The sequence below is a fragment of the Apium graveolens genome, chromosome 6 (assembly GCF_009905375.1).
Source record: "Apium graveolens cultivar Ventura chromosome 6, ASM990537v1, whole genome shotgun sequence".
Classification (NCBI taxonomy): Eukaryota; Viridiplantae; Streptophyta; class Magnoliopsida; order Apiales; family Apiaceae; genus Apium; species Apium graveolens.
The window spans coordinates 11,962,783-12,034,871 of record NC_133652.1 but is presented as its reverse complement, the minus strand read 5'-3'; the positions used below and the strand labels follow the sequence as shown (position 1 = coordinate 12,034,871).

General features: G+C 34.2%; 4 protein-coding genes, 3 long non-coding RNA genes and 1 pseudogene across 7 annotated transcripts; 6 read left to right on the top strand and 2 right to left on the bottom strand.

Annotated features, from left to right (window-relative positions):
• Positions 1–4,715: 4,715 nt before the first annotated feature.
• LOC141664588 (galactoside 2-alpha-L-fucosyltransferase-like) lies at positions 4,716–7,723 on the top strand (annotated as a pseudogene).
• A 350-nt stretch (positions 7,724–8,073) lies between these two features.
• Positions 8,074–9,846, top strand: LOC141666549 (uncharacterized). The gene has a single exon (XM_074472606.1). It carries the CDS (start codon positions 8,298–8,300, stop codon positions 9,714–9,716), a length of 1,419 nt encoding a protein of 472 aa, XP_074328707.1. The 5' UTR covers positions 8,074–8,297; the 3' UTR covers positions 9,717–9,846.
• Positions 9,847–10,109: 263 nt separating this feature from the next.
• On the top strand, positions 10,110–11,968 carry LOC141666547 (methyltransferase FGSG_00040). Its single transcript, XM_074472605.1, has one exon. The coding sequence runs from the start codon at positions 10,232–10,234 to the stop codon at positions 11,828–11,830; it is 1,599 nt and encodes a 532-aa protein (XP_074328706.1). The 5' UTR covers positions 10,110–10,231; the 3' UTR covers positions 11,831–11,968.
• A 145-nt stretch (positions 11,969–12,113) lies between these two features.
• On the top strand, positions 12,114–13,077 carry LOC141666550 (photosynthetic NDH subunit of lumenal location 2, chloroplastic). The gene is made up of 2 exons (XM_074472607.1): positions 12,114–12,690; positions 12,774–13,077. Exons 1-2 carry the CDS (start codon positions 12,199–12,201, stop codon positions 12,870–12,872), a joined length of 591 nt encoding a protein of 196 aa, XP_074328708.1. The 5' UTR covers positions 12,114–12,198; the 3' UTR covers positions 12,873–13,077.
• Positions 13,078–13,089: 12 nt separating this feature from the next.
• Positions 13,090–14,320, bottom strand: LOC141666551 (casparian strip membrane protein 1-like). The gene is made up of 3 exons (XM_074472608.1): positions 14,090–14,320; positions 13,839–13,962; positions 13,090–13,728 (listed from the first exon to the last, which is right to left on the bottom strand). The coding sequence occupies exons 1-3, from the start codon at positions 14,305–14,307 to the stop codon at positions 13,510–13,512; spliced, it is 561 nt and encodes a 186-aa protein (XP_074328709.1). The 5' UTR covers positions 14,308–14,320; the 3' UTR covers positions 13,090–13,509.
• A 10,037-nt stretch (positions 14,321–24,357) lies between these two features.
• LOC141668566 (uncharacterized) lies at positions 24,358–26,105 on the top strand. The gene is made up of 3 exons (XR_012553086.1): positions 24,358–24,592; positions 24,844–25,143; positions 25,939–26,105. It is a non-coding gene; the product is annotated as an uncharacterized LOC141668566 (long non-coding RNA).
• Positions 26,106–38,991: 12,886 nt separating this feature from the next.
• On the bottom strand, positions 38,992–39,788 carry LOC141664397 (uncharacterized). The gene is made up of 4 exons (XR_012552005.1): positions 39,730–39,788; positions 39,452–39,578; positions 39,158–39,278; positions 38,992–39,060 (listed from the first exon to the last, which is right to left on the bottom strand). It is a non-coding gene; the product is annotated as an uncharacterized LOC141664397 (long non-coding RNA).
• A 15,083-nt stretch (positions 39,789–54,871) lies between these two features.
• On the top strand, positions 54,872–58,277 carry LOC141664043 (uncharacterized). Its single transcript, XR_012551799.1, has 4 exons — positions 54,872–55,072; positions 55,324–55,623; positions 56,419–56,925; positions 57,893–58,277. It is a non-coding gene; the product is annotated as an uncharacterized LOC141664043 (long non-coding RNA).
• Positions 58,278–72,089: the final 13,812 nt, after the last annotated feature.

The following is a 72,089-nucleotide window of genomic DNA, read 5'->3' as shown; positions in this document are numbered from 1 at the left end:
TCTGGTTCAGTGTTTGATAATTAGTTTGTATGTATTTGTGGAGTAGTATCGTATATTTGAGGTTCGTATTTGGGGATACAACAATCAATGGTTTAGAAAGAATCAGGTTTACAACTCAAGATCAATAACTGGAATCAGGGTTTAGGGTTCAGTGCTTTAAAGCACTTGCAATATAAAACAGGACTATCAATCACTATAATATCTCGAGAAGGTTCAGAACACTTGCCTGGTACTAGCTTACTACACTGCACTTGCTCTCAATCACCACTGTCTTACTCCTTGACTATCTGTTTTCCTTTCCTACGCCTTGCCTCTTCTGCTCACATATCATAAGCATCTATCAATATTTAACTCATACGATTCTATTTGACACATACTTCTATCTACCCTTCGTTTCACCCAAATCCGATTAACGGATTGAAAGTTACGCAATAAACAAGTAAACATCGAATATATAGACCGACAGTTAACCAACAAGTCACATATAACACATAACACGTCACATAATCAATGATATATCATTTTTAAAGAAGTCTCGGCTCATAAATAGGCTTTCGGATATTTAAAATGATTTTTAAAACATTTTTCGGAATTAAAACGGATCGTTGAATCAATTTCGAAGTAGTAAACAGGGTTCGGTTGGCCAATTCTGGCTTCAAAACAATTTCATAATAATTATCTAGCCTTGAAAACAATTTAAAATAATATTTTAAAGCTCGAAACTATTTTTCGGAATTTTTTAAATCATTTTTAAATAATTAAATCTAATTAAATAATTAATTAAAATCAATTAATAATTAATTAAATCAATTAATCAATTAATTTTCGAATTAATTGACTAATTAATCAATTAAAAATTAACTGAAATTAATTAACTAATTAAATCAGATTTATTTTTGAATTAAATATAATTTTTGGAATTAAAATAATAATTTTTGGAATTTTCAGAAATTAAAATCGAATTTTTATAATAAAAATAATTGGAAAATATGATTTTTGAATATTTTTAAAACAAGAAGCCAAAATTTGCAAGTTCTGGAAACCTCAGGGACCTAACTGTTTCTTCCCCAAAAGATAAGGTACTAAATTGTAATTTTACAGGGGGGTCGCCGAAAAAGTACTGTCTCGCCGGAGAAGACGATCCCAGCGTCCTCACCCCACCAACACCTCCATATACGATCTACACATCACCAGGAACTTATTCATGCAATCAAAACACATCAATCATCCCTGTTATGGCCGAAAATGACCAAGAACATTGCCGGTGTCCGGCGAACATCGAAAATCTTCAAAACACAACTCCCTTCGATTCACTAATCTTCTGCTAACGAGCTATATACCAATCGATTTCAAATTTTATAAGGAAAATAATCCACTATTAATCAACAGCTAATAACCCCTAAATCAAAAAGCCCCAAATTTCAATTGAAAATATTCATACGGGTTATATACCCTAATTTTAAAATTCGAGAATTAAACCCACTTTTGAGCATGTTATTGAACTCCAAATCAGACATATGACATATGAAAATCACCAGGAAAATAAGATCTACAACATGCAAGCATCAAATCATACAAACAATCATCCGAACAAAAATTCATATTTTTAATAAAATTAATTCGAAAATAAATAATTTTTCAGAAAATAAACCTTGATTTCTGCAGTGATTTGGAACACAGAATTTGATAGAACACCTCAAGACCTTCATTTTGAGTACTCGAGCTTTTCAAACGGACTCCGGTAACACCTCCGATTGTTGGTTTGATTCTCAGAAAGGTTTATGAATATATGAATGTTCTCTGAAAATTTATATAATTACTAACTGCAAATGATTTTTGATACGAAATAAAATATGGTATAGGCTATTTATAATTATGGAAAATTAGTATCACGTTGGATCATTCCGGTATACGGTATAGGCTATTTATAATTCCGGAAAATTATCTGTATTTTCGTTTATTGAATTTTATCATATTTAAATTTAAAATATAATATTTTTTAATTATCTATATTAATAATTAATAAGCGAAACTATTTTTAATTGTAAAAATTAAATAATCCGGATCACCAAAATCTTCTTTTTAATAAAATTTTGATACCTATTTTTATCTCGTGGTAATTATCTTTATTTTTAAATTTTCTCTTTTTTATTCTGTATTCATGTATTAAAACTATTAATTTATGTAATTTATAATTTAAATTTGAATTGTATTTAAAAAAATATTACTTATAAGTTATGATTTACAAACACATTATTAACTTATAATAAATTTATATGTAAAATTATCCAAACGCCTAAATTACTTGTAAGTTACAATATTCATATCACTTATACGACATTTTTCAACTTTAAATTATAAGTTACATATTTTAAGAAACCCCAAACGGGCCCTATAAGTATTTGCTTGATTGATTATGATTTGACTGGGGAGGAATTAGTGAGAGTTCACATTTTTTCAACTTTACCATACGTATTAGGAAAAGTTTATTTGTCAGTTTTAAATTTATATACAAGTTTAATTTATTTTATTTCCAATACAAATTTGACTTCATGTAAAACTAAGATACATTGTTAGGAGAGCGGGATCATGTGTTCCCTAAGTGTCCTCTCCATTCTTATTAATTAGTTGCATTTACGTGTTCTCTTCATGTCTCGTCTCAGTTCTTTGATCACGTGAAATGTAAAAAACTGACTAATAGAATAATATGAAATATATTAGGCGACTAGAAAGAGTGGATCCGCACTCTTGTTAGGAACCATCAAATGCATGAAAAAAATCCATATTAACAAAGATTCTAGTGAAAGTTAAAACTTCAAATATTAGAGATTTTTAAATTTAATTCGACGCGGATGCTTCAAATACCCGTCGAACAAGTTGTTAGCCATAACAATATATTTAGACAATCAACACTCAATGATCTAAGATTAGAGTTGAACAAATTGATCCAAATCAATTCTCACAACAAGTTTACTTCACATCTTTTCATAACAAGCCAAATTCTAATATATAAGATTTATATTCACCGAAAAATTATTGAAACACAACTACCAATACTCGCAACAAGTCTACTTAACATTTTTTCAACATAAATCAAAGCTGAATATACAAAACGTACAATAATCAAAAAGTTATGCGAACATGACTACCTCCAACTCCAAGGCAAGACAGTGCTAAACTTATCGAATGAGAAAGACACGGCCATTTACAATTGGTATCAGATTAGTTTGGCTTCTTAGATCTTCCTCAGTCAAAATTTCATCTTCTTTTTGCGGTGTCCACATAACTCAGACAGATTTTATATCTTCTTCCGGTACACGTAGAAGTGTTTGCAACACAATGAAGGAATCGACGTACTCTCCTTCCATTTCCCTGTTAACTGGAATCTGGTATTTACCACTAGCAAGCACACAAATTGTAGCAAATGTATATTCATTGTCAATGCCTCTCTTAGCATTAACCATACCAGCCTTTTTATATTTTACACCGTCTACATTCTCAAATGTCTTCTCGTCTTTGACAAATTTGTCGAATTTGTATAAAATTCTTGAAAATCCTTGATTAAGCTCTCCATTGTGTCATACTTTTCGAATAGATAGGAGTAATAATTGGAAGAAAAATTATCGTGTTGAGTAAGAGCTCTCACCGTCTCTTTTAATACGCAGTTGAGACCTTCTAAGGTGGATGTATCTGCAACTTCAGCTATTTTGTTGAGCTTCCTTTGCAACACTCTTTGCCTGTCCAAAACTCCAGCCTTTGATTAAGCAAGGCAAGAAAGAAAAATGGACATATAAGATGCATTACATTCAAAATTGTAACTATAGCCTCGTTTGTTTCGTCAACTTTTATAATTACCAAAATTAGTTAATTTTGGCAACTAATTAATGATTTTATATTAAATAGCTACGGTGATTATGGTGGAGCTTGTTAACTATCTTTCCCCTGTTTTATGGTAACTACAAAAATCATAAAACTTGAAGTTCCCTTATCTAGTTTAAAATATAGCTTAAAATACAATAAACCAAACAGTAACCCATTTTGAATCCAATGAACTTTAAATTACGTAGACGGGTTATATAGAAACAAACGAGGGCTATATATGACGCTTAACTTTTTGCATACACTTTAATCTATTTGACCAGATAGTTATATATATATTATTATTAAATCTTAATTTTTTTTTATAAATATCCGATCAAAACACAAAATAAAGTATACTGAAAATAATAAAAATAGAGGGAGTAATTTTTATCAAACCTGAAAAATGAGCATAGTTCCCGTGGATCGGCCAAATCCCCTGTTGCCACATAACTAATAAACAAAATTATCGGAAAAAATGCACAAATTGCTTCTATAAATACACCTACACAGTCAATTTCTTTGTGAAAAAAGCAATGACTGTGACAATAGCAAGAACATGAATTGTCGTAATTTCTCTCTTGTTTGTAGCCTTCTTTCTGAATGTCACAATATATGCACTCTGTGCAATTGGTATCACAGGTACAAGTCTTGTTAGCGCTCGACTCATAGAAATAAGAATGACCATCATCATCATCAGTAGATGAAGTAGATGAATATGATGAGCCGCCCATACTCCCGTATGAAGAAGCCAGTGCAGAATTTGAGGTGTATAATAAGGCGGCCATAGTTATAAAACTAAAGGTTATCCCATATGATAATAAGGATACCAAGATTCTATGAACAACATTACGACGATGACCAGGTACAAAAACCAACACTATCAATAACATTACGACGATGACACGGGGGTACAAGAACCAACACTATCAATAACATTATAACGATGACACGGGGTTGTACAAGAACTAACATTAGGATTCGTCTCAGCCGAAAAAAGACCATCTACATGAGGATAATAATTAAATTTAAGAAAATCTTTTTCGTGTTGTCGTAAACTACAATGAGTAGTGAGGATTGCATGCGAATGGGACGTACTTAGCAGCCTTGAAGAAAAATGATAAAAATGATTATACTTAAGGGATGAGGAGGGGATAATTAAAGATACTAATTGTTGTTTAGGAGAAGAGGGTAAGGCCAAAACCTTGGAATGATACTTCCATCCCATAATCGTACCTGCGGCTGAGTTGATAATTGTGGCCATCATGACTATTGCGATCACAAAGATTAACGATGATAATCCTCTGTAATTATTCACTTGTGTGCCCTCATATTTATGTATTAAAGGCCTAGGGTTGGCTTTGAGAATCCATAACCCATAGTCAAACTTGAATTATAGTAATTTGTTAATTGTAATCCTTTTCAAATAATTTTTAATGATTAAAAATTTAATTATTCCCCATCTCCAAACAAGACTATTTTTTTTAAACCAAGACTATTAATGATATCAAATAATAATATAAGATCTCGCGTGTATATATATGTGCTCATAAATTAAAAATCGCCAAGTATATGACACATTATTTGATAATTTTTTTGAAAAATCTTGTACTACTCATTTTTTAAATAATTCAGTAACTACTAATATAATCCTAGGTTGGATTTACATAACCTAGGATTTTCCATTCTGCAAATGTTCAATCCAATCAGGTGAATTTATAAACTAGTACATATATTTTCCATCTATATTTTATATTTGGAAAATCATTAATTTTTGCCTACTCATTTTACATGAAATTGATATGTTGCCCGGTGTATTATATACTAGCAATTCTACTTACCCAAAAACATTCCCAAAATGATACGTGTCATTTTTCTAATTCGTAAAATTAATATACGAGGGGCCCCATTTCATTTATAAGTGAACATCCAATAGCACGTTGACAACTTATTATTCAGAAACGGTTTTGGAACCGTTTTTGGGACTCTAGTATTTATCATTATATATTCACTTAATGAAGAAAAAAGTGATATAAATAGATAGCTAATTAAGGAAAACTATTACGAGTGATGAAATGAGAACCAATTGTAAATATTTTGAATGTTACAATTAAGGATTCAAAGATTTTGAAATTGTAAGGATTCAAAATTATTATGAGTGATGGTATGAGAAAGTTTGGTATTGATTTTGTATTTAGAAAAGTACGTTTGTCAGCATTCTGAATTTAGGTAACATGGCATGTGAAAGATGAACTGTGAAATGTGAGATCTCTTAGGAAATGGTATGCAGATTGCAAAAATGGGTTTAAAGTGCTTAAAAAATTGTTTGTTTGGCTGTAATGCAGACTTTATTAGGCCTTTTTTAGTTAATTTAGGCCTCTAGAAATTGCAAATTTGAAAGTTTATACCAGATTCCTTTAAGCTTTAGACACTTCTCTGAACTGAGAGAGATGGAGTTTTATCGCTTTACTTTGCATTGGTCAGACTGCTTGGTGGACTTCTTGCTCCTGGTTTTGATGAGAACTCATGTTTAAGCAGGTATCACTCTGTCTCTTATCGTACAATGTCACGGTACATGCTTTCTTCCTTTTTTCTTTCCAGACTGAGAAGTTTATGAGGCTCTGCAAAGACAACGTGGTCCGCATACTAAAACCAATAACAAAACATTGAAACAAATCAAGGCTGGCAAGACTGTTGTAGCTTCTACAGAATGTGATTATGTTGTATGGATATCTTTTAGCGGCTTAGTAACAGAATGCTGAGTCTAGCTTCAGCTTCTTCGTATGCTCTTTTAACAGATCAGCTCCTGCTTGTTGACATAGGGAAAGCATGGCTGATCTCCTTTGTGAGCCATTCCTAGACATGTCATGGCTACTGCCTCTGGATTTCCCTATTTTGTACCAATTTGAGATCTTTAATCAAAAAAATTCCAAGTGCTATGGAAAGATGCTGAAGAATAATAAAAATAACAAAAGAGTCAAAGCTTTGTTTCTCCATCTACTTCATGATATCAGGACAATGACAAGATGTTCTTCTGTGATGAAGAACAAACTTTCCTGAAATGAGTCCCTTGGTTGTTAACAAAAACTAACTATTTTGTCCCGTCACTCTTTCTCATACCATCTTACGAGAAAGAACTGAGCAACTTGTTTCCTGAAAAAGAAACTGTTTTCCACCATTTAGGCCGGTACCTCTTCCATCCAACAGATCAAGTGTGGGGTCTAATAAGTAGGTAATATTAAGCGTATTTAGCCAAGGCAGATGAGTGGATTGGCATCCAGCCTCCAGGTATAAGAGTTTTTGATACTGGTAAAGGACCATTTCCACATGTTATGGATCAGATATTAGCTTGCACGCTGAAGGCTAAATTACTTCCTGATCTCGTTGTGAAAGAATCACAACTGCACTAAGAAATTAAAGATCAAAAGCAGTTTTAGTAACCTCGCTAAATTATGGATACTATGAGCATACCAACAGACTGCAAAGAAAAACCACAATCACAAGGTATGAGCAGAAATGTTTCTCCTGAGCTCGACAGATGGATAGTCACTAGCTCCTGGTCAACATTTGGCTATTTGGCTCAAGGTCTTGCAGGTTCAAAGGCGTAGATTCTATAGAATCCTGAAAATCAATCTGCTCCTGATCAACCTTGTCGTCAAGCAGTGTAAATGGAACCATGCTTTCATGCTCCTCCATTCTGTAATTGCGAGGCAAAAACAGGAATAGACACAGGTTTAGCTGTACCTCGTGTTAGACATTATGAGGATATGAGTTAGGGGCTTAAATTGGCCGAACCAGATAACAATTTGCAGTAGAGCATCTGCAGTAGCGAGCTCTCACTGTATGTTATATTATGTTCTCATTGTTTTCGCAGGATTCTTAATTTTCCATTCTTTAAGGAATGAAAGCATCAGCCTATAATTTACTCGTCCGGAAAAAAAACTTTTGTCAAACTAGCTCCTGAATTCATAATGCTCTTTATCTGAAGGCAAGAACAGATCTTCTTTCGGCATTATTTTGTTAAAGATTGTTCTTTGCTTTATCGAAACAATTTTATACTGCCTAATACTCCAAGAAAGCGTTAATTAGTAGTACTAAATAGGTGGTTACTAAAGAATAAAGATTGTGTTCCAGTAATCCTATAGTGAAACTTGTAGATGAAAATAAGAATCTTTATTATGTTATCTCTGTTGTTCACATTTACAACCACACATATTCCTCTACTCCTTTTGTTGCTTTCTCTTAAAAGATTTTGCTCTTTAGTTCTTGTCTGCCTTATTATTTAATTTTCTTGAAATCTTTAAGTAGTATTCAGAAGAAGAATTTGCAAATTGCATTGTCTTTATGAATGTACTTGTACGTGTCATCATTTCATTGGTCATTAACTACTCAAATCCAAGCTGATAGTTCTTGCAATCTTGAGTGATATCACAATAGCCATGGAAACTGCACTAGCAGCTTTAATCACCAACTTAAGTGCATCATCTTCTGTCATCAAAAGGCATCATCTTTATCCCTGTTACACCTCTTTCAACTCACAAAAATCCCCGAAATTTTATTGTAGATACAGAAAATCTACATCTTTTCTCACCAGCTGCTCCATAAAACCAGATACTAATAAAGACAATGTAACTGATCCAAGTTCAATTGATGATCCTAGTGTAAATTCCAAGATACAAAGTTCACCAGTACCCTCTTCAAGCCAAGGTCTTTCCTCAGCTAATTCATCGTTTTCGAGAGGTTTAGTGTTTGATTTAGGCCAAAAGAGTGCTTGGGATAGTGCTGAAGTAGGGTCCCCTGTAGTGAGAAGGTTTTTAAGTGATGAAGAAGAAAGATGGTATATGTGGTACCATGGGAGTTCAGGTAAGATTTCGGGTTCAGATTGTATTGGATTGGCGGTTTCGAGCAATGGGATTCATTGGGAGAGAGGTGGAGGAGCTGTTCAGTCTAGTGTTGATGTTGGTTTGGTGATGAATTGTAGTAAAGATTGGTGGGCATTTGATACTCAGGGTATTAGGCCCGGTGAGGTTGTGGTTATGTCGAGTTCGAAGATTAGAGCAAATAGTGCTGTTTATTGGCTTTACTATACTGGATTTAGTTCTGAAGAGGCTGAGGTATCGGATGCTTTACTGAAATTTAGATTAGAACATCCAGAGAGATTGCGTATTTGTTTTGGTGAGGTTAATGAAAATGGTGAAATTGGCAAGATTTTCAAGTCATTGCCAGGTTTGGCGATGAGTCAAGATGGTAGGCATTGGGCTAGAATTGAAGGGGAACATCACAGTGGGGCTTTGTTTGATGTAGGCTCAGATGGGGATTGGGATTCTCTGTTCATTGGATCTCCGCAAGTGGTGTTTCACAAGAGTGGTGATCTTAGGATGTATTATCATTCATTTGATCTGAAGAAAGGGCATTTTGCTGTAGGGATGGCGAGATCACGAGACGGGATGAGGTGGGTGAAGTTAGGGAAGATAATTGGAGGGGGAGGGAGTGGCTGTTTTAATGAACTTGGAGCGGTGAATGCCCAGGTTGTGAAAAATAAGAAAGATGGAACATATGTGATGGCTTATGAAGGTGTTGCTGCAGATGGGAAGAGGAGTATTGGACTCGCAGTTTCTACGGATGGTTTGAAGGATTGGAGGATTCAAGATAGTCCAGTGCTGAAATGGAGTGAAGAAGATGGATGGGACAATAAAGGAGTTGGATCACCGTGTCTCGTTGAAATGGATGGCGAAAAAGATGAATGGAAGTTGTACTACAGAGGAATTGGCAATGCAGGGCAAATCGGAATTGGAATGGCAGTGTCCTCAGGAAGTGACATTACAAGTTTTAAAAGATGTCAAGGCTTTCATTTGTAATGGAGATGTGTTCCAACTAAATGTTTAACTTGAAACGAGTATCAATATAGAGCATTGTTTGTTTGTGCAACAACAAGAATCTGAACCAAAAATTACAACTGTGAGATGAGAAACCTTACATCTTGATAAAGGCCTAATCTTTCTTTAAAGTGTTTTAAAATTGCAGTTCAACATTTCAAGGTGTCTTATTTATTATTTGTATTGTTTTTAGTATCAATCTTTTTGTCGGAGATACGTTCGTATATGAATTGTATCGAAACACAATGCCAGAGGAAAACAGGACATGACATAGGTGTCCTATTTGAGTATGAAAAAAATAAGTCAAAAAAATGCAATTAGCTCTCCACTTTTTACCGGACTATAATTTAGCAACCGTTACTAAAATAAACAATTAAGAGGAACATTAAACATGACCGTTACATTCTCAAAATTTCAAAAATTCTTACCCCCATAAATTTAACTTATCCAAACTAAATTCACACCACCATTGAAAATTCACCAAATCCAATTCAAAAATGGAAACTGAAGAAGATGAGAAAATGCAAATATTAAGATCTAAAGCAACAGATCTTCTACTCAGAGAAGAATGGAGAGAATCTATAAAAGTCTACTCTCAATTTATCTCGCTTTGTCACTACCACATTTCAAATGCTCCACAAATCGATACTGACCGTGTTTCGAGGCTTAAGAAATCAATGTGTTTGGCCTACTCAAATCAAGCTGAGGCCCGGTTTCGTTTACGAGATTTTAACCAAGGTTTGAAAGATTGTGATGAGGCCTTGAAAATTGAAAATGCCCATTTCAAGACTTTGTTGTGTAAAGGTAAGATCTTGATTAATCTTGATAGGTATGATCTTGCTTTACAGTGTTTCAAGATTGCAGTTCTTGATCCTCAGGCTAGTGTTAATTGTGAAATGCTAAATGGGTTTTTAGAGAAATGTAAAAAGATGGAATCTTTATCAAGAACTGGGGGTTTTGATTTTTCTGATTGGATACTTTCGGGTTTTCGAGGCAAGTTGCCTGAACTAGCAGAGTACATTGGTCCGGTTGAAATCAAGAAATCTGAGATTAGTGGGCGTGGTTTGTTTGCTACAAAGAATCTTGATAGTGGGAGTTTGTTGTTGGTTACAAAAGCTGTTGCTGTTGAGAGAGGTATATTGCCTCAATCCGATATCGATAACTCGGGGCAATTAGTAATGTGGAAGAATTTAGTTGATAAAGTTGTTGATTCAGCTGGAAAATGTAACAGAACTTATCATGTAATATGTAAGTTGTCGAACGGTGAAGAAGAGGAAAGTCTCGAGGTTCCTGATATAGATTTGTTTAGGCGTGATGCAGATGAGAGTTTGTTTTCGAATGAAAAGGTTGATAAGGGTAGATTACTGAACATATTGGATGTTAATTCTTTAATTGAAGATATGATTTCTACTAAAGTTTTGGGTAAAAGTAGTAACGATTACTATGGAGTTGGATTGTGGGTACTTTCTTCGTTTATAAATCATTGTTGTTATCCTAATGCCAAGAGATTCCACATTGGTGATTATGTGATTGTTCATGTTTCTAGAGATGTTAAAGCAGGAGAAGAGCTGACATTTGGGTATTTTGATGTGTTTTCGCCATTGTGCAACCGTAAAAAAATGGCCTCGAGTTGGGGATTTGATTGTAATTGTAAGAGATGCAAGTTTGAGGAAGGGATATGTAGTAAGCAAGAGATGAAAGAAATGGAAATAGGGATCGAAAGAGGCTTAGATTTAGGAGGTGTAGTTTATAAATTGGAGGAATGTATGAGAAGATGGATGGTAAGAGGAAGAGCAAAAGGCCATCTAAGGGCCTCATTTTGGATGGCCTATTCAGAAGTTTTCGGGTCAGAGAAGTTGATGAGGAAATGGGGAAGGCGAATTCCGGCTATGGAGACATTGGTGGAAAGTATTGTGGATGGAGTAGGGAGTGATGCGAGAATTTTGAAGGTGTTTATGGAGGGGATCAAAAGAAATGGCGGTAGCGGTGGAGTGGTGGAGATGGAGAAAGCAATGAAATTAGGAAGAGGGGTGTATGGAAAGGTAATGAAGAAACAAGCCATGAAGTCTATACTTGAGCTTATTACACAAAGTTGAAGCTATTATTCCTGATAACTTGTTGGTTGTTTTTTATGTTCTTGTCTTTACATTTCATAGTAACCATTGATTGTTCAAGTTTTTCTTGAGCAGAGTACTAATTGTCTGATAATTTTAACAGTATGGGTTTGAAGTTTATTTTTTGATGTTCAGTTCTGGTTTTTAGTTTTGTAAATTTCTCTTTTTAATATTCACCCTAAAAGATACAAGAGTTTAAAGGATAAAAGAATAAAATAAAATACTCAACCATGAAGATAATGAATTTGCCAAGTCACTAAAAGCAAAGGTCCATGTTGGCCTAACAGGCAAGATATATTTTCCCTGCATTCAATCTATGCTGCTACATTAACAATCCTTCACTACACCAGATGATGGCAACCTTAAATAACTTCAATCATGCCAAAATCACTGCACCAACACTTCACCGCCACCTTCGTCGCCTGCATTCCCCAACGTTAATACAAGCTACAATCCCAGGCGATGAAAACACGACACAAAAACGACGAAAATTCATGACATCATTGGTAGCAACATCAATTGTTGTAGGTGGACTAAATAATGTAGCAGCTCCAGTAGCACTAGCTGAGAATTGGGGCACGAGGTCATTTCTAAGAGAACGTTTCTTTGAGCCAGGACTATCACCAGAGGATGCAGTTGCAAGAATTCGACAAACTGCTCAAGGACTGCATAGTATTAGGAACATGTTGGAAACATTGTCATGGAGGTATGTGTTGTTTTATATTAGGCTAAAAGCTGCTTATCTTTCTCAGGACATGACCAATGCAATGACTCTGGTGCCACAAAATCAGAAAAGTTCTTATGTTAAAACTGCGAATGAGTTGGTGGATAACTTGTCTGAGGTATGTGCAACCTTACAATCTGTACTTTTTGTATTTTGGTAAGTGGATTAGAGTAAAGATTAACTGGTGATTTATTTTTTCAGTTTGATAAGCATGTCCGAACACCAAGAATATACGAATCTTACTTATACTACGAGAAGACATTGAAGTCGATAGATGAACTTGTGGCATTACTAGCATAGGTTTGATTACATAAAACATATTTGTATCTCAAGATCTTGCTAAGAACATAGATATTTTGAAACCCTTAATTTACATGTCTGGCAAATTTATGAGATTCGATTGGTTAACAACTCAACATCTTATATATTTATTGTAAAGAAAAGAAACGAAGATATCCTTGTTTGACATATTGCATATTTAGTTCAAATCTTGAGTTTGTGATTGAATGAAGTTTAAGTTGTGTACTTACCTGTTATGCTAGTTGTGTTTCGTTTGGTTTATCGTCTATAATGAAAGATTTCTAGTTTAATACTTCTATAAAGACAGGATTTGTTGTGGAAATGCAACATTTCATATAGATTAATCAGAAATCAACACCAGGCAGTGTACAAGACACTGTAACATTCAACATTGGTATGTACATGTATTACATGTATTGTTACCTTCTCGTAAACTCGTATAAGCTAATGCAGTGACTTGAACTATTAGACAAACACACAAGAGACTCGAACACAATCATCAAAACAACTATGGAGCACTAAGCACCCAAACAAACTGAGCAGAAATGGATGTCATGACAGTTAGATGCTGTAGACAGCACCTTCCCCTTCCCCGTATTTAGACACTTACAGATATGGTCTTTCAGAGAAGGCGATTTTAGTGTTGTCGTGACAGTGCGGTGGCTTGAATGATAACCAGCAACATAAGAATGACAACTGCACCAAAAGAACCGATCAACGATCCAGAAGCTTGGTGGCAAAAATCATTGAATTGCTGACACACCGCAGGCCAGTTAGCCGAACCACTCCCTGTATGTGCCAGATACAAAATAGATGTTGTTGCAGAAGCTGCAGAAGTAAGTAGTCCCAGCATTACCTAGAAATGTCACAAAAAATTAAAATTAATTTCCTGGAATCATCGTCAAGATATATAAAGGTGGGTTAATTAGGCATATTAAGAAACATCAACCAGTGACTTATAGGTACCGAATCCATAATAATCAAGAAGATCCTGCTTTTTTCTGCTCTGCTTCTGGCAATGGTCAAAATTGATAGTGGAATAGAAAAGGCAAAATATCCGCAAACTAGTGCATTCACCAGAACAAAAAACCTGCATAGAGTTCATTTTGTTGCAGATTTTTTGAAATAACTAGCAGGTAGATTGCAACTGCAGACTGCAGTAGTACAATGACAAGGGACAATTAAACACCAATGGCGGTAATAACTAATAAACTTACGCGAAAGTTGGAAAATCATCGTACTGAGCATCGAATTTCAAGAACCGTGTAAAAAATGGGAGTTCTTGCTCGCTTATAGCCATGGCCACAGAACTTCCTAAAGTTGCACCGAGTGCAATAACTCGAAAAATGAGGTCTAATATTGAAATGCCTCTGTTGTTCCGAGGGGGAGAAATCTTAGCAGCTTCAACAGCTTCATACTTTGATGCATTCATCATATTAAAATAAGCTTTAGAATGAGAGTTTAGATAAGCTGTTGTTTAGTTCCTTGGACTTGGTTATGAAGTGCTAGAAAATGTGCATATTTATGCACGAAACTGGGAATGAATCATAATCAATGTGGATCTGGTAACATGATTATAGTGATTAAGTATGTTATTAATTTACTAAGAACCTCGTACTTGTTTTACAATGATACCTGCTCCTCGCTTCAAATTATTTTTTTTGTATACAATTTATACCATCCAATTCCAATAATGCGTGCCTAATCCTAGTTGAAAGTGGCTATGGCGGCTCAACCTAAACATGGTTGTAAATTTCAATAGAAATCAATTTGTTGAGATACCTATCAGTGTTTTATGGGTATATCGAGAATTTATAAAGGATAAATTGAAAAACAAATCTGATAAATTGTAATATTTTAATAATATTTAATATATTAGCATAGTTATAATTCAAATCATTTTAAATAACTCATAGCAATAAATTAGATATTAAAAATTGAATTAATCAAATATTTTTTAAGAATTTATTGACAAGAACACGCATCTAAATAAATATTCTGAATTAAGCATTATATTTTTTATGTCATAATGGGCCGGTTTTGGGTAATGGTCCTAATTACTTCAAAATTAGGAACAAGTGCCCAAAATACTCAAAAGCATAAGATGATCCAAAATGCCTTTTAATTATATTTAAATACGTTATAACAAATCATGTATCTTATATTTGCGACAGTGGGGAACACGTATCATGAAGATATACGTAAATAAGAGAAACGTTTTGATTGGAATTTCATTTAACTTGATCCAAGATATTTGAAAAAGAGCCCTTAACTAGGAGGTTGATATTTAAATAATTTTCTTTTAGTCATCCTTATCGTCTAATCGAAAAACGAGTATCGGGTTGTCGTTGTTGTCATTTTCAATTGAGAAACATTGTTTTAAAACGTTGTTGTTGTCGTTTTCATAAGAAAATAGTTTCTCGTTGTTGTTATCTTTGTCGCTTCGATCAAAAAACGATCATCGGGTCGTGTTGTTGTGACCAATCGAGAAACATTCATTGGATCGCCGTCGTTGGTTTGGTCGTTGTTGGGTCGGTCATAGTTGATTTCGTCATCGTTAAGTTCCACTGCACAAAGAACTGCAAACAGAAATAATCATATCTTGACCGCGAGCCAACTAGAAGCTTGAGAAATCTGGTAGATAATCATTTTTAGTCGTTTAAAGTAGAACCTCATTTTGGGGTCTCGAAATGACTCGGACCATTTTAAGCTTGAATAGTTATCTAGAGCTTAAATCTAAATTGTATAAAAACTCGTCATTGCGCTTTGTATTCGTTATTTTCGATTGACCATATCGTTGTGTATATATATACCACGCATTAATAAAGGTTAGTATCGAAGAAGTAATCATGTTAGTTCGAGGAAACTTTCCTTTCATTTTTCGAATCTCAATTTTTCAAGTAAAAAAGTTCAAGTTTCATCTTAACGGTACAGTAAATACTAATTTAGAGGTGGAGTGTTTGACTTATCATTCAGCAAGTAATATTGATAATTATCTTTTGATCTAGTAAGAAGATTATTTTCCAGCTTTAAGGGTAATGTACTATCCAACGGCTAAGATTAAAAAAAATATGAAGGGAGTTGCTGACATGGTCCACGGTTGGAGATAAATATCAAAATGTCCTCACCCACGGAAAGGTATCTTTGAAGGGTAAATTTATTCATTATGGAGACTCATCATTGCGTTAGTATTCATAATGAAAAATGTTAGTACATAATCAAGACTATTACAGGATCTCCCAAACTACTAGAGATATTCGGGAAGGAGGGTTTGTTAAAATTGAGCAAAGATGTCTTGTAAGCATCACATGAATATTCTTCATCCATTTAAAACTGGGTTCAGTACTGTTTAGCGGATGATTGATTAAATGATAAGTTTCTACTTTATAATGAAATCTAAAGAAAATCTATGAAGAATGGGTTCAAGACTTTCAACACAACACTTGAAGAGATTTGTCAGAGTCAATCAACAATGTATATGATGGATATTCAGTTGCGCTCATAAATTCACGAGTTGATATTACATAAGTTGATTCTAACTTATAATTCATTTCTAGAGAGATTCAGTAACCATGCACAGAGTGAAAGATTCAAGAGAGATACATTTACATATCACTGGATCTCCACAATAAATTTAAATTTTATTCTCTGAACACTGACCATTCAATGGCATAAATGGCATATATACTGAAGACTTTTTCTACCAAATCATATGAGTGTTTAAACTGTTTTCTTGGTAAGTAAACAGAATGAGTGTCTGTTGTTAGGGTAACTTGATACAACACTTCGAGAGAATCTCATTGGAATAACTGATTTTGCTCGTGATTCATAGCTGAAAAAACAAGTTCGTGCATCTACAGATTAAAGTTCAACTGCTAATGTTGAGATATGACTGCTGGAATGGATGGTCGTTTGTGGTAGGGCTGTAATTTCAATTCGTGCGGCTAGCAAGTTAGCCCTGGACTCGGCTTGACTCGCTTCGTTAAACGAGCTCGAATTTGGTTAGAGGTTCCGACTTGTTTAGCTAAACAAAAACGAACCAGTTCGACTCGACTCGACTTGTGAAATTAAATGAGCCGAGTTCGGGTAACGTTTTAGACTCGATTAAGTGTAAAATCAAATGAGCTGACTCGCCCGACTTGTTAAAACCAGCTCGTTTATCTAACCGATCCAATTCGACTTGACTCGTGAAATGAAACGAGTCAAAGTTCGGGTAGAGGTTTAGACTCAATTAGTTAAACGAGCCGACTCGGCTCGAATCAAATAAACTCGACTCGAATTACGCTCGGATCAAAAATTGACTTGCTCGAACCGAATAACATTCCTAGTTTGTTGAGTGTTTGGAATGAATTGTCGAGTTCCGGTGAATCATTACGGTGCATGGATGCCCAATAGTAATTAAAAGTGAGTTTCTCTCGGGTATAAAATTTACTCAAGTGTTGGTCTGTTTTCTCATCCCTGACAAATGGCCTGGATAAAGTCTGGTGGAATTCTCTAGGATTTTGACTCTGTTACTTGCACGATCAGCACATTTTGAGTCATTTACCAGTATCCAATAACTAGATTTCAGTAATTGGTGCTCGTCCAACCACTATTAGCAAGCTTGATGTATAGTGCTAGTCGAATTGAACCTCTTAATATAGCCATATTAATGTTCCTGCGTATTTATATGAATATGTATCCAGGGGCGGACCGTCCCTTCGGCTGAGGTGGGTTCAAACCCGGGCAGCCTTCACCAGTATTTAGAATTAACCCTTAAGATCTTCTCCTTAACTAGATTTAGCCCCTGTAATTCTCTTTGAAGAACTTGGTCTTTTCTGCTTTTTGTTGACAGGATTAGAGCTGTTCACGAACCGAGCTGAGCCGAGTTTTAATCCTACCGAGCCGAGCTTTAATTTTTTTTCTGAGGAGCCGAGCCGAGCCGAGCTTTCTTAACGAACAAAAACCTGTGTTCGAGCTCGAGCTTGTTAACGAACGAGCCGAACACGAGCTTTTATCGAACAAAATCGAGTCGAGTCGAGTCGAACCGAGCCGAACACGAGCCAAACACGATCTTTCTCCATTAAAACGAGCCGAGCCGAGCCAAGCCGAGCCGAGCTGAATTAAAAAAATCTGGTCAAAACACCGGTTGACTTTTAAAATAACAAACCAAATACTTTTATTTTTTTCTAAAATTTTTGTCATATCACTAAAATATATTGATCTTAACATCCATACGGTTGGATCATTCATAAATATTTTTAAAAAAATCAAAACATTAATACGATACTATACACTAATTGCAAGTACAAGTCAAAACACTGGTTAACTGTTAAAATAACAAATCAAATACATTTATTTTTTTCTAAATTTTTTGTCATATCACTAAAATATATAGATCTTAACATCCGTACGGTTGGATCATCAATAAATATTTTTAAAAAAATTAAAACATGAATACGAGACTAAACACTAGTTACAAGTACTGTTCAAACAAGTGGTTGATTGTCAAAATAACAAACAAAATAAATTTATTTTTTTCTAAAATTTTTATCATGTCACTAAAATATATAGATATTAACATCCGTACGGTTGGATCATCTATAAATATTTTTTTTAAAATCAAAACATTAATACGAGACTAAACACTGGTTACAAGTACAGGTCAAAACATCGGTTGACTGTTAAAATAACAAACCAAATACATTTATTTTTTTCTAAAACTTTTGTCATGTCACTAAAATATATAGATCTAAACATCCGTACGGTTTGATCATTCATAAATATTTTTAAAAAAATTGAAACATTAATATGAGACTAAACACTAGTTCTAAGTATTGTTCAAACAAGTGGTTGATTGTCAAAAAAACAAACAAAATAAATTTATTTTTTTCTAAAATTTTTATCATGTCACTAAAATATATAGATATTAAAATCCGTACGGTTGGATCATCTATAAATATTTTTTTTAAAATCAAAACATTAATACGAGACTAAACACTGGTTACAATTACAGGTCAAAACATCGGTTGACTGTTAAAATAACAAACCAAATACATTTATTTTTTTCTAAAACTTTTGTCATGTCACTAAAATATATAGATCTAAACATCCGTACGGTTGGATCATTCATAAATATTTTTAAAAAAATTGAAACATTAATATGAGACTAAACACTAGTTCTAAGTATTGTTCAAACAATTGGTTGATTGTCAAAATACCAAACAAAATAAATTTATTTTTTTTCTAAATTTTTTATCATGTCAATAAAATATATAGATATTAACATCCGTACGGTTGGATCATTCATAAATATTTTTTAAAAATTGAAACATTAATGTGAGACTAAACACTAATTACAAGTAATGGTCAAAAACCTGTTGACTATTAAAATAACAAATTAAATACATTTATTTTTTTCTAAAAATTTTGTCATATCACTAAAATATATAGATATTAACATCCATACGGTTGGATCATTCATAAATATTTTTTTTTGCTAGTACTACTAGTTAAAAATAGCAAACCAAATATATTTATTTTTTCTAAATTTTTTATTATATCACTTAAATATATAGATCTTCACATCCGTACGGTTGGATCATTTATAAATAATTTCAAAAAATCGAAACACCGATCAGGAAATAAATACTAGTTACAAAATAGATCTTGACACAAACTAGTGCATTCACCAGTATTTAGAATTAATCCCTAAAATCTTCTCCTAAACTAGATTTAACCCCTGTAATTATCTTTGAAGAACTTGGTCTTTTCTGCTTTTTGTAGACAGGATTAGAGTTGTTCACGAATCGAGCTAAACCGAGTTTTAATCGAACCGAGCCGAGCTTTAATTTTTTTTCTGACGAGCCGAGCCGAGCTTTCTTAACGAACAAAAACCTGTGTTCGAGCTCGAGCTCTTTAACGAACGAGCCGAACACGAGATTTTATCGAACAAAATCGAGCCGAGTCGAACCGAGCCGAACACGAGCCGAACACGAGCCGAACACGAGCCGAACACGAGCTTTCTCCATTAAAACGAGTCGAGCCGAGCCGAGCTAAATTAAAAAAATCTGGTCAAAACACCGGTTGACTTTTAAAATAACAAACCAAATACTTTTATTTTTTTCTAAAAATTTTGTCATATCACTAAAATATATTGATCCTAACATCCGTACGGTTGGATCATTCATAAATATTTTTAAAAAAATCGAAACATTAATACGATACTAAACACTAATTACAAGTACAAGTCAAAACACTGGTTGACTGTCAAAATAACAAATCAAATACATTTATTTTTTTCTAAATTTTTTGTCATATCACTAAAATATATATATCTTAACATCCGTACGGTTGGATCATCTATAAATATTTTTAAAAAAATTAAAACATGAATACGAGACTAAACACTAGTTACAAGTATTGTTCAAACAAGTGGTTAATTGTCAAAATAACAAACAAAATAAATTTATTTTTTTCTAAATTTTTTATCATGTCACTAAAATATATAGATATTAACATCCGTACGGTTGGATCATCTATAAATATTTTTTAAAAAATCAAAACATTAATACGAGACTAAACACTAGTTACAAGTATAGGTCAAAACACCGTTTGACTGTTAAAATAACAAACCAAATACATTTATTTTTTTCTAAAACTTTTGTCATGTCACTAAAATATATAGATCTAAACATCCGTACGGTTGGATCATTCATAAATATTTTTAAAAAAATTGAAACATTAATATGAGACTAAACACTAGTTCTAAGTACTGTTCAAACAATTGGTTGATTGTAAAAATAACAAACAAAATAAATTTATTTTTTTCTAAAATTTTTATCATGTCACTAAAATATATATATATAAATATTAACATCCGTACGGTTGGATCATTCATAAATATTTTTTAAAAATTGAAACATTAATGTGAGACTAAACACTAATTACAAGTAAATGTCAAAACACCTATTGACTGTTAAAATAACAAATCAAATACATTTATTTTTTTCTAAAAATTTTGTCATATCACTAAAATATATAGATATTAACATCCGTACGGTTGGATCATTCATAAATATTTTTTAAAAAATCGAAACATTAATATGGGAGAAGTATTAGTCAAACTATTAGTTAACTGTTAAAATAGCAAACCAAATATATTTATTTTTTCTAAATTTTTTATTATATCACTTAAATATATAGATCTCGACATCCGTACGGTTGGATCATTTATAAATAATTTCAAAAAATTGAAACACCGATCAGGAAATAAATACTAGTTACAAGTAGTAGTCAAATCACTTGTTAATTATTAAAATATCAAATTTTAAAATTTATTTTTAATATCTGAATTTTTTCAAATTACTAAAATATATATTTTGACATTCGTATAGTTCAATAATTTAAAAATATTTATAAAAAAATCTGAATAAAATTCATAATAATTAAATATATATAAAATATTTTTTTTTAATTTTTTTTCGAGCCGAGCCGAGCTCGAGCCGAACATGTCAAAAGCTCGGCTCATGCTCGTTTTCTTAACTAACACATTTTTGTGTTCGAGCTCGAGCTCGAGCCTTTAACGAACCGAGCCAAACCGAGCCCTTAAAGAGCCGAACTCGAGCTTGTTCGCAAACGGCTCGGTTCGCGAACAACTCTAAGGATAATGATTTGCAAGCTTATATTTAAGTATAGTAATTATAATTCTATAGATGTATCTTGATTAATTGCAAAAATCAAATTCATACCAACTAACTTAAATACGACATATTTTATGTTTGTTAACTTACTTTAATCTATCTATACTCTTTATTAATAAGCGAAATCATGTATAATTTGGTATTATACTTTTTTTCACTATCAAATTTATTTTTAACACAACTCGACTTCTATTTTTTGTAAATTTTATTTTATTTTTAGTTAATGTTCATCCATAATTTATAAAATAAAAATATTTATTAAAAGATTTGTAAATTATATTAAAAAAAATTAAGTTACATTAAATTAAGTAAAATAACTTATATTTATTTTTAATTTTAGAAAAACTACAAACTACTAACACGAATTGACTTATATTTTATATAAACTTTATTTATTTATAAATTATATTAAAATATATTAAGTTACGTTAAATTAAGTAAAATAAACTATTTTTACTTTTATTTTGAAAAGCTACTAACTACAAAGTAAACTAATAACACGAATTGACTTCTATTCTCTGTAAACTTTATTTTCTGTAGGATTATTTTAAAAATAATTTAGTAATAGCAAATCACTTTATTATCATTTATTAACTTATAAACTGAAAATTATTGATTTAACGATCGTATTTGTTACTGTCTATCACAACGTTTATATACTTTAAATTTAAATTAAAAAAATATATTTTAACGTTAACAAATTTATGGTCTGTATTTAGATTATATTTATTAATATTAAATTAAGTTTAATAACATCTATTTACTTTTAATTTGTAAATTATTTTTTATCAATAATTAATTAATATTAAATAAACTGTATTGAAAAGGCTAATTATAAGATAATTATCAAATTATATTAATTAATATTTAATTTTCTAAGGAACAAATATTTGGTTCATAAGATAGAGATACAATCCGTTTCACAAAAATAAAACGAATATGTTAGATTTTTTTATATCAAATAAAACAATGCAAAACTAGAATTATAGTGGAAAATTTCATAACTGATTCGATTCTTTTTAACTACATAACTATTTTTTGCAAGTACCAATTTAATATTTGATATTAATATAATAATTTTAATTCGTGTTTCGCACGGATTATGAATAATTCTCTACAAATATTAATTCAATATTTTTAGTCTCGGTCCCGTGTTTCACACGAGTTATCAACTATCTATACTAATAAACAAAACCATGTTTAGGTCCCAAATCTCGGTACTCACTAGAAAATTAAACAACTATTTTTAAAATTTTATGTAATAAAATCTCAACCGACAAAAATTAACTTTCACTCTTTGTAAATTTTATTTTCCTTAAATTTTTATTTGTTGTTGAACATCCCAGCGTCAATTTACTTTAAAATAATCGTATTAGTAAGTTAACATGTCATATTTATATAAGTAAATAATTAGATGCATGCATAACTAGAACTATACGACGAAATTTTAGAGATACAAATTTCGATTTTTATAACTACATATTTTAAAAAGCATTTTATATTTTATATTTAAATTTGTATTTTATATGGATTAAGAGTTTCAGTTTTATGCAAATAATAATGTGATACTATTATTTTTTAATTTCGGGCTCGTGCTTGGCACGGGTTACCAACTAGTAATACTAATTTAAAATTACCTTTATACAAATTGCAATTTTGTTGGTGTTTGTTTAGTTTGGCCCCGTTTGGTAGTGCTGTTGTAGACAGTTACAGCAGTTTTTTGCTGAAAAATTATAAGAAACGTGTTTGACAAATTCTAAAAACTGTTGTGTGGAAAAGCGTTTTTGTCTAAAAGCGGCTGTTAACAAAAGTATGTCCCCGTGCTTTTTAAAAAGATGTTTTCAGGTTTTGCAGGAAGTAACTATCAGTTTCACCATCAAACCTTCTCAAAAATATTAATTTTATATATTATGTCTCAAAATATGCATAAATTAAAAAAAATACCAAACAGTCATCTAATTTTCCTGACACCACTTTTTCCACCAGCCCTTATCCTCACCACGGCACAACAGTTTTCAACAGCACTCCTAAACGGAGACTTTGTAGAGAAGCACAACAGTTTTCAACAGCACTCCAAAACGGAGACTTTGTAGAGAACACTAATTTAAAATTCATGTAACAGGGTTTTGATATAATTTTTAATCAATACTTTACTTAATATCAATGTAAATAATAAATTCTAATTATATATATATATATATTAAGAGTATAACTGTATAAGTTCATAAATAATTAAAAGAAAACAATAATATGTGGTTAATAAAAATATAACCCTCTACGTATATTATATCTTAAAATTTAATATCAGCAAATATTTATTTTTACTATATTGTTGGCTTAATTCAAAAAATATACTTTTGAATTATATTATTTTTTTAATTACTCATTTTTCAGTCAAACAAGTTATATTGAATTTTTTTATTTTGAGGAAAATGATATTACCCCTTTTAAAATTGAGAACATTAAAAGCAAAATATTTTTTGAAGAAATTGTTATTATGCTACAATAACTATATGCATTTGAAAATTTATATCTGCAAAAAAAAATATAATAAAATATTTAATTTCAATAAAACTAATTCATGGGTGTAGCTTGTACTCATTTTAGGTGAAACATAATCTATACTAAACACATGAAGAAGAAAATAAAACTCAGCCCCGGGCAACTTTAAAGTTTAGGTCCGCCCCTGAATTGTATCGTATAATTATGATATACATCTTTTATCCAACTGTATTCATCCTTGTTCATTATAACTTAGAGGACAAGAAATATGAAAATAAGGCCTTGTTAAAGGCCTTGTTTGGATCAGGGGCTGGGGTGGGTTTTTAAAAACCATATTTAGGAAATATTTTTTTAAGGAGGGTTGGGCTGTGAAGGGTTTAATGAAGGGTTTATTTTTTTGTGACAAAACCCGTCATTTCCAACACTCCAAATCGGGGTGTTATATTCGTTTGTCATTTCTCCCCAATTTCACGCCTCACACTCGGTGCTTCTCCTCACTCCACTCCTCCCGCTCGCCATCGACGTGAGCATCTCAAGGTTTGCTCTCTATTCCTCCCCTAATCTCTATCTCTCTCTTTCTCTCGCCTTTATCTCTCTTTTTCTCTCTCTCAATCTCTCTCACCGTCTTCCTTTATCTATCTCCCTCCCTCTCTCTATCTCTCTCTTTCTCCCTATCTTCCTCTCTCCCTCTCTCTCCCTCTTTCTGTATGATTTTCAGTTCCTATTAGGCGTTTGTATACTTATATATGTATATGAGTTCAATTAATATTAATAACTTTTTATCACAGATGTCAAACAAAAGAAAAATTGAAAATCATTGTACGTGGACGACTCCCATGGATGATGCTTTGATTCTGTCCTATCACCATGAACATGTTTCAGGGCATAAAATAAATGGGCAATTCACACAAGAAGCATTCACCAACATTGTGAAAGATCTTCAAGAAAAATTCCCAAAAAGTTTTTTAGACAAGCAAAAGATACGAAATAGGATGAAAAATATAAAAAAAATTCTTAGTGGTTTTGGTTGGGATCCTATTAAGCAAAATTGGACGGCGGAGGCTGAGGTTTGGAAATAACTAATTGAGGTAATTTATCGTTGTATGATGTTTTTAGTTATTAATTTATGTTTTGAAGTTTAATTATTTCAGGTTTGTGGTAACATATATGAATAAGCTGATTATACCACCAATAACATTAGGGAAATATTACGGAATTGGAGTTCTTGCCCTTTGTTCTTGGTTGGCATCATTTTTAATATTTATTTATCTAATGAATTTATTTTTTGTTTTGCGCACTTGAGACCAGTACATGAACAAATGATACACACTTTCAATAATTTTGTATTATTTTGTAGACATGTCGGAAATAGTTTTATGGTGTATATATAACCAGTCATATTGTTGCTGATACAATTGTGTATTATTTTTGTTTTCACGTATTATCTACCAATATCTGAATGGTTAAAATTACATAAATGATGTGCTATTTGCTACTAGATTATAGAGGAAACAACCTAATTTAGGATGAGATATAGCATCGGTGAGGCAGATTACAGACCTATGTTCTTGGCTTTGCATCTTGGGTATGAAATCATATTAATTCAAATGAAATCATAGGTTGTCATTTGTGCTTCTGCTGTGCTAAGTGGTGTTACTTGATATGCAGCATAAGGATTTTTTATTGTATATAGTAGGTTAAGATATTATGTTAATGGACAGTTAGTGCATCAACAAGTCCAATATGCATAATTATGTTCCCCCTGTTGAAAGTCTCCTATTGTAAGTCGTTGCTTTGCAGAAGTTAATACCTATACTAGATTCATTTATAAATAGACTTTAATATATGGGTCCAGATTCTTGACATTGGTATTTGTATGTTAGGCTAAAACAGAAGTTGGGGAGTGGATGAAAAAATCATTTAGACATTATCATGAAATGGTGGAGATGTTTGGAATTGATAGAGCAACTGGTGAATCTGTTGTCACGACAACAAAGATGAGGCGACAAAATTTGGTAACTGACATTGATGATAGTGTATCCACTAATAATGTTCTGGTGTCTATTACGAAGTCCCAAAGTTAGTATCAAACCAAGGCAAAAAAAACAAAAATTGATGATGAACAAACTTCAAAGTTGGATGACTCTATTGGCATCTTGGCTGGAGCTTTTAAAGAGATGTTCGATAATGAGAAACTTCCGGTTACTGTGAAACAGTTGTGGGACATAATCAATGACATGGAATTGAATAATGAAGATCTTGTTGCTGCCGCGTTCGTATTTCTATAAAAAGTCCCGTGCAAGTAAGGGGCTTGATATATACTCCTAAAGGCTTGCGCAAACTAGTACTTGACAAAATGATGAAAGATGCTAAGATGCGGCCTTAAGTCAGTGAGTTATTCATCGAATTTATTATTTAGACTTCCTTTATTTTTTATTTGTCTGAGTTATCTATTTTGCTAGCAGTTAGTGAAATTAATAAATACTATACGGAGCTCTGTTTTAATTTATATACTTAGAAAGCGGTTAATTGTTTTTTGAGAATATAGGTTTAAGTTGTGCATGCATACATGAATTTCTCCAACCAATGTATATGTACTTGCCTGTCAAGTTCAGTGGCTAAAATGTCACAGAGGCCGGTGCCTCCTACTGTGAGGCCCGTCCCTCCAGCTGAAGCCGTGAAATTAATACTCTTCTCGTATAAATCCCAGTGCTTGTTCTACTAAAAAGTGGAGACTAATTTGCTCACTATCTACTTGACTTACTTACTTACTTACTTCCAGGTAGAGGTGGCCATTCAATCGGGCCGTACGGGCCGGGCCGAATAATATCCGGGCCGGTTTGATTAGAGCTTAATTCGTGAACGGACCGTTATGAAGTGCGGGCCGTGTCGGTTCGGTCGAATAACGAGAAAAGTGAATCGTGAACAGACCGCGAATTGAACGAATAATACGGTCAATTGAGAAGAGCCATACATGTGCGAATTATTCGCGGTTATTCGGTCGAATAATACTCTTTATAAGAAGAGTACGAGTTGCTGACAGAGTGAGTGACAGTTGAGCAATTTATTGGTTTTTTTAATGACTTAGCAGTTAGCACAAAGCACAGTTAACTGAATTTGCAATTCATTTATGTTTGTTTATTCATTCTCTGTCCGATCTTTTTCTTCTTATGTACACCTTCTTTAACTTGGATTAATTTATTTTCATAAATTAACTGATTGATGTAACTAATTAATAGAAAATTAAATCAATTTCTTGATCCGGGTCTCCAAAAAAATTATGTTAATTTTCTTTCCCGAATTTGTAAATCTTTAAAATAAAATAAGGAAAAGTGGACGGTACCTCTATAAATTTTATTAATTCAAAAAAATGTTACAATTGACAAATTCTAAAAATACATGGCAAAAATATTTTATTAACTATTCAAATTCTTCTTCTTCTTGTGGATCGTTCGCTGACGTGCCCGATTCCGATGAAGTGTCCATCATCATCCAAGTATCCTCTTCACCGTCCGAGTCATCTTTTTTCTTTCCTTGTTGTCTCTTTACCGCTTGATCCCAATCCTTTTTGCAAACACATATCTTGACCACATCCGGTGCAAGACTTGATCTCTTCTCGTCCAACACTCTTCTACCGGCACTGAAAGCGGACTCGGAAGCAATGGTAGAGGCGGGAACTACTAAAATGTCCCTTGCAATTTTAGCTAATACCGGAAATTGGTTCTCATGATTCTTCCACCACGTTAGTATTGAAAAATCCTCATCAAACTCATAGTTATATGAAAAAAACTCTCTAATCATGCTAAATGAAGTTGTAGGTGTAGATGCATTTTCGGGAATTCTACCCTTTTGTTTTTTAGTTAGGATACCAAGCAATGTGGGATTAAACCTACTAGACTGACTAGTCTTATGTGGTATAATATTTTGAGTTCTAGGAGTATATAGATCTATAAGACGGTGTAACAAGTCTAAACAATTTTGAACATAAAGCACGTGATTATATGAAACTCCTAATACCGAGTAATAATGTTCTAACATATTTTCTAAACCTTCTTTTCTAACACCGGGATCAATAAGACATGCAACACCATAAATAAAAGGAAATTCGGTAAAATATTCTATCCACTTTTTTTTCATATCAACAATAATTGCACCAAAACAATTATCTTCTTCATATGCTTTTAAAGTAGTAATAATATTAACACACTCAATAATAACAAGATGTACATTTGGCTCGTAAACGTAAGAAAATATCTTAGTACCACGTGCATAACAATCAAGCAAATCTCTTACCCTAATTGCCAAGTCCCATTCATTTTCGGTAATAAGTCTATCCTCCACTTGATTTCTTGGATCAGAATTATATAACTCGGTGATAACTACCTTATATTTAATTGCCTCACATATTAATTTATAAGTCGAACTCCATCTCGTGGGACAATCAATTCCCCACTTTTTGGGTATTAATCTGTTTTCTCTACACAATTTTTTATATTGTCTCTTTAATGTGTGTACGATACGTAGATACTTAATTATTTTTCTAATAGGTGCTAAAAATTCGGTTATTTGTTGAATACCCTTTTGAGCCGATAAGTTGATTATGTGTGCACAATATCTAACATGCAAGAAAAGACCATCTAAAGTAGTAGGAATATCTTGTGCAATATAGTAAATAGCTTTATCATTTGCCGAAGCATTATCTAAAGAAATAGTAAACACCTTGTGTTGCAAATTAAATTCGTTAATTGTTTCGACTATTCGTGTCTTTATGTTATAACCCGTGTGTGACTCGTCCATAACATCAAAGGCAATTATTCGTTTTTGTAAAAAATAATCGGAATCAATCCAATGAACGGTAACACAAATAAAAGGCTCACCGCAACTCGAACTCCAACAATCACTAGTTAAAGAAACCATGCCATCATAATCACGAAAAAATTCAATTAATTGTGCTCGTTGAGTATAATATTGTTTTTGTGTGTGACATTTTAGCGTGTTCCTAGGAATTCTTTTAAATGCCGGATTTATTGATTCTTTCATCATGTGCTCTAAATTCGGACTCTCACCGTGAGAAAAAGGTAACTCTTCTAGTATAACATAAGTAGCAAAAGACTCGATCATTTTATCTCTACTATAGTGGAAAGGCATACCTCCACCGGGAGTCGATGTCACGAAACCACCAATTTGTGTTTGTTGCGGTGATTGTCCACGTGCCTCTCCACTTTCGTGACTTTGTTTAGAAATTCCGTGATTAACTTTCAAGTGTCGATCAAGTGTACCCGTACCGGCCCCTTTAGAGTGAAGAAAAGGAGATTGATTTCGGCCACTTTGAATACAAAGCAAACAAAAACATTTAAATCTGTTGGGTTCTTCCGTTGCTTGTCTCGAAAAATAATTCCAAACGTGCGAGGATTGTCTCGAAGAAGTACAAGTGGTTCCTGCATATTTTTAATATAAAAAAATTAACAAAATATTCGAATACAGAAACTCGCAAATAAGGGGATAAAACATTAAGTGAGTCATAAATGAGTAAATAAATTTTAAACCCACATAATATGAGTGAAACCGAATGTTAATGAAAATGATCCATACATTTAAAATTAAAAATAATATAGACAGCTAATTAAGTCCAAAAATATTAATGAACAATCTTTATAAATACGCCCTTAGATCTCAGTTACCCAAACACTTGCAATTGTAATTTGCAAATAAATAAAAACCTATTTCAAAACAGATTTAAAAAAACAAAAATTCATAGATTTTTTACCAGTTTCGGGTCGGGGGGGTCGCATCGTATGTGCTTGACTCGATCCTTGAGATGATTGTGTGCCCCTTCCTTCTTCCATTTGCTCGAATATGCTTGCCTGATTTTTTTTCGGTTTCGCCAGAATATTTCGCCGGAAAATTGGCTTCTTCAGATTGTACCGTGTGATTGCGAATTTGTGACTTGTTTGTGATTGTTGTGAGTTGTGAACTTGTGATTTGAATGTGTGAAACTGTGAATGTGAGTTGTGAGTTGCCAACTTGCAGTTGCAACTTGCAGGCTTGCAACAGTTGTTTGCGAATTGTGATGTGAGATTGAGAGAGATTAAGAGTGAAACGAGAAAGAAAGAGATGGAGAGAGATTAAGAGTGAAGAGAGAAAGAAAGTTTGGACAATTATTTATAGGTAACAATAGCTGAAGAACGTTAGATGACCGTTGTGTTGTTGTCGTTGGAGAGCAGAACAGCAGGGAGGCAGGTGACCGTTGAAGCTTGGAGGCGCGTGCACTGCAGGCGAGAGGCGGGTAACGATTAACCGCGGGCCGGTTAACCGTGAATTAACCGGTTATGGTGCTGTTGGTTCATGGCGAATTAACCGGTTCGGGCCGGTTCGGTTCCGGGCCGGTTCCGGTTTTTGACAATTTTATTCGTATTCAGTTCGTATAACTTCACGGTTTGTGCGAATAATTAACCGTTCATCTCGCGTGCCGAATAAGACAAATTTCAACGATCCGAATTGTGAACGGGCCGAGCCAAACCGCTCGTTTGGCCAGCTCTACTTCCAGGTAGATACTTACTTGACTGGAATATTACTTTCTCCTTTCTTTCTTTTATGCACATGTTTGTTTAGCTAATACTTTTTATTAATTAAACAGAAAAAGGTAATCATAGCTGTAAGTCATATGTCATAGCCTATTTGTATATTCGAGGATTCAACTCAACTCAAATAAGAATGTAATAAGTAAATAGTGGATCGACCGTCAGAGAGATCTCGCAAAGTAATATATGTCAAAGGATTCAGAACAAGGTTCATCTACAGACTTGAGGAGTTAATTCACTGGAAGAAGTTCAAGAAGTTGATCATGCCTCAGTGATATAAATCAAGATCGTGGATTTAATCAAGTGACAGAGATCTCGTCAGAGTATCATTAATTGCAAGGATTTAATCTGAAGAAAATCAAAGCGTCAAAGTCAAGACATGAAGAAACGTCACGGAAGTTAGTCACTCATGAACCAGACAGTACATCGAGTGTCAACATTGAAGTGGTGGAATTGATTCATAATTTTCAGTGATTTTCAGAAGATCTGCAGAAGGATGGTTGCTGCTCAAGACTAGAATTAATTCTCTATTAATTAATTAAGTCATATAATTTAATTAAGAAAATAAATTATATCTGCGAAGAATAATTTATTAATTAATTGAATTAATTGATTAATTAATTCTGAATTAATTTTAGGAATTTTCAGAATTTAAATTGGATTAAAATCTGCATTAAATCAACAAGACAATTGAAAATGAACTAGCATGACAATCAGGATTGTCATACCGATTGTCATGCTAGGCCATTTTCAATAGTCTCACCGAAAGTTACACTAGGAGGAGGATTGTCATGCTAGTTCATTCTGATTGTCATGCTAGTTCATTCTGATTGTCATGCTAGTTCATTCAGATTGTCTTGCTAGTTCAATCCATTGTCCTACCGATTGTCTTGCTGAGCTTAGGATTGTCTTGCCAGTTCAATTCTATTCTGTTGATTAAAAAGAAGCAGACAAGTAGCAGATCAATTATCCATCTAGAGAAAAGAAGTCAAGAACATACAGAGAGAAAAAGCAGCCAAATATTTCATCTTATCTGCTAATTCAAAGATCAAATTTCTAGCTTGTAAAGTTAAATCCAATCAACTAGAAATCATTCTCTTGTTCTTGTTTAACAATCTAGCGGATCAAAATCCCTAGAACTTAATCTCAAATCGCATTTAGCATTTGATTCTAATTATTGCAAAAATAGAAAAAGTTCATGTCGAATTTATTCTAGATTTGTGATAATTGATTTGAGATTAATACCTTGTAATCGATACAGTTGTTGTAACACCTTTCAAGTTTAATAATATTTTTATTTAACTTGAATTTTGTTTCATATTTTTTATTCCGCATTTAATTCGATTATTCGGTGCTGTTTGTATTCAACCCCCCCTTCTACAAACACATTGGGACCTAACAATTGGTATCAGAGCCTTCTGATTAACGAACAAATCAAGATCCTAGACTTTTGTGATTTTTCAACTCCTTGAATTTTTATTTATTCAAAAAATTCATAATGACTTCACATAAAGTTGGAACCGTTAAAATTCCACAATTTGATAAAGAGAATTATATCATGTGGAAGAAGAAGATGCTATTATTTTTACAAGTTGCAAATCCCAAATATTCAAACTTGTTAAAGAAGGGTATAAAAACTCTGATGGTTATTGAACCGGAGGTAATAATAGATGGTGTGGTGACTACTCAAGCTAGAACCTATCCAAAAGAGCCTGAAGATTTTACTCCTGCTGAGAAGGAAGAAGCCTCCTTGGATGCCAGCCTTCAATTAATATTAATTGATTCCCTTGATCCCTTGATGAACAGACATGTGATGAACTGTAAAAATTCCAAACACATGTGGGAAACTATTGAGGTGATTAATGAAGGCACAGAGGAAGTTAGGGAGAACAAGTTGGAAATCCTAACCTCTGAATATGAACATTTCAAATCAAATCCAGGAGAAGGAATTACTGAAGTGTTTGAGAGGTACAATGCGTTGATCAACAACCTGAACATCAATGGAAAGTATTATTCAATCAGGGAGGTCAACAAAAAGTTCCTTTTAACACTGCCAGCTCATCTTGAACATAGAATCACTGCCATTAGAGAAGCTAGAGATCTGAGTGAGATTTCTTTGGACAGGCTCTATGGAGTGTTAAAAACCTATGAGTTGGAGCAGATTCAACAGAAGGAAGTCTACGGGAAGGATAGAATGGTCAGCACATCTACTGCACTTGTAGCTGAAGGTCAACAACAACAACAATCTCAACAGTTAGAAAGAATGGTACAGTTTTCCAAGGGTGAGGAAAATGAGTTAGTAGCAGAATATGATCCTCCTACTACAAATCAATCAAGTGATGATTTTTATTCCTTGGAAGAGCTGGAGCAATTGGAAGATGAATCAATGGCCCAAATTGTCAAGAGATTCTCCCATGTCAGATTCAGGAGGAATCCCAAGCTTAAGTACAAGTCCAACTACAACAAATTCCAGAAAGGTGGATCTTCATCCTCTAACACCAGCAGTGGTGGGTACAAAACAGGGATGGTTGATCGAAGCACCATTAGATGCTATAACTGCAATGAGTTGGGACACTTTGCCACAGAATGTAGGAAGCCAAAGCAAGTAAGAAAGAACTCTGAAAGGGCTTATCTGGCAAAAGGAAGAAGCTGGGATGATACTGACAGTGAAGATGAAGATGAAGGAAATCTTGCTCTTATGGCTATTGATGGAAAAGCTTCATCGTCAAGAATAGAGGTAAAACTTTCTGATGCTGAAATGGTTTATCATCTAAGAGGTAACTTAGATTGTGCACGTCGTGATAATGAACTGATAAGTTTACAGATCACAGACCTTGAGAAAGAGGTCAATGAATTAAGACTTGTGCACATTAATCAAGACAAATTAAAAGAACAGGTATCTTTTCTAGAGAATAGAGTTGACTGTTATAGAAAACTCGAAACTATTCTCAAAGACAAGATCACCGGTCTTGAGACTAAGGTTAGAGCCTACTTCAATTCTTGTTCGAAGGCTAAAGAGTTCTACAGTAAGCAAGCTGTTAATCAAACATCTGGAATAGGTTATGATTACAATGCTGCTATTGGAGAATTAGGCATAAACTCCCCTCCTCATGTATGTGCTAAAGGGAGGGAAGTACCACATGTGCTTAAGGGTGTTGATGAACCCCTCTATAAAGCATCAATTGCTGAACCATTTGATGCGACCTCTTCTGTTATTCAAGAAGAAATACGTGCTGAGGATCATGCTAATGAGAAGATTGTTTCCAAGTCAAGTGAGTCGAAAGTTCCAGTCAAAGTTGTGAAAGCAACTGAGACTAACTCAGACACACATGAGTTGGATAACAATAATGCCATGTCTACCATGCATAAATTGCCTGCTGTTAATCACTCTCATAAAGCATGTGGTGTTGCTAATTGTATGTCTTGTGCTTTTAATATGATGTATGCTTATTTTAATGGTAAGCATGTGTCTAATGATAAGACTACTCCTCGTCAGCATGTGAATAACAAGAAGCATGATAGGTCTAAGACTGCTAGTCCTTCTAAGGCTAGAAAGGAGACATTTGTGCCTAAGCTTAAACAGAAATTTGTTAACGCTGTTTACAAGGTCAAATGTTCAGTCATTGAGAAAGTTGAGGCAATTAAAATTAAAAATGTTGTTTTGCCTGACAAAGGACAGTTCTACAAGTATGCCGGGCCCAACCAAGTTTGGGTTCCGAAGAAGGTCTAATCCATTTGTAGTACAGGGCATTAAACAGGTGTAACCGGTAGTGTGGATTCTTGACAGTGGATCATCAAGACATATGACCGGAGATAGAGCCCTGCTATCAAATGTGGATTGAGAAAGCTGGCCCCCTGGTTACCTTTGGAGATAACAGCAAAGGTTTATCTGAGGGATATGGCTGTTTGCAAGCTGGGAATGTTATCATTGTAATTTTGTATATTGTGCTAGGTTATTATCAGGAAGCAGTATCTAACATATAGCACCAGTGACGAGACTTGAGAATATTACGACATATCAGACACCTGCTGCACATTACACTTGGAATTGTACTCTAGTAAGATGTGTACAAGTGTACTCCTGTTTGGTGAGTCAAAAGAGGAAGTCAGTGCACCACAGTTCATGGACTTTGCAGCTGCAGATCTATTGGACTATGCAATCTCTTCTTCACAATCTCACTTCAGGTTGGTATGAACTAGTATACTGCTCAAGCAATCGTCAATGACATGGTATGGCACTCTAACTGCAGTTACAATTTTATATGAATAAGTAGAGTCGTCATATTTATAACTATCTTATCACTAAGCACAATCATATTGTTTTATATGTGCAGTGGTATATTGATTATGCAACATAACAATTAGTATCTAAAGTACTTGACAAGTATCGGTCAATGATATGTTGTTAACATTATGTTGCAGATATTTGTAAGCTTTTGACATGAATGAGAATTACTTAGACTTTACCCTAAGTGATCAATGTTTTATCAAAAACTCATTCATTTTGAAAAACAAAAATTAAACTTCTTTCTACATTAGTGATTTCTTATTTCATGTAAAATCTTTTGAAATCACTATTGTAAATCATTTTCTCTCTATTACCATATGTTCTATGATACAGGTTCAGTCTCCAATGACTTTCTTTCATTGACAGTCATGAGGTTGAAAACCCACAACGTCTATCCCAGACTGTAAAGACAAACACAAAAACAGAACCAACCAACACTCTCTTACCACTAAATGTAGTATGAATGAGCGTGAGGGAGATAGTGCCTAGTGCACCACATAAGGAAGGTTCTGTAGTCAACCCAGTAGCTCTGTCTCATACATAGATGAGTAGTATTTAAACCGAGACAACTGCTAGCCCCCATACATCTTCTCAAAAAGATGTAATGGCTGAAAAGGCACAAAACAGTTACTAGATTCATTCTCTCAACAGGGTGAGTCTATTGAATTTTGCCTGTCGGCCAAGGTATCCGATGTAGTGTCACCACTTCAAACATAATCAATTCTTGATGCACAAGGAGAGGTTACACACACAAAGGATGAGTTGACGGAAACAAGAGTTTCGACCATTTTAAGGTCAGATTCGATTGTTCAAGGTTCGTTAGTGGACCAATTGCCTTTACAGGTGTTAGGAGAGGATACTGATCCAAAAGCCATATGTCAGTGGTCAGTATCTACCTCCCCAGGCTTAAATCCCCTGGATGCATCTGCGGATAGTGGATCTGACATAGGTGCAGATCGGCAACTTGTCGACAATGATTCAGATATTACCTGATGAGTCACAAGGAAATGTCTTCACAGGCATTAGAAGGGAACTTTGATCTTTATGCTAAATTCTTTGGATCATTGTTTACCTTCCCAGAATTCAAATCTGGAACCCTAAAAGGGAAACTAGCAACTTGTAAATTATGACTCAGATTCATCTGACGAGTTTAACAAGGATGGGGATTTGTGAACTCCCATTGCACCACCTGTGACCTCCTTAAGGATGGCTAAGGTGATTTTCCTTGCAGGTACAGCTGAAATATGGAGCTATGAGAGGAGTGATACACTTGTGAGAATGAGTGTAAACACGAGTGGAGAGAAGAGTGAAACACATGTGAGGTACACTAAACAGAATCACACACTCACAGTGAGGAAGAAAGAGAAACTTCTTGTTATTTCTTTTCCAACCAAGTGAAATATGAGAACTCCTTCAGACGACGGCATACATTCCTTCTTTAAGGGGGAGATAAAAGCTTAAGTAATAGTTTGGAGGATTCCTCAACTAAGGGGGAGAAATAGCAGGGAGGAAGAAAAAGATCCTATATGTACACTACACAACACCATTGTTGTTTGTAACTACGGATCCTATTGTACGGGAGAGGTGGTAAACACAAGGTGATTTCCTAGTATGGGAAGAAGCAGTTAGGGGAGTACCATTGGTTTTTATCTGCGGATCCTATTGTACGGGAGAGGTGGTAAAATGAAGGTGATCTTCTTTAATCAGTTGATTCTCATAGGGGGAGAAGCAAGAGAGATATGGGCTTCTCAACAGGAAATGTGGTTGTACAAATGAAGATGGAACTACTTGAAGATATGTTCTGTCTAGAGGAACATCTACTTGGAATCTGGAAAATATTAAATCTCATCCAGAACTTTTCTGCTATTTACTTTGCATGTATGTTTATATCTTTTTCTTATTTGTTAGTTGAGTTATCCTCTAGGTATTTGTGTGTTATTGTCTAACAAACAAATAGGGGGAGATTGTAAGTCATATGTCATAGCCTATTTGTATATTCGAGGATTCAACTCAACTCAAATAAGAATGTAATAAGTAAATAGTGGATCGACCGTCAGAGAGATCTCGCAAAGTAATATATGTCAAAGGATTCAGAACAAGGTTCATCTACAGACTTGAGGAGTTAATTCACTGGAAAAAGTTCAAGAAGTTGATCATGCCTCAGTGATATAAATCAAGATCGTGGATTTAATCAAGTGACAGAGATCTCGTCAGAGTATCATTAATTACAAGGATTTAATCTGAAGAAAATCAAAGCGTCAAAGTCAAGACATGAAGAAACGTCACGGAAGTTAGTCACTCATGAACCAGACAGTACATCGAGTGTCAACATTGAAGTGGTGGAATTGATTCATAATTTTCAGTGATTTTCAGAAGATCTGCAGAAGGATGGTTGCTGCTCAAGACTAGAATTAATTCTCTATTAATTAATTAAGTCATCTAATTTAATTAAGAAAATAAATTATATCTGCGAAGAATAATTTATTTATTAATTGAATTAATTGATTAATTAATTCTGAATTAATTTTAGGAATTTTCAGAATTTAAATTGGATTAAAATCTGCATTAAATCAACAAGACAATTGAAAATGAACTAGCATGACAATCAGGATTGTCATACCGATTGTCATGCTAGGCCATTTTCAATAGTCTCACCGAAAGTTACACTAGGAGGAGGATTGTCATGCTAGTTCATTCTGATTGTCATGCTAGTTCATTCTGATTGTCATGCTAGTTCATTCAGATTGTCTTGCTAGTTCAATCCATTGTCCTACCGATTGTCTTGCTGAGCTTAGGATTGTCTTGTCAGTTCAATTCTATTCTGTTGATTAAAAAGAAGCAGACAAGCAGCAGATCAATTATCCATCCAGAGAAAAGAAGTCAAGAACATACAGAGAGAAAAAGCAGCCAAATATTTCATCTTATCTGCTAATTCAAAGATCAAATTTCTAGCTTGTAAAGTTAAATCCAATCAACTAGAAATCATTCTCTTGTTCTTGTTTAACAATCTAGCGGATCAAAATCCCTAGAACTTAATCTCAAATCGCGTTTAGCATTTGATTCTAATTATTGCAAAAATAGAAAAAGTTCATGTCGAATTTATTCTAGATTTGTGATAATTGATTTGAGATTAATACATTGTAATCGATACAGTTGTTGTAACACCTTTCAAGTTTAATAATATTTTTATTTAACTTGAATTTTGTTTCACATTTTTTATTCCGCATTTAATTCGATTATTCGGTGCTGTTTGTATTCAACCCCCCCTTCTACAAACACATTGGGACCTAACAATAGCAAATGACACATGATAAGTCAAATAAAATATTAGTAAATTCTTAGCGAAGTACATATTTAATTTTATAGTGATATGTTGGGATTGGTTGATATCTTTGGGAGAAAACATCCCCGTAACAATAGTCCAGATAATCATCGACTATCTTATACACTACACCATAAATGGCCTACAGCAACACCAAGAAAATGTTACAACAGGCCCAAAAAAGTGTTACCACAGCCAGAAAAAGGCCTATTATAACATAAAAATTAAGTTGTTTTTTTTCGAGTTACCTTTGGCCCCTAAGGTAACATTACTTTTGCCCTGCTGTAACATTCACTTTTGTGTTACAATAGCTGTCAAAGGTAACATTAATCTATGTCTATAGTATCACAATATGTATGTTACCTTTGGACTCAAAATTTTCAAAAAAATGGGGCCCACCAGTGGGGCCCACATGCGGGCCCCATTTTTTATAATGATTTGTATTATATTAATTTGACATAATTTCTTTATAAATTGAACATATATACCATTAACATGTTTTTCATACGTAAAAAGCAATACTACATGAAATTCTGCTATTCGAAATCGAACAATCCCAAAATATCATTACATACCACAAAATGTATTACATCCAAACTAACTCAAACATTTAAACCATCACATGTCTAAAACTACGACAACAACAATTATTTTAACTAAACAAAATAGTTCAGGTTCTTTACTAAATATTAGAAAAAAAAAGATAAACTTAATAAATAGTAACACTAGAAACTCTTCACATTCTCCTTGACTTCAGACGCAAGCGTTTGGTCCACTTTTTGTTAAGTGTCCTCCTTTACCAGCATGTCCCTAACTGCAAGATAACTCAAAGATAACAATGCACAAATTAGTTAGACAACACAAATTTGACAGAAAAGAAGAATGGCAAGGCTGATGAGTGGCATTGTTACCTTTAGGTTACACCACATTTTGATGTGTACTACTAAATCATTCTTTCTTTGACTGTAATCCCTCATTGTCCATCTGTGCAGTTTTGGGTGGCTTAGCACATGCCTTTAGGACTGCGTCATTCTATAAGAAGAACAGACATTTCAAAAGATTTTTTTAATTATGACATTAATGTGGTCAAAAGTAATGACAATATGGTTCATAATTTAGTAAACAACCTACTTAATCAATGCAGCATCAATTTGTAATAGACCAAATAATTTCGAGACCATATAAAGATATTAATTACTTCATACATGATAACTGGCAAAGAGTTTGGGTGTTGGCAGTATGGCTTGGGATTATGGCTGGTTTATTTGCTTACAAGGATTATGGCTGGTTTATTTGCCAAATTGTTGAGGCTTCCATGTGATGAACCAGTACCTGTTTCTTAAATAATAACTAGTTAATAATCATATATTTAGAACATGTTTTTAGAATCTGTAATGGTATACAAGGCGAGAAAAGTACTGTTACCGATAGCAACAAGATACAAAATCATGTGGATTGACAAGGAATGTTAAAACTGAATTACCTGGAGGTGCGTCTTTGGTTGAATCTGGGTTTCTCGCTGGAGTTCTGTTCAGACCGTCTACTACCAAGATGGAATCAAATATAAGTAAGAAACAAAACTATATATTGATAATATATGTATTTCCTGCAAGTGCGAATAGAATCTCAGTCAACACAGGTTGTATAAGTGAATTGTTACCTTTACAACTGCTGAGGTCTTGAGTTTTAACATTGCATGTAGTAGGCAAAGCCTGGGTTTGGTTGATGGTGAGCCCGAGAGAACCACCACCATTTAAAACCTGGCACAAGCACTCTGGCCTTAACTTGATGATGCTACTAACTCTGGTTTAGGAAAAATTGTTGACACCATTTAATCGCCCTTTTATGATAATCATTTTCAACACTCGAGTTATTATGGGATTGTTCGACGAATACAAGGTTAGATAAGTACAGAGTTGTGTGTGATGGTACCGAATATCTGGTAATGCATAAGGAAGATCCAAACTTCGAGACTACATTCGAGGAGTGTGTGAGGTGGGCTGAGCCTCCTATAGAACCAGATTAGGAATAGATGTTCCCTTTGATGACAACATCAAATTCCACCAAGTAAGATTAAATTGTCTGAAAGAACTTCTAATATGAACCCTTGTGCCCAATAGCTTTATAAGATATGGAAGTATATATAATTATATACATATATAAATATGTGTATGTTTGTGTTCAATCAAGAAATTCAAATTGAGAGAGAGACCAGAAATTCAATGCACTAACAGGGATCCAAAAGCTAAATCTTGCATAAATCCCAGAAAATATTATGTTAATATACAATATCATAGGAACCATTACAGTACAAAGGCCATAAAAAACAAGTTTGTACCGAATAGAAGTATACGAAGCACATTTTTTTGATACTTATTGGGAAGCTCAAAGAGCTTTCCTAGCCATAGATTATTCCAAGCAAAAACAACAGCAATTACACATGGACCAAGTACGATTTGGTTCAACAAAACCTGCAATAACAGAACATATTATTATTAGTACTTCAAATATAATTCTCTTTATACAAGATATCTAATTATTTTAACAAGTTGAATATAGAATCATAGGGGATGTGTGTACCTTTATCACTATGTTTTGGACTGTTTGCTTTGGCATGCAACGTTCAAGCAAAAGAACCAGGGCCATACAAAAGAAGATCAAAGTTCCAAAACAATTTCACAGAGAAGCATTTATTAGTAGGGTCGTATCTGTTTAATAAAGAAAAATATGGCCTATGTAATTTTAATATAAATTACAACTTTGTAGCCAACCTTAAACTTTCAACAACATTACATGTAAGCTTCTTTACTAAAAGTGGAACCTTATTGAGAGCTTCCCTGATAATATGTTATAAAACTTTTAGTTATATTAATTTTTTAGTAAGTTTTGAATGAATGTAATATACATCATTGTATGTATAATTTTGTTACAATACAATACAATCTCACAAAGAAGAATTTATTAGTAGGGGATATATTTCATGAGATCTAAATCATCACTCCATTCAATCTGTACTACGAAAACACCAGCAGATTACTATATGCGTATTACTATTAAATATCAAGTATCAACAGAAGTCATATCACTGACTAAAAATTACCAGCTGAAAATGTTTCATGCTAAAACAAGCGCAAGTGAATGGAGTAGCCCAATAATAAGGAAATCAATTATTCAAAGTCAGGAACATTATCAAAATCGAATATAAAATTATTCAGAAAGAAAAATAATTACAGAACCAGTCAAGATGCAAGTAATTTACCAACAAAGAAGACGAACTGCGATAATCAGCAGCAGCACAATTAGCGATGTTGATGATCCCCTTAGCAACAGAACACTGATCACCAGAGGCTAATGAGCAAACCGGTTGAATTCCTTCTTTGGATTTGATCATCTTTGTCCGCTTCTTCTTCATTGAAAACAATTTCAAACCAAAGGTACTAGCATTCTGAAGATTGATCAGGTCGTAGTTCACCGTTTTAAAGAAAGTCACAGAGCATTCAATCCAATTAAGGCAGACTAGGTCCTTAATCGCCTCCTGAGAAGTGATAAACACGTTAGATGACACGTTATCATCATTGAAAATGGAGCGAGTCAGATCCATCAGCTTAATCGAGTCTACCGCATCAATCAGCACCTCCTACCAATAATTCAGAACCACAATTGTAATATACGAGAATATAATAATAATAAATAATAATAATAATAATAATAATAATAATAATAATAATAACAACAACAATGACAAGAACAATAATAATTAGTAATTAATTTGATTTAAATTAGAACAAGAATTAGAATTGTACGTGTATTTGTAATGTAAACATACTTGTATTAGCAGTCACTAATTTAATGTATATTATATAAACAATTATATACACGGCATTCTCGCAAAAACACAGAAAACCCTATTCTAACAATACTTTTGGGGAGAGCCGCACGAAAAAGAGAGAGAGAGAAGAACACAGAAGCAGAGTCGTGATTCTTTCGCCACATATGGTACAACTATTTTATCTAATTCATTAATATCCAATGTCACACATTACTTTCATTCTATTCTATGTTATCTTATACTTTAAGAGATTGTATCGGCATTATTTTTTCATAAACAATTTGATAACTTGAATATATTATTTTAGTTAATGCATGTATAGTAGGCGATTTGTAATTCATTGTTGTATATGCAAGGTCTGGTTTGTAAGTTGTATTATGAATACATGTGCTTTAGAGCCATTGATAATGATTAATTTAAATTTATTAATTAATGATTGATTATTAAATATTGTTTTTTTTATTCTTCCTTTAGAAGTCTACGTTAACATGTTCCATAATATACACACTTCCTGCACAACTGCTAGAACTTGGATTTACCATCCTTAAATCTTAATATTTAATTATTATTTTTTTTTCCATATTTTAGTAATTTATTTCCCGATGTATGAAATTTTGTCATTTATTTATTAAAATCATAATAGTTATTTCATGTTCGTCAGTACATTATGCAAGCTGGAATGAGACGAATGTGTTAATGTTTATTAATATCATATAAATATTATTATTAATTTTGTTGTGCCCGTGATTATGCTATGAATTCCAAAGTGATACAATAGCATATATATTGTCAAGTTACTTTAATAACGCTAATTTATAATTTTACAGTAAATAGATCGGGGTTGGGAAATTATTGAATCGGTTGTAAATTTCGTAAGTTCTTTTAGTTGCTATATTCGAGGTACGGATTCTGTCCCCTTTTTATTCACTGCTACTCCTCTTATTCATTATATTTATTTGATTCATTCCGTTCTACTTTCTATTCGTTCCGTTAATTCTTGGCCGTTTTGACTTTCGAAAATTATTTTAAATTTGACTTTAAAAATTTTAGATTTTTGTTTATGCGGTTTTCAAAAATTATTTATGACACCCTCTGTTTTGAAAATTTGAATTATCCGTCTCGGGTGATTTTAAAATTTTGCGAGAATATTTTTATTTGAACCCTTAGAGATATAGGGTATACCGAGTTAACCAGCTGTAGGGGTACTACAGCCGTGTCATTGCGGCACCAGTGACATGACACTTCCGTGACAGTGTGATTGGTCACGGCGTATCCTTCTGTTAGCTCTTGGGAGGAGCTTTTGCGCATTTGATATTTGTTCAGGATGCGTGGGTGCACCCAGAGTTTGATTTGTGATTTGATTTATGGTGACGTTGTATATGCCGTACACGTTATCCATTTTGTTGCACGCATTAGGTACCCTATGATGTGTGTATTTATTTCTGTTCTGATCTCGGTATGAAATATCCTAACCCCTCGTTGCTTCAGCCTTATTTTTAAAATTGTTGTTTTATTATAATTTGCAGATTGTTTATTTCTAATCTTTTTGTTTTATAATTATATTCCAAATCCGTACTGGGCGTTTGGCTCACGCCGTATTCTTTTTCTGGCAGGTGCTTAGGGGAATCTGGGATTGTGTGATGGAGAGCTCCCTTTATTTCGTTCTTAGGATTTCAGACTTCCATCATTATTGAGACATAATTACTTATTAGAGATTTCAGTATTTATATTTTTGGTTTAGACATTTTGGAGATTTAATATTATTTAGAAGATTTTAGACTGTTTAATTATTGTTAGAAATATATTAGTGATCTGTTTGCAGGTTTTGGATTTTAAGTAATATCTCCCTTCTATTTTAAGAAGGGGGTGTTACAGAGATGGCATCAGAGCCAGGTTCTTTCTTGTAGAAAGCCTACTTAGGTTGACCTGTGAGTTTGGGTAGACGATAGGATGGGTGTTCCATTTAATTTCGTTTCATTATGCTCTTTATCGTTTCATTCTGCTTTATCATTTGAAATCTGTTTGTAACTGCTTCATCATATTTATTCTCGTACTCTTCATTCGTTCGCTATCTTATATTGTAGATGCCTCCTAGACGTGATCCCTTTCATATTGACCCCGCTCAGCTTACTGAGATGATAGGGCAAGCAGTGGCTCAGGCTGTACAGCAGGCTTTGGCAAACCAAGGAAATCAGCATGGCAATGGAAACCAGAATGGACAAGGAAATCAGAATGGCGATGGAAACCAGAATGGACAAGGAAATCAGAATGGCAATGGGAATCAGAATCAGAATGGTCAGGGCCATCAGCTGGAGCCGTTTGTATGGTTGGAGAGGTTTGTGAAGCAGAAACCAGACTCTTTTAGTGCAGCACCGACTCCCATCGATGCTGAAAATTGGATTGTTCATCTCGAGAAGATTTTTGATGCACTGGGTTGTGATGAGATTCAGAAGGTCAGGTTAGCTGTGTATAAGTTGGAGGGGGATGCTCAAAGGTGGTGGAGAGGAGTAAAAGCTACTAGAGGGGAGAAGTATGCAGAGGCTTTGGAATGGCAGGGATTCAAGGAAGTATTCTATGAGCAGTACTTCTCTAATGCTGATAGGGAGGCTTATTTGAGGGAGTTTCATTCTATTATGCAGCACCAGGATGAGAGCATTACTGATTATATGACGAGGTTTATAAGGCTGGCTGGATTTGCTGGGACAGTTGCAGGGACTGCTGCGCAGCAGGCTGATAAATTTAAATGGGGGTTGAAGTCTCATCTGAGGGGTTCCATAATTTCTTTTAAATTTGATAATGTGGCAGAGGCGGCTGATGCAGCAAAGGATGTTGAGAAGGAGCGCATAGATTTCAGGACTTCCAGGTCTAACAGTGGTAGTAAGAGGACTAGGGATGATCAGGGTTTTGCACAGGGTAGACAGTGGTATGGAGGTCAGAATGGTCAGCAGGGACAGTGGCGCGGACAGAATCAGAATAGGGGTGGTCAGTCATTCCACGGCCGAAATCAGTATGTTGGTCAGAATCAGAATCAGCAATTTCAGCGACAGAAGCAGCCTAGACAGTGGCAGAATCGTCAGCAGGGACAGAGCCATTACTCAGTGTATGGGGGAAACCCCAATATGATTCCAGTGGCTCCTTGTGCTACATGTGGTGGACATCATCCAGGTAGAGCTTGTTACAGACAGACTGGGGCTTGTTTCTTGTGTGGTAGCATGTCCCATAAGGCAAGGGATTGCACAGTGTCACGCAACCCTGGTGGAGGAGGAGCTGGCGGTGGTAGTGGCAGTGGAAGTCAGCAGAATCCTACAGCCAGAGTGTTTGCATTGACTGCAAATCAAGCAGCAGCTAATTCAGGTACCGTTTCAGGAACACTTCTTGTTGGTAGACGTGATGATTATGTGTTATTTGATACTGGTTCGACCCATTCTGTTGTGTCTTTATCGTTTGTTCGTCATCTAGGCGTTGCACCTTCATTATTATATCCTCATATGTCTATTTCTACCCCGATGGGGAATTCTGTTGTTATTTCTGATGTGTATCGAGAGTGTCCGATAGCTGTTGGAGATAGAAGATGTAAGGTTAACTTGCTTCCCATGGAGATGCATGACTTTGACATTATTTTGGGCATGGATTGGTTGAGTGAACATCGTGCCACAATTGATTGTCAAGGAAAAAGGGTGATCTTTGGGGATGTAGATAAACCAGAATTTGTATACCAAGGGTCTCAGCCGAAAGGGGAGGTTAAATTAATTTCCGCTCTAAAGGCGAGCAAGCTTTTATCTAAGGGTTGTGATGGCTACCTTGCTTTCGTGAAGGATACATCGAAGGATGAACCTCGCATCGAGGATTATCCAGTTGTGAAGGAGTATGAAGATGTGTTCCCCGATGAGCTACCAGGTTTGCCACCATATAGAGAGGTGGAGTTTACTATTGAACTAGTTCCTGGTGCTGAGCCTATTTCCAAGGCGCCTTACCGTATGGCACCACTTGAGTTGCAAGAATTGAAGGAGCAGTTGCAAGAGTTGTTGGATAGGGGATTTATTAGGCCAAGTGTGTCTCCTTGGGGCGCTCCTGTGTTATTTGTGAAGAAGAAAGATGGTTCCATGAGGTTATGCATTGACTACAGGGAGTTGAATAAGGTGACTGTCAGAAACAGGTATCCTTTGCCACGCATTGATGACTTGTTTGATCAGTTATAAGGGGCGAAGTACTTTTTGAAGATAGATTTGAGATCTGGTTACCATCAGTTATGAGTTAGGGAGGAAGACATTCCGAAGACTGCATTTCGCACTCGTTATGGTCATTATGAGTTTCTCGTGATGTCCTTTGGGTTGACGAATGCACCAACGGTATTTATGGATTTGATGAATCGGGTCTTTCATGATTATCTGGATAAATTTGTTGTGGTCTTCATCGATGATATCTTGATATACTCTAGGAGCAGAGAGGAGCATAAAGAGCATTTACGTACTGTACTTGAAATTTTGAGGGAGAGGAAGTTGTTTGCGAAATTTTCCAAGTGTGAATTCTGGTTGGAGGAAGTGGCATTCTTGGGGAATGTTGTATCTGGTAGGGGCATTGAGTTGGATCCTGCGAAAGTCGAGGCTATTACTAATTGGCCCAGACCTAGCAATGTGACGGAGGTGAGGAGTTTCTTGGGTTTGGCAGGCTACTATAGGCATTTTGTGGAAGGTTTCTCTTCCATAGCTTTACCATTGACTCAGCTAATGAGGAAGGGAATTAAGTTCGAGTGGAATGATGATCGTGAGAAGAGCTTTCAAGAGTTAAAGAAGAGGTTGGTGTCAGCTCCAATACTTGTGTTGCCATCAGGGAGTGGAGGTTTTCAGGTGTATAGTGATGCTTCTAAGAGAGGATTGGGGTGTGTTCTTATGCAACATGGGAAAGTGATTTCTTACGCTTCTAGGCAGCTTAAACCATATGAGGTGAATTATCCTACCCATGACTTGGAGTTAGCAGCAGTGGTCTTTGCTTTGAAGATCTGGAGACACTATCTTTATGGAGAGACTTGTGACATCTTTACTGATCACAAGAGTCTCAAATACATCTTTACTCAGAAGGAGCTTAACATGAGGCAGCGGAGGTGGCTTGAACTTCTTAAGGATTATGATGCAAATATTCAGTACCATCCGGGGAAGGCGAATGTAGTGGCAGACGCTCTTAGTAGGAAGAACTTGGGGAGTGTTGCATCTCTCATTACTCAGCCGCACCTTATTTCAGATTTGGAGCGCTTGGGTGTTGAGTTGTATGTTAGAGGATCAAGTGGTAGCATTGCAAATTTGAAAGTGGAACCGAATCTTATTTCAAGGGTTAAGGAAGCTCAGAAGAGTGATACAGGTTTGGAAGCTATTAGATCCGAGGTGGCAGGTGGAAAGCAAACACAATTTCATGTCGATGATGAGGGTGTGATGTGGTTGGGTAGTAAATTGTGCGTGCTCGCAGACCCGACGATTCGTGAGGAAATTTTGAAGGAGGCTCATAGTTCTTCATTTTCTATTCATCCAGGTTCCACCAAGATGTATGGAGATTTAAAGAAGCATTTCTGGTGGAGTGGAATGAAGGGAGATATAGCAGAATTTGTGGGAAAATGTCTTACATGTCAACAAGTGAAGATAGACCATCAGAGGCCTAGTGGATTGTTGCAACTGCTAGATATTCCAGTTTGGAAGTGGGAAAACATTACTATGGATTTTGTAACCCATTTGTTGAGGACTTTCAAGAAGAACGATGTCATATGGGTGGTGGTTGATAGACTCACTAAGTCCGCTCACTTCTTGCCTATTAGAGAGACTACTCCTGTTCACGAGTTGGCAGAGATTTTTCAGCGAGATATTGTTAGACTTCATGGTGTGCATGTGTCGATAGTTTCTGATAGAGATACGAGATTTACATCGCGGTTTTGGAAGGGTTTCCAACAAGCTTGGGGTACAAGGCTTAATTTTAGTACAACTTTTCATCCGCAGACCGATGGACAGTCAGAAAGGACGATCCAGACGTTAGAGGATATGTTGAGGGCATGTGCTTTGGAGTGGACAGGTGACTGGGATAAGTATTTGTATCTTGTTGAGTTTGCGTATAATAACAGTTGGCACGCGAGTATTGGTATGCCACCATTTGAGGCTTTGTATGGTAGGAGGTGTAGAGCACCATCTTGTTGGGATGAGGTTGGTGAGAGAGTCATCGAAGGGCCGGAGTTACTTAGAATTACTAATGAGAAGGTAGAGAAAGTTAAAGAAAGTCTGAAGGAAGCTCGATCTCGTCAAAAGAGTTACGCGGACCAACATAGGAAGTTTGGGGGATTTGAGCCAGGTGATCATGTGTTCTTAAAGGTGTCGCCTTGTAAGGGTGTGAAGCGTTTTGGTATGAAGGGAAAGCTTAGTCCGAGATATGTTGGCCCTTTTGACGTTATGGAGAAAGTAGGGGAAGTATGTTATAGAGTTGCGTTGCCACCACAACTATCTCATGTGCATAATGTGTTTCATGTGTCGGTTTTGAGGGGCTACAAATATCATCCATTACATGTAGTTCAGTATCCATTACATAAGATTAGAGAGGATCTTTCTTGTGAGGAGGAAGCTGAGGCTATCTTAGCTCGAGAGGAGCAAGTTTTGAGGAAGAACACCATTCCGTTTGTGAAAGTTTTGTGGAAAAATCATTCGGAGAGAGAGGCTACTTGGGAATTAGAAGAATCTATTCATGAGAAATATCCACATTTATTCGATTCAGGTATGAATATTTAGTTTCGTTAGATTCCGGGGACGGAATCCTTTTTAAGGGGATATATATGTAATATACGAGAATATAATAATAATAATAATAATAATAATAATAATAATAATAATAATAACAACAACAACAATGACAAGAACAATAATAATTAGTAATTAATTTGATTTAAATTAGAATAAGAATTAGAATTGTACGTGTATTTGTAATGTAAACCTACTTGTATTAGCAGTCACTAATTTAATGTATATTATATAAACAATTATATACACGGCATTCTCGCAAAAACACAGAAAACCCTATTCTAACAATACTTTTGGGGAGAGCCGCACGAAAAAGAGAGAGAGAGAAGAACACAGAAGCAGAGTCGTGATTCTTTCGCCACATATGGTACAACTATTTTATCTAATTCATTAATATCCAATGTCACACATTACTTTCATTCTATTCTATGTTATCTTATACTTTGAGAGATTGTATCGGCATTATTTTTTCATAAACAATTTGATAACTTGAATATATTATTTTAGTTAATGCATGTATAGTAGGCGATTTGTAATTCATTGTTGTATATGCAAGGTCTGGTTTGCAAGTTGTATTATGAATACATGTGCTTTAGAGCCATTGATAATGATTAATTTAAATTTATTAATTAATGATTGATTATTAAATATTGTTTTTTTTATTCTTCCTTTAGAAGTCTACGTTAACATGTTCCATAATATACACACTTCCTGCACAACTGCTAGAACTTGGATTTACCATCCTTAAATCTTAATATTTAATTTATTTATTTTTTTCCATATTTTAGTAATTTATTTCCCGATGTATGGAATTTTGTCATTTATTTATTAAAATCATAATAGTTATTTCATGTTCGTCAGTACATTATGCAAGCTGGAATGAGACGAATGTGTTAATGTTTATTAATATCATATAAATATTATTATTAATTTTGTTGTGCCCGTGATTATGCTATGAATTCCAAAGTGATACAATAGCATATATATTGTCAAGTTACTTTAATAATGCTAATTTATAATTTTACAGTAAATAGATCGGGGTTGGGAAATTATTGAATCGGTTGTAAATTTCGTAAGTTCTTTTAGTTGTTATATTCGAGGTACGGATTCTGTCCCCTTTTTATTCACTGCTACTCCTCTTATTTATTATATTTATTTGATTCATTCCATTCTACTTTCTGTTCGTTCTGTTAATTCTTGGCCGTTTTGACTTTCGAAAATTGTTTTAAATTTGACTTTAAAAATTTTAGATTTTTGTTTATGCGGTTTTCAAAAATTATTTATGACACCCTCTGTTTTGGAAATTTGAATTATCCGTCTCGGGTGATTTTAAAATTTTGCGAGAATATTTTTATTTGAACCCTTAGAGATATAGGGTATACCGAGTTAACCAGCTGTAGGGGTACTACATCCGTGTCATTGCGGCACCAGTGACATGACACTTCCGTGACAGTGTGATTGGTCACGGCGTATCCTTCTATTAGCTCTTGGGAGGAGCTTTTGCGCATTTGATATTTGTTCAGGATACGTGGGTGCACCCAGAGTTTGATTTGTGATTTGATTTATGGTGACGTTGTATATGTCGTACACGTTATCCATTTTGTTGCACGCATTAGGTACCCTATGATGTGTGTATTTGTTTCTGTTCTGATCTCGGTATGAAATATCCTAACCCCTAGTTGCTTCAGCCTTATTTTTAAAATTGTTGTTTTATTATAATTTGCAGATTGTTTATTTCTAATCTTTTTGTTTTATAATTGTATTCCAAATCCGTACTGGGCGTTTGGCTCACGCCGTATTCTTTTTCTGGCAGGTGCTTAGGGGAATCTGGGATTGTGTGATGGAGAGCTCCCTTTATTTCGTTCTTAGGATTTCAGACTTCCATCATTATTGAGACATAATTACTTATTAGAGATTTCAGTATTTATATTTTTGGTTTAGACATTTTGGAGATTTAATATTATTTAGAAGATTTTAGACTGTTTAATTATTGTTAGAAATATATTAGTGCTCTGTTTGCAGGTTTTGGATTTTAAGTAATATCTCCCTTCTATTTTAAGAAGGGGGTGTTACAACAATTCACCGATCTTTCAAACACAAACAGAGTAACAATTAACACGAAATCAAGGAATCAATATATGAACATATATGTAAGTATGTATAATTATGAAATCAGCTTACCTTTTTAACTTTATGCGGCGATTTGAATCCATGAATGCTGATAATCTGTGAAAATAATGGTGATAACAGTATTTTTAATATTTAATTAATTTTCACCAATAATTAAAGAAAGAGGAACTGACTTTGTTAAATATTAAAGCCCTATTTATTAGTAGGGTCGTATCTGTTTAATAGCTAGCTAACAGACACTTGACTCTCGCCTAATGCATATGTATATCTTGTGATTGTCTGGAATTTTAATGACTAATACTTTTAAAATTAATAAAATTGACTTGATCACATATGAAGAAGAGCCAGGATTTGTTAGCTAATACTCTGATCCAAGCGCAAACAGCTACGACAAGAGCATTTCCACCGGAGAAAGCACTAACACAGATAAGTATCTATGTTAATCAACCAATGTGTCAGTATCACACATTCATATACATATGTGACATGTCTGTCATAAAACGACCTCATAAAAAATAAAACGACCAATAAGATACACGAGATAAAGATTGTTAGTTGAATCCCTTAAACTTGCTGAACTCGAGCTTCCTATAAATATTATGGTCTTGGTGAATAATCCAACTAGTGCATTTCTCAGCACATCCAACTTAACTAACTCCATCATTTCCTCAAACATCTAAAAAGCGAGAAAATGTCAGAATATCACTTCTCAAATTTGGTTAGAAAAAAATTAGGGGGCACAAACATATCTGCAAAAGAGAATTAACCAGGCCTGAATGCACCAGAATTTGAGTAACACATTCAATTTGTGGCTGCCTTCCCACAACAGGATCAAAATGAAAATAAACAAAATATTTCTAATTAGGATTTCAAAAATGCCCAATTTTATTTTTTTAATTAGAGCGTATTAATTAAACAAAAAATATACATCATTAGAGGAGAGAAAGAGCAGGGGGAGAGAGAGAGGCACAGAGAGAGAGGGGGGAGAGAGAGAGGGGACCGATGTGTTTGTCGAAGGGGAGACCCATGCCGGATCAGAGACCAAGAGATGAGTGAGACGTGAAACGACGCCGTTAGCTACCATAATACGAGAAGCGGCGTTGCTTAATCTACCAGCGATTTCAGATTATAGATTTAATTGATGTGAACCCCCAATTTGTTTGAATCTGTAAGATTTATCAACCCTAGCTCAAAAAACCTGAGAGAAAGTGTGTGAGAGTTATTTAGAGAGAGCAACTCACAGAGATGTTTGGATAGGGAAATTTTGACATGTCTAAAATTTAACCCGGGTTGTTCAAAAACTTTTCCAAAAAATTTCACTCTACTTTACCGTGCCTGATCGAGAGCCTGATCGGGAGCCCAATGATAGCCCAATATTACTAATTTCATTTTTTTCTATTTTTAATAAATTTTTAAGTTGTGTTTTATAAATAAACAATTATCAGTTACTAATTAGTACAGTTTATAAAATTTAATAAAAAAATATTTTATCAATCTTAGCTAATATTAATATTATTGCTTAATTATATTATCAAAATTGCTTAATTTTGAAGTCAAATAATTATATATATCTTTATTTTTTTGTAAAATATTACTTTTTAACCCATTAACACCCTATTGTAACATAAGTTTCCACATGTTACCGTATGTAACACTTTGAAGTTATAGTAACATGTTACAAAGGCTATGGTAACATCAAAAATACTAAATTGCGGTAGGCTAAGATGAGCATAGCTAAGGTAACATAATTTTGTAACACACATGATTATATTTAGTAATATTAAATTAAGTTTAATAACATCTATTTACTTTTAATTTGTAAATTATTTTTTATCGATAATTAATTAATATTAAATAAACTGTATTGAAAAGGCTAATTATAAGATAATTATCAAATTATATTAATTAATATTTAATTTTCTAAGGAACAAATATTTGGTTCATAAGATAGAGATACAATCCGTTTCACAAAAATAAAACGAATATGTTAGATTTTTTTATATCAAATAAAATAATGCAAAACTAGAATTATAGTGGAAAATTTCATAACTGATTCGATTCTTTTTAACTACATAACTATTTTTTGCAAGTACCAATTTAATATTTGATATTAATATATTAATTTTAATTCGTGTTTCGCACGGATTATGAATAATTCTCTACAAATATTAATTCAATATTTTTAGTCTCGGTCCCGTGTTTCACACGAGTTATCAACTATCTATACTAATAAACAAAACCATGTTTAGGTCCCAAATCTCGGTACTCACTAGAAAATTAAACAACTATTTTTAAAATTTTATGTAATAAAATCTCAACCGACAAAAATTAACTTTCACTCTTTGTAAATTTTATTTTCCTTAAATTTTTATTTGTTGTTGAACATCCCAGCGTCAATTTACTTTAAAATAATCGTATTAGTAAGTTAACATGTCATATTTATATAAGTAAATAATTAGATGCATGCATAACTAGAACTATACGACGAAATTTTAGAGATACAAATTTCGATTTTTTTAACTACATATTTTAAAAAGTATTTTATATTTTATATTTAAATTTGTATTTTATATGGATTAAGAGTTTCAGTTTTATGCAAATAATAATGTGATACTATTATTTTTTAATTTCGGGGTCGTGCTTGGCACGGGTTACCAACTAGTAATACTAATTTAAAATTACCTTTATACAAATTGCAATTTTGTTGGTGTTTGTTTAGTTTGGCCCCGTTTGGTAGTGCTGCTGTAGACAGTTACAGCAATTTTTTGCTGAAAAATTATAAGAAACGTGTTTGACAAATTCTAAAAACTGTTGTGTGGAAAAGCGTTTTTGTCTAAAAGCGGCTGTTAACAAAAGTATGTCCCCGTGCTTTTTAAAAAGATGTTTTCAGGTTTTGCAGGAAGTGACCATCAGTTTCACCATCAAACCTTCTCAAAAATATTAATTTTATATATTATGTCTCAAAATATGCATAAATTAAAAAAAAATACCAAACAGTCATCTAATTTTCCTGACGCCACTTTTTCCACCAGCCCTTATCCTCACGGCACAACAGTTTTCAACAGCACTCCTAAACGGAGACTTTGTAGAGAAGCACAACAGTTTTCAACAGTTTTCAACAGTTTTCAACAGCACTCCAAAACGGAGACTTTGTAGAGAACACTAATTTAAAATTCATGTAACAGGGTTTTGATATAATTTTTAATCAATACTTTACTTAATATCAATGTAAATAATAAATTCTAATTATATATATATATATTAAGAGTATAACTGTATAAATTTATAAATAATTAAAAGAAAACAATAATATGTGGTTAATAAAAATATAACCCTCTACTTATATTATATCTTAAAATTTAATATCAGCAAATATTTATTTTTACTATATTGTTGGCTTAATTCAAAAAATATACTTTTGAATTATATTATTTTTTTAATTACTCATTTTTCAGTCAAACAAGTTATATTGAATTTTTTTATTTTGAGGAAAATGATATTACCCCTTTTAAAATTGAGAACATTAAAAGCAAAATATTTTTTGAAGAAATTGTTATTATGCTACAATAACTATATGCATTTGAAAATTTATATCTGCAAAAAAAAATATAATAAAATATTTAATTTCAATAAAACTAATTCATGGGTGTAGCTTGTACTCATTTTAGGTGAAACATAATCTATACTAAACACATGAAGAAGAAAATAAAACTCAGCCCCGGGCAACTTTAAAGTTTAGGTCCGCCCCTGAATTGTATCGTATAATTATGATATACATCTTTTATCCAACTGTATTCATCCTTGTTCATTATAACTTAGAGGACAAGAAATATGAAAATAAGGCCTTGTTAAAGGCCTTGTTTGGATCAGGGGCTGGGGTGGGTTTTTAAAAACCATATTTAGGAAATATTTTTTTAAGGAGGGTTGGGCTGTGAAGGGTTTAATGAAGGGTTTATTTTTTTGTGACAAAACCCGTCATTTCCAACACTCCAAATCGGGGTGTTATATTCGTTTGTCATTTCTCCCCAATTTCACGCCTCACACTCGGTGCTTCTCCTCACTCCACTCCTCCCGCTCGCCATCGACGTGAGCATCTCAAGGTTTGCTCTCTATTCCTCCCCTAATCTCTATCTCTCTCTTTCTCTCGCCTTTATCTCTCTTTTTCTCTCTCTCAATCTCTCTCACCGTCTTCCTTTATCTATCTCCCTCCCTCTCTCTATCTCTCTCTTTCTCCCTATCTTCCTCTCTCCCTCTCTCTCCCTCTTTCTGTATGATTTTCAGTTCCTATTAGGCGTTTGTATACTTATATATGTATATGAGTTCAATTAATATTAATAACTTTTTATCACAGATGTCAAACAAAAGAAAAATTGAAAATCATTGTACGTGGACGACTCCCATGGATGATGCTTTGATTCTGTCCTATCACCATGAACATGTTTCAGGGCATAAAATAAATGGGCAATTCACACAAGAAGCATTCACCAACATTGTGAAAGATCTTCAAGAAAAATTCCCAAAAAGTTTTTTAGACAAGCAAAAGATACGAAATAGGATGAAAAATATAAAAAAAAATCTTAGTGGTTTTGGTTGGGATCCTATTAAGCAAAATTGGACGGCGGAGGCTGAGGTTTGGAAATAACTAATTGAGGTAATTTATCGCTGTATGATGTTTTTAGTTATTAATTTATGTTTTGAAGTTTAATTATTTCAGGTTTGTGGTAACATATATGAATAAGCTGATTATACCACCAATAACATTAGGGAAATATTACGGAATTGGAATTCTTGCCCTTTGTTCTTGGTTGGCATCATTTTTAATATTTATTTATCTAATGAATTTATTTTTTGTTTTGCGCACTAGAGACCAATACAGGAACAAATGATACACACTTTTAATAATTTTGTATTATTTTGTAGACATGTCGGAAATAGTTTTATGGTGTATATATAACCAATCATATTGTTGCTGATACAATTGTGTATTATTTTTGTTTTCACGTATTATCTACCAATATCTGAATGGTTAAAATTACATAAATGATGTGTTATTTGCTACTAGATTATACAGGAAACAACCTAATTTAGGATGAGATATAGCATCGGTGAGGCAGATTACAGACCTATATTCTTGGCTTTGCATCTTGGGTATGAAATCATATTAATTCAAATAAAATCATAGGTTGTCATTTGTACTTCTGCTGTGCTAAGTGGTGTTACTTGATATGCAGCATAAGGATTTTTTATTGTATATAGTAGGTTAAGATATTATGTTAATGGACAGTTAGTGCATCAACAAGTCCAATATGCATAATTATGTTCCCCCTGTTGAAAGTCTCCTATTGTAAGTCGTTGCTTTGCAGAAGTTAATACCTATACTAGATTCATTTATAAATAGACTTTAATATATGGGTCCAGATTCTTGACATTGGTATTTGTATGTTAGGCTAAACCAGAAGCTGGGGAGTGGATGAAAAAATCATTTAGACATTATCATGAAATGGTGGAGATGTTTGGAATTGATAGAGCAACTGGTGAATCTGTTGTCACGACAACAAAGATGAGGCGACAAAATTTGGTAACTGACATTGATGATAGTGCATCCACTAATAATGTTCTGGTGTCTATTACGAAGTCCCAAAGTTAGTATCAAACCAAGGCAAAAAAAACAAAAACTGATGATGAACAAACTCCAAAGTTGGATGACTCTATTGGCATCTTGGCCGGAGCTTTTAAAGAGATGTTCGATAATGAGAAACTTCCGGTTACTGTGAAACAGTTGTGGGACATAATCAATGACATGGAATTGAATAATGAAGATCTTGTTGCTGCCGCGTTCGTATTTCTATAAAAAGTCCCGTGCAAGTAAGGGGCTTGATATCTACTCCTAAAGGCTTGCGCAAACTAGTACTTGACAAAATGATGAAAGATGCTAAGATGCGGCCTTAAGTCAGTGAGTTATTCATCGAATTTATTATTTAGACTTCCTTTATTTTTTATTTGTCTGAGTTATCTATTTTGCTAGCAGTTAGTGAAATTAATAATTACTATACGGAGCTCTGTTTTAATTTATATACTTAGAAAGCGGTTAATTGTTTTTTGAGAATATAGGTTTAAGTTGTGCATGCATACATGAATTTCTCCAACCAATGTATATGTACTTGCCTGTCAAGTTCAGTGGCTAAAATGTCACAGAGGCCGGTGCCTCCTACTGTGAGGCCCGTCCCTCCAGCTGAAGCCGTGAAATTAATACTCTTCTCATATAAATCCCAGTGCTTGTTCTACTAAAAAGTGGAGACTAATTTGCTCACTATCTACTTGACTTACTTACTTACTTCCAGGTAGATACTTACTTGACTGGAATATTACTTTCTCCTTTCTTTCTTTTACATGTTTGTTTAGCTAATACTTTTTATTAATTAAACAGAAAAAGGTAATCATAGCAAATGACACATGATAAGTCAAATAAAATATTAGTAAATTCTTAGCGAAGTACATATTTAATTTTATAGTGATATGTTGGGATTGGTTGATATCTTTGGGAGAAAACATCCCCGTAACAATAGTCCAGATAATCATCGACTATCTTATAGTTAGTAATTAGAAAAGTACTTGCAAACACATAGTATATTTTGCCAATATCGTCGTGCAATTTGAAAAAGACCGAGATAGCAAATTTTAGATAACCAGCACCTAGTCAATATTCCTAGAATTAGCGTTTGTCTGTCTCTTTCCCGTGCGCCTGGAAGCATTCTGAGTAGCTTTTAGAAGTTATTACCTCCCTAAAAGAACAAATGATATCCTGAGTAGCATTCTGAATAACAAAAATATTTGTTTGTTGTTCATTTCGCACCCTGTATATCCATACATATAGCCCTTCTCCATATGGTTATACTAACAATTTGATTTTGTTTATGCAGATTTATGGAGGAGTATCTAGCTATGGACAATATTCTTGAATTTTTAGTTCTCTTGTCTATTGTATATTTTTACAATTTGTCATGGCATTTATTGACTCATTCATTTATGGTTGTCATAGTGAGTGTGGTAAAAACTTCACAACAAGTTTTGAACTCTTACTTTTCCAGTGTGGAAATCTTTTGTGGCAGACATACTTTATCCTCTGTCATGCTACTTGTTTATGATTTGCATGTATGATCGATCACTTCTTAAATTAATATTTTGTATGTGAAAAAATAGTTGTGGTGATACAAGTAATGCAGCTTATTTATTTTTGTTCATAGGATGTAATAGACATTATTGATGAAAATTTGGTCTTCAACTCATTTTCTCTACCTCTTTTTTTTTTATTTTAGCAATTTTTTGACTATAATTTTCTAGAAACCATTTCTATCAAAAGAAGATTGCAAAAATTAAATGATTTTATCCTCTATGACTTTGAAATTTATTAAAATCTATTTTTAATAATTCTTAAATTTTAAAATTTTTCCTTTAATTCTAGCTTAAACTTTATTTTTAAAATTTTATATTTTTTTAATAAAAAATATTTAATTTGAAATTTTGCACTCAACCCTTTCATGACAACCCTTCATCCAAATAAGGTGAGGGTTGAACCCCTTCTTTCAAAACTTTTAAAACCAAACAAGGTAGGGGTTCAATCTAACTCAACCCAACTTATCCTAGCCTAACCCAGCTCAACCCATGTTAGATATATTTGTGATGTCATGTCTAATATGATTTGTGTTTAGTTTTCAGATCTTACTTAACAGGACAAATCAGTACTTAACTGGAAATCAGTACTTATACTGAAGTCAGGACTTAAGATATCAGAACTTAAGTTGTTAGAACTTAAGTTATCAGAAGATATTTATCAAGAGATAATATCAGGACTTAAGGAGACTTTCAGATAAGGAAGGCGGCTGATCGAAAGGAAAGAAGATCAAGACAAACATAAGAAGAGATATGCATGGAGAAGAATTCTATGAAGAATAGAATACTTGGAAGAAAAGATAACTAGTTGATATATATTAGGAAGCAGAATTATATTCAATATAAATTAGAAGATTATCTTGTAACTGTGTAGTATATAAACACAGACATAGGGTTTACACTATATGTGTTATCTTAATCGAGATTATTATTCATTGTAACCCTAGCATCTCTCGTGATATTTGTTCATCACTGAGAGAGGACAGTTCTATTGTAACAGAGTTTATTATATTGAATAAAATCTGTGTTTTGTTACTTGAGTTCTTATATTCGATTTGATTGTAGTAAACACTGTATTCAACCCCCTTCTACAGTGTGTGTGACCTAACAAGTGGTATCAGAGCAATCTGTTAACATACATACAGTAAAGATCCAAAAACAATCATGTCTGAAGAAGCACAAACTCCAACTAAGCCCACCAAAACTGAAGAAACTCCAAAGACTCAAATCCATAATCGATATGAGACTATTAGGGTTCCCATACTGAAACCTTCTGAGTATCCCATATGGAAGGTGAGGATGTCTATGTTTCTGGAAGCCACAGATCCAGAATACCTTGACATAATTAATGAAGGACCACATAAGCCAACCAAACTCTCTGTTGTACTTGCAGATCTGCCAGCACAGACTGTACCAAAGGAGAAAAATGAATATACAGCTGAAAATATCTCATCTATTGCAAATGATGCAAAGGTAAGACATTTGCTGCATAGTGCCATTGATAATGTCATGTTAAACAGGGTAATTAACTGCAAGACTGCAAAGGAGATATGAGATTCCTTGAAGACAAGATACCAGGGAACTGATTCAATTAAGAAGAACAGGAGGACTATACTCACTCAAGAGTATGAGCACTTTGACTCAAAACCTGATGAGTCATTAACTGGTTTATATGACAGATTTGTCAAACTCTTTAATGATCTGTCACTGGTGGATAAGGAATATGATTGAAGATACTAATCTTAAATTCCTTTTAGCTCTTCCTGAAAGTTGGGATTTGAGGGCAACTACTATAAGAGACAACTATGCTTTTGATGAAACTACTCTTGATGAAATTTATGGTATGCTCAAAACTCATGAACTTGAGTTGGATCAAAGAAGCAAGAGGTATGGAAGAAAGTCAAGGACAGTTGCTCTTAAGGCTGAGGAGGAATCCCCTAAAGTGGCTGTCTCAAAGAAAGGCAAAGGAAAGGCTCTTATCACAAATTCTGATACTGAGTCATCAAGTTCTGATAGTGATGAGGATTCAGAAACTGAATGTCTATCTGAGATGGACCCTGATGAAGAGATGATGAAGCTGTGTGCTCTTATGGTGAAAGGTATCACAAAGATAGCATACAGGAAATTCAGAAGGGGAAAGAAATTTTCCAGGAAATGTGCAAGTTCTGAAAGAAAAGTTTCAGAAAATCTGAAGGAAAAGGAGGAAAGTCTGACAAAGGTGATTACTCAAATGTCAAATGCTACAACTGTGGTGAGAAAGGCCACATATCTCCTGATTGCAAGAAAGGAAAAAGTGACAAAGGAGGCTCTTGTCACAAAGAAGAAAAGCTGGACAAACACTTCAGATTCTGAAAGTGAGGTGAACTATGCCTTGATGGCAAATGCTGATAGCAGTTCTGAAGCTGCTGAGTTAAACGTACCTCAAACAACTTATGCTTTTCATACTGATGATATTACTGAGTTGAGAAGATATCTTAAAACCATGTTCATTAGTTATAGAGATCAAACTTTAACATATGAAAGATTAACTTCTGAAAATCTTACTTATAAAAAGAGGAATGATTATTTAGAAAAAGAGTTAGTTATGTTTCATCAAACTCCGAAAGATAGAGATGATGCTTTCTATGTTAGAGATAAAGTGCTTAAAATGAATGAATCTCTAAAAACAGAGTTAGAAAAGGAAAGAGAGATTATCAGGACTTGGACTAACTTTGGCAGAACAACTCATAATTTGTTAAGTAGTGAAAATTGGAAAGAGGGCTTAGGTTATGGAGATGATAAGAATAATAAAGGAACTGTAGAAAGTGAGCCTATAGTTGTTGAACAAAAGCCAAAGGTAAATTCTGTTAAGTTTGTAGCTGTAAAGTCTGATATTGATAAATCAGAAGTTAAATAGAAATTAACTTCTGACAAACCAAAACAGGATAAGCCAACTGAAGTTAACATAGGCTTAATGACTAAGAAGCAACTTAAACATAAGCTGAAAGATGTTAAGAATATAAACAAGTTAAAGCCACCTAGGAAAAATAGGAATGGAAATGAAGGTGTGAATAAAAGCAATGATTATAAGCCTGTTCCTAATGCTCCAAGAAAGAAATGTTATAACTGTGGAAATTCTAACCATCTGGCTTCTTTTTGCAGGAAGAATAAGAAAATAAACTCCTTACCTTCAAAATCAGGAGTTAAGAGTCAGTCTGTTAGATATAGGCCACAAAATTCTTGTTTTCATTGTGGTAGTTTATGGCATTCCATTTATACTTGTAAGGAATATCATAGTTTGTACTATGATTATTATCAAATAAAAACTTATTTAAAGAAAGTTAGCATTATTCCTTCTAGTGTAAGTTCTGATGCAAAGTCTGATACTGTAAATTCTGATAAGAAAAATGTTAACATAAACTCTGATGCTAAATCCACTGCTAATGTTATCAAACTTAATAAGGCCAAAGGATCCAAGCAAGTTTGGGTCCTTAAAACTAATCATTGGTGGTCTTTGTGATTGCAGGGCAACAGGAAAAACATCCTAGTTCTGGACAATGGATGTTCAAGACATATGACTGGAAATAAAGCCCTGCTATCAGACTTTGTGGAGAAAGCTGGTCCAGGTGTTTTTTATGGAGATGGCAACATGGGAAAAACTCTGGGATATGGCAATATCAATCTTGGGAATGTCATCATTGAAAAAGTAGCTCTAGTCTCAGGACTTAAACATAATTTGCTGAGTGTAAGTAAAATTTGTGACAGAGATTATCATATGGATTTCTTTGAAGAACACGGTGAAGTTGTAAGCAAATCTACAGGCAAATTTGTTCTGAAAGGATACAGGCATGGTAACATTTATGAAGCCAAGATTTAAACAAGTTCTGATGGTTCTGCAATCTGTCTGTTAAGTAGAGCATCAATCGAAGAAAGCTGGGATTGGCACAAGAAATTCTCTTATTTAAACTTCAGCAATATAAATGAACTAGTCAAGAAAGATCTTGTGAGAGGACTTCCAAAATCAGTATTTGCTCCTGATGGCCTTTGTGATTCCTGTCAAAAGACAAAACAAAGAAAATCTTCATTCAAGAGCAAGACTGAATCTTCAATTCTTGAGCCTTATCACCTACTACATGTTGATCTATTTGGTCCAGTAAATGTCATGTCTATTGCAAAGAAAAAATATGTTATGGTCATAGTGGATGAATTCACCAGATACACATGGGTGTATTTCTTGCACAAAAAAAGTGAAATTGCATCTATCTTGATTGATCATGTCAAACAACTGGATAAATTGGTTAAAGACTCTGTGAAAATCATAAGAAGTTATAATGGCACTGAGTTCAAGAATTTGATTATGGAAGAGTTCTGCAAAAATCATGGAATAAAGCAGGAATTCTCTGCTCCTGGAACTCCACAGCAAAATGGAGTTGTTGAAAGAAAGAATAGAACTCTTATTGAAGCTGCACGAACTATGCTTGATGAAGCAAAGTTGCCAACCTACTTTTGGGCTGAAGCTGTGCAGGCTGTTTGTTTTACTCAAAATGCAACACTTATCAACAAGCATGGAAAGACACCATATGAGATGGTGAAGAAAAAGAAGCCAAATCTGAAGTACTTTCATGTATTTGGATGCAAGTGTTTTGTTCTTAAGACTCATCCTGAACAGCTATCCAAATTTGATCTAAAAGCTGATGAAGGAATTTTTTTTGGATATCCACTTTCCACAAAAGCCTTCAGAGTCTACAATTTAAGAACAAGGGTTGTCATGGAATCTATCAATGTCTCTTTTGATGATAAGAAGATTACTGGACTTGAAGATTTCAATGATCATGATCAGCTGAGATTTGAGAATGAAGTCTTAAATTTTGATTCTCTAAATCATGACAGTCTAAATCCTGATACTGCAAATTCTGATGGATTAAACTCTGATGTCATTGAAACTGTGGTGACTATGCCAAAGCAAGATGCTCCTGTGCAGGGGGAGCATATTGAAGATACAACCACATCTCAAGAAGCATCATAATCTAGAACAGGCTCTTCAAATTCTGATTCATCAAGTTCTGATGGGCCAAGTTCTGATAATTCTGTAAACCCAAATTCTGAAGGATCCAACTCAGAGAGCATAATTTCAGGGGGAGCATCAGAAAATGTTGATGGAGACAGCATGGATCAAGGGGGAGCATCCAGTTCTAGAGATAATCTTCCATCTGCAAGGAAGTGGACTAAAGTACATACACCTGACTTGATTATTGGAGATCCTGAAGTAGGTGTAAGAACTAGAACATCAACATCAAATGAATGTCTCTATCATTCTTTTCTCTCTCAGACTGAACCAAAGAAAATGGAAGAAGCTCTTCAAGATGCTGATTGGGTGCAAGCAATGCAGGAAGAGTTAAATGAATTTGAAAGAATTAAAGTATGGACCCTAGTGCCAAGACCAAAGAACAGATCTGTTGTTGGTACAAAATGCGTGTTCAGAAACAAAACCGATAGTGATGGCATAATTACAAGGAATAAAGCAAGACTGGTTGCAAAAGGATACTCTCAACAGGAGGGAATTGATTATGATGAAACATTTGCACCAGTTGCTAGATTGGAAGCCATAAGGATATTTTTGGCTTATGCTGCTCACAAAAAGTTTACATTCTTTCAAATGGATGTGAAAAGTGCTTTTTTTAATGGGGAATTGGTAGAAGAAGTATATGTTGAACAACCTCCAGGTTTTGTAGATTCAAAATTTCCTCATCATGTCTACAGACTTGATAAAGCACTTTATGGGCTTAAGCAAGCTCCAAGAGCATGGTATGAGACATTAGCTCAGTTTCTTCTGGAAAGTGGATTTAACAGAGGGACTATTGAAAAAACCTTATTCCATCTCAACCATGGAAATGACTTACTTTCGGTGCAGATATATGTTGATGATATCATTTTTGGTTCTACAAATGACAGACTTTATAAAAGGTTTGCCAAGCTAATGCAGTCAAGATATCAAATGATTATGATGGGAGAACTTAGCTATTTTCTGGGCCTTCAAGTCAAGCAGAATGAAGAAGGAACTTTTATTTGTCAATCTAAGTACACCAGAAATTTGTTGAAGAAATTTGGAATGCAAAACTGTTCAAGTGCATCCACTCCTATGGCCACTACAGTAAAATTGGATAAGGATACTGGTACTTCAGTAGATATTACTGATTACAGAGATATGATTGGCTCACTACTCTATCTAACTGCAAGTAGACCTGATATCATGTATGCTACCTGTCTTTGTGCAAGATTTCAAGCAGATCCAAGAGAACCTCACTTAAAAGCTGTGAAAAGAATTTTCAAGTACCTTAAGGGTACAGCTGATCTGGGATTGTGGTATCCTAGAGAATCAGACATTAAGCTAATAGGTTACTCTGATGCAGATTTTGCAGGATGCAAAATTGACAGTGAAAGGCATATGTCATAGCCTACTCGTTTATTCGAGTATTTAACTCAACTCAAATAAGAATGTAATAAGTAAATAGTGGATCTATCATCAGAGAGATCTCACAAAGTAACATCTGTCAAAGAATAAAGAAACATTGTTCATCTGCAGACTTGAAGATTCACTGGAAGAAGTTCAAGAATTTGATCATGCCTCAGTGATATAAATCAAGATCGTGGATTTAATCAAGTGACAGAGATCTCGTCATGGTATCATTTATTACAAGGATTCAATCAGAATATCAAAGTCAAGGCATGAAGAAACGTCACCAAAGTTAGTCACTCATGAACCAGACAGTACATCGAGTGTCAGCATTGAAGTGGCGGAATTGATTCATAAGTCTCAGTGACTTTCAGAAGATTGTCAGAAGAATGGATGTTGCTCAGGGTTAGTATTAATTCTCTATTAATTAATTAAGTCATATAATTTAATTAAGAAAATAAATTATATCTGCAAGGATTAATTTATTGATTAATTGAATTAAATTGATTAATTAATTTAGAATTAATATTAAGGATTTACAGAATTTTAATTGGTTAAAATCTGTTTTAATTCTAAAAAGGCAACTAATTGTACTAGTATGACAATCGGTATGACAATTGATAGTCATACCGAAAGTCATGCTAATTCAGTTGACTGTCTTGATAAAATTATTATTTAGATTAAAATCACTTATTAATTCAGTAAGACAATTTCATTTGTACTACTATGACAATCGGTATGATAATTGATTGTCATACCGAAAGTCTTGCTAGTTCATTTTAATTGTCTTGCTAGCTCTAAAGATTGTCACACCGAAAGTCTTATTGGACAAAGGATTGTCATACCAGTTCATTAATCTCGGCTGTGTTGATTAAAAGAAGCAGATGCATCCAATTCATAACAACTAACAGAAAGCAATCAAACAGAACATACAGAAGAACAAAAAGAAAAAAAAGAAGCAGAAAAATATTACATCTCTTCTGCAACTTCAAGATCAATTTCTAGATTGTAAAGTTAAATCCAATCAACTAGAAATACTTATCTTGTTCTCTTGTATCAATCTAGCGGATTAAAATCCCTAGAACTTAATCTCAAATTGCATTTAGCATTTGATCTTTTAATTACAAAAATAGAAAAAGTTCATGTCGAATTTATTCTAAATTTGTAATAATTGATTTGAGATTAATCCCTTGTAACCGATACCGTAGTTGTAACACCTTTCAAGTTTAATAAAAGTTTTATTTAACTTGAATTTTGTTTCACAATTTTATTCCGCATTTTATTCGACTAAACGGTATTGTTTGCATTCAACCCCCCCTTCTACAAACAAATTGGGACCTAACAATTGGTATCAGAGCCTTCTGATTAACGAACAAATCAAGATCCTAGACTTTTGTGATTTTTCAACTCCTTGAATTTTTATTTATTCAAAAATTCATAATGACTTCACATAAAGTTGGAACCGTTAAAATTCCACAATTTGATAAAGAAAATTATGTTATGTGGAAGAAGAAGATGCTACTGTTTTTACAGGTTGCTAATCCCAAATATTTGCAAGTGTTGAAGAAGGGTCCAAAAAATCCTATGGTTATGGAACCAGAGGTAATAGAAAATGATGTGGTGATCACCAAAGCGAGAACTTATGTGAAGGATCCTGAGGACTTCTCTCCTGCTGAAATAGAAGAAGTTTCCCTGGATGCTAGCCTTCAATAAATCTTAGTAGATTCCCTTAATCCCCTGATGAATAGACATGTGATGAATTGTAAAGATTCCAAACATATCTGGGAAACTATTGAGATTATTAATGAAGGCACAGAGGAAGTTAGGGAGAACAAACTAGAAATCCTAACCTCTGAGTATGAATACTTTAAATCCAATCCAGGAGAAGGAATCACTGAAGTGTTTGAGAGGTACAATGCATTGATCAACAACCTGAACATTAATGGTAAATACTATTCCATCAGGGAGGTCAACAAAAAGTTCCTTTTAACACTGCCAACTCATCTCGAACATAGAATCACTGCCATAAGAGAAGCAAGAGATCTGAGTGAGATTTCTTTGGAAAGGCTCTATGGTGTGTTAAAGACTTATGAGTTGGAGCAGATTCAGCAGAAGGAAGTTTACGGGAAAGGAAGAGTGGTCAGCACGTCTACTGCTCTAGTAGCTGATGAACAACAACAACAACCACAATATCAACAACAATCTCAACAGTCAGAAAAAATGGTACAGTCTTCCAAGGTTGAAGATAATGTGATAGTAGCAGAATTTGATTCTCCTACTACAAATCAATCAGGAGATGATTATTATTCCTTGGAAGAACTGGAGCAATTGGAGGATGAGTCAATGGCCCTGATTGTCAAGAGATTCTCAAATGTCAGATTCAAAAGGAATCCCAAGTTCAAGTACAAGTCCAACTACAACAGATTCCAGAAAGGTGGATCTTCATCCTCTAACACCAACAGTGGTGGGTATAAAACAGGGATGGTTGATCGAAGCACCATTCGATGCTTCAACTGTAATGAGTTGGGACACTTTGCCACAGAATGCAGGAAGTCAAAACAAGCTAGGAAGAACTCTTACGATTCTAATCAGAAGAGTAAATCTGAAAGGGCGTACCTGGCAAAGGGAAGAAGCTGGGATGATACTAACAGTGAAGATGAAGAAGTTGGGAATCTTGCTCTCATGGCTAGTAATGCAAGCACCTCATCGTCAAGAAAAGAGGTAAAATTTACTGATGCTGAATTAGTTTATCATCTAGGAGGTTCCTTAGATTGTGCTCGTCGTGATAATGAATTGTTAAATCAACAAATCAAAGACCTTGAGAAAGAGGTCAATGAATTAAGACTTGTGCACATTAATCAAGATAAACTAAAAGAACAAGTATCTTTTCTAGAGAATAGAGTTGACTGTTATAGACAACTCGAAACTATTCTCAAAGACAAGATCACCGGTCTTGAGGCTAAGGTTAAAGCTTACTTTAATTCTTGTTCGAAGTCCAAAGAGTTTTACAATAAGAAAGCTGTTAATCAAACACATGAAATAGGTTATGATTACAATGCTGCTATTGGAAAATTAGGCATAAACTCCCCTCCTCATGTATGTGCTAAAGGCAGGGAAGTACCACATGTGCTTAAGGGTGTTGATGAACCCCTCTATAAAGAATCAATTGCTGAACCATTTGATGAGACCTCTTTTATTATTCAAGAAGAAATCCGTGCTGAAGATAATGCTAATGGGAAAGCTGTCTCCAAGTCAAGTGTGTCAAAAGTTCCAGTCAAGGTTGTGAAAGCAACTGAGACTAACTCAGACACACATGAGTTGGATAACACAAATGCCATGTCTACCATGCATAAGTTGCCTATTGTTAATCCTTCTCATAAAGCATGTGGTGTTCCTGATTGTATGTCTTGTGCTTTTAATCTGTTGTTTGCTTATTTTAATGGTAAGCATATTTCTAATGATAAGACTACTCCTCGTCAGCATGTGAATAATAGAAAGCATGATAGGTCTAAGACTGCTAGTCCTCCTAAAGCTAGAAAGGAGACATTTGTGCCTAAGCCTAAACAGAAATTTGATAAGGCTGTTTTAAAGGTCAAATGTTCAGTCATTGAGAATGTTGAGAATAGTGAAATTAAGAATGTTGTTTTGCCTGATAAAGGCCAATTTTACAAGTATGCCGGACCCAGCCAAGCTTGGGTTCCGAAGAAGTTCTAATCCATTTGTATTGCAGGGCATTAAACAGGTACAACCGGTAGTGTGGATTCTTGACAGCGGATCGTCAAGACATATGACCGGAGATGGAGCCCTGCTATCAAATGTGGTTGAGAAAGCTGGCCCAGTGGTTACCTTTGGAGATAACAGCAAAGGTTTAACGGAGGGATATGGCTGTTTGCTAGCTGGAAATGTTATCATTGAAAATGTATATGTTGTGCAAGGAGTTGAACACAATCTGCTTAGCATTAGTCAGTTCTGTGACAACGGCTACAATGTTTTATTCGACAAGCTGAAGTGTCAGATTCTGCACAAGAAAAGTGAAAAACCCTCCTTAATGGGAATCCGGAAAGGAAATCTGTTCGTAGCTGACATGAACTCTGGAAGCAATCTTGAAGTCAATTGTTTCTATGCAAAGGCATCGTCAGATGAGAGTTGGCTATGGCACAAGAGACTTTCCCATCTCAATTTCAAAACAATGAATTCTCTTGTCAAAAGAGAATTGGTAAGAGGTCTGCCTCAGCTGGAATTCTCTCCAGGAGGACTATGTGAGGCTTGCCAGAAAGGAAAGTCAAAGAAAGCAAGTCACAAAGGCACTGACACATCTTCCATAACTGGTGTTCTGCAATTATTGCACATGGATTTATTTGGTCCAGTTAATATCCTTTCTATGTCAAAGAAGTGTTACTGTCTTGTGATAGTTGATGACTATTCCAAGTATACGTGGGTTTTATTTCTTCACTCTAAGGATGAAACACCACAAGTTGTGATTGATCATATCAAGATGATTGAGTTAGATTCTAACGTCCCTGTTAGAGCAATAAGGTCAGATAATGGAACAGAATTCAAGAATGCACTTCTCAATGGATTCTGTACAGACAAAGGGATTACCAAACAATTTTCAGCTCCTAGAACCCCTCAGCAAAATGGAGTGGTAGAAAGGAAGAATCGTACATTGATTGAAGCTGCAAGAACGATGTTAAGTGAATCAGGTCTTCCAATGTACTTTTGGGCTGAAGCTGTCAATACTGCATGTTATACTCAGAATCGAACTCTAATCAACAAAGACTTCATGAAAACTCCTTATGAGATTTTGAATGAACAGAAACCTTCTATCAAATACTTTCATGTATTTGGTGCCAGATGCTTCGTGCTCAAGGATGGAGATGATCGTCGTGGTAAGTTCGAGGCAAAGGCATATGAGGGTATTTTTGTTGGATATGGAAGAAGATCATATAGAGTGTATATCATTGATCAACACAAAGTAACTGAAAGTGTCAATGTTACATTTGATGACACTAAACTCCCTAGTATCCAAACTGAAGATCCTTCTGAGAAACTGAAGTTTGATGATACGTCAGATTCAGAATCAGAACATGGTCAAGAACCTGAGGTTGTTGCTGGTGAAGAACCTGTTAATCCTGATGATACTCAAGGTAATAGTGATGGAAACTTTGGCAACAATGGAGATACCACTGCTACTGACGAAGAATCTTCAAGTCAACATGGCAACAACTCAGGGGGAGATGCTGAAGGATCATCTAGTAGGACACAACATCACAATGAATTTCAAGGCGAATCATCAAGATCAAATCTTCCAAGACAGACTGTCTGGAATAAAGCTCACCCTTTTGAGTTGATTATTGGTGATCCAGATGTTGAAGTCAGAACTAGACGTGCTACTCAAAATGAGTGTCTGTTCTCAGGATTTCTTTCTGAAATGGAACCTAAGAAAATTGAAGAAGCACTGACTGATCCAGATTGGGTGATTGCTATGCAAGATGAACTCAATCAGTTTGAAAGTCAACAAGTCTGGAAACTGGTACCTAGACCTGTACACAAGAAAGCTGTTGGTACTAGGTGGGTATTCAGGAATAAACTAGATGAAGATGGTGTGGTTACAAGAAACAAGGCAAGACTGGTAGCTAAAGGGTATTCTCAAGCTGAAGGCATTGATTATGATGAAACCTATGCTCCAGTGGCTAGACTTGAGGCCATCAGGATATTTCTGGCATTCACAGCATTTTCAAACTTTAAAGTTTATCAAATGGATGTCAAGAGCGCCTTTCTGAATGGAAAGCTGGATGAAGAGGTATATGTAGAGCAACCTCCTGGTTTTGAAGATCCAGATCATTTGGATTTTGTCTTCTTTCTTTTCAAGGCTATCTATGGGCTAAAACAGTCTCCAAGAAAATGGTATGACACTCTCTCTGAATTTCTTATTGAAAATAGCTTTATTAGAGGTGTCATAGACAAAACTCTCTTTTCTAAAAAACATAAGAATGATACTATATTAGTCCAAGTCTATGTGGATGATATAATATTTGGGTCTACTAATGATAATCTCTGTAAGAGATTTGCTAAGTTAATGCACAGCAAGTTTGAAATGAGCATGATGGGAGAGCTGAAGTTCTTTCTTGGATTACAAGTAAATCAAAGGTTAGATGGAACATTTATTTGTCAATCCAAGTATCTCAAGGAACTCCTCAAAAAGTACAATCTAGAGGATTCTGCATCAGCAAGGACTCCATCAACTACAGCTGTCAAGCTTGGACCATGTGAAAACTCCATTAAGGTAGATGTCACAAGCTACAGAGGTATGATTGGCTCGTTACTCTATCTTACTGCAAGTAGACCAGATATTATGTATGCTACATGTTTATGTGCAAGGTTCCAAGCGGATCCTAGAAATATTCATCTCGTTGCTGTTAAACGAATCTTAAGATATCTTAAGGGAACACCAAATCTAGGTATTTGGTACCCTAAAGAATCTGGTTTAACCTTGTCGGATATACAGATTCAGATTATGCATGAAGTGTTGTTGATAGGAAAAGCACCTCAGGAAGTTGTCAATTCCTAGGAAGCAGGCTAGTCTCATGGTACAGCAAGAAACAGCAAACAGTTTCCAACTCAACAGCCGAGGCTGAATATATTGCTGCTGGAAGCTGCTGTGCTCAGATCTTGTGGATTAGGAACCAACTACGAGACTATGGCTCTGTATTGAACAAGATTCCTATTTTATGTGACAACACAAGTGCAATAGCCATCACCAACAACACTGTGCAGCACTCGAGGACAAAGCACATTGACATCAGGTATCATTTTATTAGAGAGCACGTCATGAATGGTACTGTTGAACTATTTTTTGTTCCAACAGAAGAAGAAATAGCAGATATTTTCACTAACCACTTGATGAATCCACATTTACCAGATTAGTTGGTAAATTGGGCATGTTGAATAGTTTTAGTGATTAATTTAGTTAATATCTGAGATCTGTTCTTGAATGAATTTACAAATGAATTTTTCATAAATGAAAAATTCATTTGCAAATTTATTTTATCATTTTATCATATTTCTTGCTTATTTCTATGTAATAGATATTATCTTATCTATTTTTATTTTCCCTTCTTGTTAATTTAAAATATCTCAGAATATTTTATTTTCTCTAAAAATATTTTTCTATGAATTTTATTTGCTAAAATTCAACAGAAATCTATTTTTGAAATAAAAATAATTAATTCTGTAAATATTATAAGTCTGTATTTCAGTTTTACTATTTTGTAAATATTTTCTAATATTTTTACTAAGTTAAATAAGTCTTTTTAAATTTATAAATGTGTGTGTTTCTGTGTTTAAAGCTGGTATGACAATCGGCAAGACAATTGAAATTGTCTTGCTGAAAGTCATTCAGTTCAAATTTTGTTATTATGTTATTCAGTATAGTTTTATACTGGCAAGACAATCGGTATGACTATCAATTGTCTTGCCAGTTTTAAACCATATATATAATTAGTTTCCTTTTA

What these genes read in the sequence shown, in the direction of transcription:
- LOC141666549 (XM_074472606.1), top strand. Translation starts at nt 8,298, where the DNA reads ATGGAAACTGCACTAGCAGCTTTAATCACCAACTTAAGTGCATCATCT.
- LOC141666547 (XM_074472605.1), top strand. Translation starts at nt 10,232, where the DNA reads ATGGAAACTGAAGAAGATGAGAAAATGCAAATATTAAGATCTAAAGCA.
- LOC141666550 (XM_074472607.1), top strand. Translation starts at nt 12,199, where the DNA reads ATGATGGCAACCTTAAATAACTTCAATCATGCCAAAATCACTGCACCA. An exon ending in TGGTGGATAACTTGTCTGAG is followed by an intron (nt 12,691 to 12,773) that starts GTATGTGCAACC and finishes TTATTTTTTCAG; the next exon opens with TTTGATAAGCATGTCCGAAC.
- LOC141666551 (XM_074472608.1), bottom strand. Translation starts at nt 14,307, where the DNA reads ATGATGAATGCATCAAAGTATGAAGCTGTTGAAGCTGCTAAGATTTCT. An exon ending in GATGATTTTCCAACTTTCGC is followed by an intron (nt 13,963 to 14,089) that starts GTAAGTTTATTA and finishes AACTCTATGCAG; the next exon opens with GTTTTTTGTTCTGGTGAATG. An exon ending in TCTTGATTATTATGGATTCG is followed by an intron (nt 13,729 to 13,838) that starts GTACCTATAAGT and finishes TGACATTTCTAG; the next exon opens with GTAATGCTGGGACTACTTAC.